Genomic DNA, 72,089 nt, shown 5'->3' on the forward strand with positions numbered 1-72,089 from the left:
GAGGAGCTGACATCTTTTAAAAAAGAAATTAAAGAACAAATTAAAGAAGATGTTACAGAGATTGTGCACGAAGTCCTTGAAGACTGGAAATTAGATATGGAAAGAAATATGACTCAAAATGTTGAAGAAGGAAATGAAAAACTGAATATGATGGAATCCAGATCTGATTCCAAACTTGAACCTATTCTCCTGACATTAAACCAACACCACAAGATTGTAAAAGAACTTGAGGAACTTGCTGAGACAAGCACCACAACTACAAAACAACTCATCACTGAGAACCAACGCCTATCAAAGTTATTGCATCAAATAACTGAAAAATGTACAGGCTTGGAGGGACGACAGAGGCTTCAGAACTTAGGAATCGTGGGCATCCAGGAAGGCAGAGAGGGGACTCGTGACCCCCGTGAATTTGCTGCAGAAGTACTGAAAACAATTTTGAACCTGGACCAGGCGCCATTACTTGCCCGAGCGCACAGAGTGCCGAGACGTCCCCCAAAGGTGGGCGACCCTCCAAGAATAATGATAGTAAAGGTCCAATATGACCATGTATTGGATGACATGATGAGGAAAATTGGCAAAAGCAGAAATCTTGTATATGAAGGAGACAAGATTAGCGTATTCAGAGATTACCCTGTGGAAGTTGCTAAGAAAAGAGCGTTGTTCACAGAAACAAGAAGTATACTGAAGAACATAAAGAATCTGAGATATGGACTGTTATACCCCGCAACACTAAGAGTCAGTTACGAGAAGAAGGAATACTTCTTCATCAAGCACACGGAAGCATTTGAATTTGCCAAGAACATCGAGGACAAGATCGAAGATTGAAAAATATTCAACACTTAACACCTACCTGGATACTGCTATCTCGCAGAGAAGATATGGATCTCTAAACTTTAAACTATTATATTTAAGAGTTGCCTAAAATTCGCAATAAGAATTGGGTAAATATCCTGCAACGGATATATAATACTTACATTCTAGTACTAACCTCTAACAACTATTAATAATCAAGAATACTAACTAACCCTAACTAATGATAATAAGATTATTTAGATTATTTAAGAATTAACTAAAAGTATGAAATATAAGTAAAGTGTGATTCAGGTATTTTATAATGAGAAATGTATGGTGGCTCTCTCTCTGATGTTTTCGTTTTTGATTATTCTTTGATAAATGTTTATATTATACAAAACTAACATTTCAATTTGAGACTACTAATTATACCATTAATGGAATATAATCATTATTTCTTCCCCCCCCCCCCCCCCTGTGCAGGTGGCACAAGGGATAGGAACAGTTTGGAACAGTTAGAGGTAGAATTTAAGAAGTATGTGCAACAGTTAATTATGAGACACAAGTCTATTTATGCACAGGCAAAGTAAAAGCAGTTGGAGGTGGACCAGGAGGAATGACCCTTTAAACCTGGAGACAAAGTGTATGTATGAGCTTTCCGAACCACCCACCGCTGTTCAGGTAGAAGGTTGATCAACCTGGTACCATTTCAATCCTTACATGGGGGCTATCCTGCAGGTACGACTAGATAATAGCCTTGGGGTAAATGAACAGGAGGACAATGAAGTGAGGGAAGAGCAGAGTTCTAACAAGAATGTTGTTTGACGTCAGTGGTGGGCAAATTAATGGAAAGGATACTTAAAGATAATATATATAAGCATCTGGATAAACAGGGTATGATTAGGAACAGTCAACATGGATTTGTGCCTGGAAGGTCATGTTTGACTAATCTTCTTGAATTTTTTGAAGCGGTTACTAGGGAAATTGATGAGGGTAAAGTGGTGGATGTTGTCTATATGGACTTCAGTAAGGCCTTTGACAAGGTTCCACATGGAAGGTTGGTTAAGAAGGTTCAATTGTTGGAATTTAATGGTGGAGTAGCAAGATGGATTCAACAGTGGCTGAATGGGAGATGCCAGAGAGTAATGGTGGATGGCTGTTTGTCAGGTTGGAGGCCGGTGACTAGTGGGGTGCCTCAGGGATCTGTTTTGGGTCCACTGTTGTTTGTCATATACATCAATGATCTGGATGATGGTGTGGTAAATTGGATTAATAAGTATGCAGATGATACTAAGATAGGTGGTGTTGTGGATAATGAAGTAGATTTTCAAAGTCTACAGAGAGATTTAGGCCATTTGGAAGAGTGGGCTGAAAGATGGCAGATGGAGTTTAATGCTGATAAGTGTGAGGTGCTACATCTTGGCAGGACAAATCAAAATAGGACGTACATGGTAAATGGTAGTGAATTGAGGAATGCAGTTGAACAGAGGGATCTAGGAATAACTGTGCATAGTTCCCTGAAGGTGGAATCTCATGTAGATAGGGTGGTAAAGAAAGCTTTTGGTGTGCTGGCCTTTATAAATCGGAACATTGAGTATAAAAGTTGGGATGTAATGTTAAAATTGTACAAGGCTTTGGTGAGGCCAATTATGGAGTATGGTGTACAATTTTCGTCGCCAAATTATAGGAAAGATGTCAACAAAATAGAGAGAGTACAGAGGAGATTTACTAGAATGTTTCCTTGGGTTTCAGCATCTAAGTTACAGAGAAAGGTTGAACAAGTTAGATCTTTATTCTTTGGAGCGAAGAAGGTTAAGGGGGGACTTGATAGAGGTCTTTAAAATGATGAGAGGGATAGACAGAGTTGATGTGGATAAGCTTTTTCAATTGTCAAGATTCAAACAAGAGGGACTTCCGGTGGCGCTATGGAGTAGGAGAGACTCGCGCCAACTAGCTCCGTGAAAAAACTGAAAAAACGGGGGGAAAAGACAGATCCTACCTGCTGAAAACGGCACCGATTGTTTTGCAGTAAGCCCGTGACGCCATCAGGCGCGCGACACCGGCAGTATGTCGACTCAACATACTCCCCCCCACAAGACAAAAAACGGCAAGACTAAAGAGGTAGGCCCAACTGAAGCCTCGGCCTCAGGTTTAACAGCATCCCGAGAAGACATCTCAAAGAAGAAGCAAAAGACTGAGTTGGAAGAATTAAAAACGCTTCTTAAGGAGGAACTTAAAAATCTTAGACAGAACTTTAAAGAGGAGCTGACATCTTTTAAAAAAGAAATTAAAGAACAAATTAAAGAAGATGTTACAGAGATTGTGCACGAAGTCCTTGAAGACTGGAAATTAGATATGGAAAGAAATATGACTCAAAATGTTGAAGAAGGAAATGAAAAACTGAATATGATGGAATCCAGATCTGATTCCAAACTTGAACCTATTCTCCTGACATTAAACCAACACCACAAGATTGTAAAAGAACTTGAGGAACTTGCTGAGACAAGCACCACAACTACAAAACAACTCATCACTGAGAACCAACGCCTATCAAAGTTATTGCATCAAATAACTGAAAAATGTACAGGCTTGGAGGGACGACAGAGGCTTCAGAACTTAGGAATCGTGGGCATCCAGGAAGGCAGAGAGGGGACTCGTGACCCCCGTGAATTTGCTGCAGAAGTACTGAAAACAATTTTGAACCTGGACCAGGCGCCATTACTTGCCCGAGCGCACAGAGTGCCGAGACGTCCCCCAAAGGTGGGCGACCCTCCAAGAATAATGATAGTAAAGGTCCAATATGACCATGTATTGGATGACATGATGAGGAAAATTGGCAAAAGCAGAAATCTTGTATATGAAGGAGACAAGATTAGCGTATTCAGAGATTACCCTGTGGAAGTTGCTAAGAAAAGAGCGTTGTTCACAGAAACAAGAAGTATACTGAAGAACATAAAGAATCTGAGATATGGACTGTTATACCCCGCAACACTAAGAGTCAGTTACGAGAAGAAGGAATACTTCTTCATCAAGCACACGGAAGCATTTGAATTTGCCAAGAACATCGAGGACAAGATCGAAGATTGAAAAATATTCAACACTTAACACCTACCTGGATACTGCTATCTCGCAGAGAAGATATGGATCTCTAAACTTTAAACTATTATATTTAAGAGTTGCCTAAAATTCGCAATAAGAATTGGGTAAATATCCTGCAACGGATATATAATACTTACATTCTAGTACTAACCTCTAACAACTATTAATAATCAAGAATACTAACTAACCCTAACTAATGATAATAAGATTATTTAGATTATTTAAGAATTAACTAAAAGTATGAAATATAAGTAAAGTGTGATTCAGGTATTTTATAATGAGAAATGTATGGTGGCTCTCTCTCTGATGTTTTCGTTTTTGATTATTCTTTGATAAATGTTTATATTATACAAAACTAACATTTCAATTTGAGACTACTAATTATACCATTAATGGAATATAATCATTATTTCTTCCCCCCCCCCCCCCCCTGTGCAGGTGGCACAAGGGATAGGAACAGTTTGGAACAGTTAGAGGTAGAATTTAAGAAGTATGTGCAACAGTTAATTATGAGACACAAGTCTATTTATGCACAGGCAAAGTAAAAGCAGTTGGAGGTGGACCAGGAGGAATGACCCTTTAAACCTGGAGACAAAGTGTATGTATGAGCTTTCCGAACCACCCACCGCTGTTCAGGTAGAAGGTTGATCAACCTGGTACCATTTCAATCCTTACATGGGGGCTATCCTGCAGGTACGACTAGATAATAGCCTTGGGGTAAATGAACAGGAGGACAATGAAGTGAGGGAAGAGCAGAGTTCTAACAAGAATGTTGTTTGACGTCAGTGGTGGGCAAATTAATGGAAAGGATACTTAAAGATAATATATATAAGCATCTGGATAAACAGGGTATGATTAGGAACAGTCAACATGGATTTGTGCCTGGAAGGTCATGTTTGACTAATCTTCTTGAATTTTTTGAAGCGGTTACTAGGGAAATTGATGAGGGTAAAGTGGTGGATGTTGTCTATATGGACTTCAGTAAGGCCTTTGACAAGGTTCCACATGGAAGGTTGGTTAAGAAGGTTCAATTGTTGGAATTTAATGGTGGAGTAGCAAGATGGATTCAACAGTGGCTGAATGGGAGATGCCAGAGAGTAATGGTGGATGGCTGTTTGTCAGGTTGGAGGCCGGTGACTAGTGGGGTGCCTCAGGGATCTGTTTTGGGTCCACTGTTGTTTGTCATATACATCAATGATCTGGATGATGGTGTGGTAAATTGGATTAATAAGTATGCAGATGATACTAAGATAGGTGGTGTTGTGGATAATGAAGTAGATTTTCAAAGTCTACAGAGAGATTTAGGCCATTTGGAAGAGTGGGCTGAAAGATGGCAGATGGAGTTTAATGCTGATAAGTGTGAGGTGCTACATCTTGGCAGGACAAATCAAAATAGGACGTACATGGTAAATGGTAGTGAATTGAGGAATGCAGTTGAACAGAGGGATCTAGGAATAACTGTGCATAGTTCCCTGAAGGTGGAATCTCATGTAGATAGGGTGGTAAAGAAAGCTTTTGGTGTGCTGGCCTTTATAAATCGGAACATTGAGTATAAAAGTTGGGATGTAATGTTAAATTGTACAAGGCTTTGGTGAGGCCAATTATGGAGTATGGTGTACAATTTTCGTCGCCAAATTATAGGAAAGATGTCAACAAAATAGAGAGAGTACAGAGGAGATTTACTAGAATGTTTCCTTGGGTTTCAGCATCTAAGTTACAGAGAAAGGTTGAACAAGTTAGATCTTTATTCTTTGGAGCGAAGAAGGTTAAGGGGGGACTTGATAGAGGTCTTTAAAATGATGAGAGGGATAGACAGAGTTGATGTGGATAAGCTTTTTCAATTGTCAAGATTCAAACAAGAGGGACTTCCGGTGGCGCTATGGAGTAGGAGAGACTCGCGCCAACTAGCTCCGTGAAAAAACTGAAAAAACGGGGGGAAAAGACAGATCCTACCTGCTGAAAACGGCACCGATTGTTTTGCAGTAAGCCCGTGACGCCATCAGGCGCGCGACACCGGCAGTATGTCGACTCAACATACTCCCCCCCACAAGACAAAAAACGGCAAGACTAAAGAGGTAGGCCCAACTGAAGCCTCGGCCTCAGGTTTAACAGCATCCCGAGAAGACATCTCAAAGAAGAAGCAAAAGACTGAGTTGGAAGAATTAAAAACGCTTCTTAAGGAGGAACTTAAAAATCTTAGACAGAACTTTAAAGAGGAGCTGACATCTTTTAAAAAAGAAATTAAAGAACAAATTAAAGAAGATGTTACAGAGATTGTGCACAAAGTCCTTGAAGACTGGAAATTAGATATGGAAAGAAATATGACTCAAAATGTTGAAGAAGGAAATGAAAAACTGAATATGATGGAATCCAGATCTGATTCCAAACTTGAACCTATTCTCCTGACATTAAACCAACACCACAAGATTGTAAAAGAACTTGAGGAACTTGCTGAGACAAGCACCACAACTACAAAACAACTCATCACTGAGAACCAACGCCTATCAAAGTTATTGCATCAAATAACTGAAAAATGTACAGGCTTGGAGGGACGACAGAGGCTTCAGAACTTAGGAATCGTGGGCATCCAGGAAGGCAGAGAGGGGCCTCGTGACCCCCGTGAATTTGCTGCAGAAGTACTGAAAACAATTTTGAACATGGACCAGGCGCCATTACTTGCCCGAGCGCACAGAGTGCCGAGACGTCCCCCAAAGGTGGGCGACCCTCCAAGAATAATGATAGTAAAGGTCCAATATGACCATGTATTGGATGACATGATGAGGAAAATTGGCAAAAGCAGAAATCTTGTATATGAAGGAGACAAGATTAGCGTATTCAGAGATTACCCTGTGGAAGTTGCTAAGAAAAGAGCGTTGTTCACAGAAACAAGAAGAATACTGAAGAACATAAAGAATCTGAGATATGGACTGTTATACCCCGCAACACTAAGAGTCAGTTACGAGAAGAAGGAATACTTCTTCATCAAGCACACGGAAGCATTTGAATTTGCCAAGAACATCGAGGACAAGATCGAAGATTGAAAAATATTCAACACTTAACACCTACCTGGATACTGCTATCTCGCAGAGAAGATATGGATCTCTAAACTTTAAACTATTATATTTAAGAGTTGCCTAAAATTCGCAATAAGAATTGGGTAATATTCCTGCAACGGATATATAATACTTACATTCTAGTACTAACCTCTAACAACTATTAATAATCAAGAATACTAACTAACCCTAACTAATGATAATAAGATTATTTAGATTATTTAAGAATTAACTAAAAGTATGAAATATAAGTAAAGTGTGGTTCAGGTATTTTATAATGAGAAATGTATGGTGGCTCTCTCTGATGTTTTCGTTTTTGATTATTCTTTGATAAATGTTTATATTATACAAAACTAACATTTCAATTTGAGACTACTAATTATACCATTAATGGAATATAATCAATATTTCTTCCCCCCCCCCCCCCCCCCCCCCCCCCCCCCCCCCACCACAAATTGTATGCGTCGAATTGGAAACTTTCCTTTCAAGGAAAGTACGGAGCTAGTATTTTTATAAACCAAAAGCTACGGAAGTCCATAGATGCTTAGCCACATTAGGGTGGCTATCACTAACTGCACTAATTGTAGTTGTAGTTGCTTTTCTTTTTTACTTTCCACACTTTACTAACCCAATTTGCTATCACCTTTTTTATCTTATATCATATTATATTTTGTATTTGGAATGGAATTGCATATTTTATTTAAGGAGATATGTTCGGATGGAAAACAGACGTGACCTAAAATTCATCTACCTGATGTTCAAGTATAAGGTAGGGTTGAGTGTGCTGAATCATCTGCTCTACCACTTAATCACAAGATGCAAGACATGAATATAAAAATTGGGGGTGAGGGAATTAAATTCTGTAGTTGGAATGTTAAGGGAATTAATGAACCTATCAAGAGAGGCAAAGTGTTAGCTCATTTAAAATCATTGAAAACAGATATAACATTTCTCCAGGAGACACATCTTAAAAAGGAAGCACAACACAGATTGAAAGCAAAATGGATTGCTAAAGCGTACCACTCTTCATTCTCACATAAATCTAGAGGTGTTGCAATATTAATTCGTAAAGGTATACCCTTTAAACATATATCAACGATAGAAGACATTGAAGGCAGATATATTGTAATAATAGGGGAGTTATACTTAAAAAATGTGACTCTCCTCAATGTGTATGGACCAAATTTTGATAGCCCTCTGTATTTTAAGAGAATTCTTAACAATATCCCGGAAGGTACACAACAAAACTTAATAATCGGTGGAGATTTAAATTGTACATTGGATGCTTGTTTGGATAGATCATCAACTCAAAGAAAACTAAAATCTCGATCAAGTGAATTTTTAAATTCATACATTAACACTACTACACTGGAGGAGGAGCCATCTTGGTGAACGGCTGCTAGCCAGCAGCCGTCCATTTTAAATTTGTTTTCTTTATAGTTTTTAGTGAGTCCTGTTTTTTGTTTGCAGGGGATATGGTCTTTTAATGTGGGGGGTAGGTGTAAACTTTATTTCTAGGTCCCTACCTGGTCGGTGTGGCAGCCTTTTCTCCGGGCTGCCCGTCGACCCGTCATCGTGGCCTACCTGTGGGCTTGGAGCGCCGTTTCCTAGCGGGGACCGCCCAGCACCTCGGCCTCGGCGGCGGCACAGCGTTGAAGCGCTGGAGCGGAGCGGACTGGAGCGGGCGATGCCTTGCCTGGGTCTCCGCGCTGGAGCGACGCGCTGGACCGCCGAGAGCAACATCTCCGGGCTGCGGGTCTGCGGAGCGGAGAGGCGGCGTGCGGAGAGGCGGCGTGTTGAGATGCAACATCTCCGGGCTGCGGGTCTGCGGAGCGGAGAGGCGGCGTGCGGAGAGGCGGCGTGTTGAGATGCGGCAGTGCGGAGAGGCGGCAGTGCGGAGAGGCGGCGCCGACTTTTTCATCGGGAGCCTGGGAGCTCCAAACCGGCGCGGCCTTGTCGGCTTCGGCAGCCGCGGGCTCCAACCAGGAAGCGGCCGTTCCAGGTGGCCCAGCCGCCGAAAGGACTCTCCCGACGCCGGGGCAAGACCACCCGGTGAGAACGGCCAGGGACATCGGTCCTCCGTAGAGGCAACTGCGGTGGCCTCAATAGGCCTGACTTTGGGATGAACATGGGGTGGGGACTGGACATTGTGCCTTCCTCCACAGTGGTATCCATTGTGGGGGGATGATTTTTTTGTCTAATTTGTAGTCCTGTAGGTCTGTGTCCAAGATGGCTGCCGTGAAGAGCGAGTGAACGCTGGCGCGCTTTGGCTGCCGCTGCTCTCTCTTCACACTGTGTGTTTGATTTTCTGTTTTTGGATTGAATTCTGTTTTTAATTTGTGTCTCTGTGATGTCTTTATTACTTGTTATATTCCGATTATATGTTTTTCCGATTACTATGTAAGGTGTCCTTGAGATGTCCGAAAGGCGCCCATTAAATAAAATTTATTATTATTATTACTAATATTAAGGACGTTTGGAGAATTGAAAATCCATCGGGCCGAGAATATTCATTTTACTCTCCAGTACATAAAACTTACTCAAGTATAGACTATTTTTTAGTAGATTCAAAATTTATCCCATTTACCTATAACTCACAATATCATAACATCATAATCTCATACCACGCTCCATTAACATTTATGATCAACGTAAACGGAATGGCAGAGACACAGTCACAATGGAGCTTTAATCCCCAAATCTTAAAAGATAAGTCATGTAATGAATACCTAGTAAAACAGATTAAAATGTTTTTTGAGGCTAACGATAGCCCTGAAATCTCTGCTTCCCTTCTTTGGGAAACATTTAAAGCATTTGTACGAGGAGCATTAATTTCTTCCCAATCATTTTTTAATAAAGAGAATAGGGCCAAACAACAGAAACTGGAAATGGAAATAAAGCAATTAGACACAGAAAATGCAGCAGCACCATCCACGGTAAAACACAATAAAATTGCAGTATTGAAATATAAATTAAACAAGATATATTCAGACCAAGTTATAAAACTTTATCAACATACAAAACAATTAAATTTTGAATTTGGTGACAAACCACAAAAACTATTAGCGCGTCAACTTCGCAAATTGGATGGGGAAAAAACAATATACAAAATTAGAACAGACAAGGGAGAAACATTAACACTGCCTAAAGATATTAATGATAGATTTCTACAATACTACCAAAAATTGTATTCATCTAAAATAACAGAACAATCAACGGGAATGGAAACATTTTTACAGAATTGTAAGTTTGCGGGTCTAGATCAGAAAGAAAGAGAATTGCTAGGGGCTGAAATTACGATAAAAGACATCGAAGAGTCAATCAAATCCTTAAAAAACGGAAAGTCTGCAGGACCCGTAGGTCTAAATTCTGAATTTTATTAAAAAAATTATGATTGGCTTTCCCCACGCCTACAGACAATGTACAAATACGCTTATACTCAACAGAAACTCCCAGAAACTCTAAATGAATCTACAATCATACTCATACCAAAAACGGACAAGGATCTTGAAGACCCAGGTTCATACAGAGCTATAGCCCTCTTAAATACTGATCAGAAAATATTAACTAAAATTATATCTAATAGATTGAGCTTAGTGATCAGCAAATTAATACATCCCGACCAAACAGGGTTGATCCCCAAACGGTATTCATTTTATAATCTGAGAAGATTATTTAATATTATATATTCCAATAGAATCCCTAACGCAGAGCTAGCAATTATCTCGTTAGATGCTGAAAAAGCATTTGACCAGGTAGAATGGCCATATTTATTTTCGGTGATGGAAAAATTTCAACTAGGAGAGAAGTTCTGTACATGGGTTAAATTGTTATATTCTAATCCAACAGCTAGAATATTAACAAACACAATGTTATCAACTAAATTTAATCTCTCTAGAGGCTGTAGACAAGGATGCTCACTATCCCCACTATTATTTGCTCTTGCAATCGAACCCCTAGCAGAAATCGTTAGAAACCATCCAGGAATATTTGGATACAATACTAGAGACACAAGGAATAAAATCTCCTTATATGCAGATGATATACTAATATATATTACAAAATTAGAAACTAGTATTCCAAACCTATTAAATCTAATAACTCAATTTGGTCAGTTTTCGGGATATAAAATTAATTGGAATAAAAGCGAAATCATGCCAATAACAAAATTCAATTTACATACAATACAACAATCCCCTTTTAAAATAGTTAAAGATAAATTTAAATACTTAGGAATCTATGTAACTAAGACATATACCTCTTTATTTAAACTAAATTTCCAACCCTTACTGAATTCTTACTACATAAGAATATTCAATACAGGAAAACACTCCCCATTTCTATGCTTGGGAGAATTAATGCTATAAAAATGATTTTTTTACCGCAACTGCTGTACCTACTTCAATTAATTCCGATATATATCCCAAAAACTTTTTTCAAAAAAGTCGATTCCATTGTTACAAGTTTTGTCTGGGATTATAAGAATCATAGAATAAGTAAAAAACATTTATGTAAGTCAAAGATAAATGGAGGTTTGGCTTTGCCAAATTTCTTATTTTATTTTTGGGCAGTCCATATTAAAAACATGAATTTCTGGCTGGAAGAAATGGATCAACAACCAGATTGGCTAATGATGGAAAAGGAAGACTGTCTACCTTTTGAAATTGGACCGATCATATTTGCCCCCACAAAACTGCACAAGAAAACCTATAAAGAAAACCCCATAATACATAGCGGAATACGAATTTGGAAACAAATAAAAAAAGATTTAAAATTGAATAATATACCACTCTGCCTTCCCATTGTAAATAATCCTTTGTTCAAATCATCCTTTATGGACAAAGGTTTCACACAATGGAAAAATTATGGAATCAAAAATATAGGACATCTTTATGGGAAAGGTACTTTTCTTTCATTTCAAGAGTTACAACAGAATTATGGACTGCACTCAAATAATTTCTTCAGATATCTACAAATTAGAGATTATGTTAAATCTAATACACAAGTCTACAGGAATAGGGAATCAGAAATTCTTGATGAATGTTTGAACAAGCATCCTAATACTGAAAAACTAATAGCTTATATTTATAACACCCTACTAAACAACGAGGTACCACCGACCGAACCATATAGATACAAATGGGAAAATGAAATAGGTCACCCTATCACAAAAGATATGTGGGACGAAAGTTACAACAAATACATCAATTTCATTAAATGCCAGACATACTTTAATACAATTCAAGGTCTTACATAGACTACACTACTCTAAGTAAAACTAAATAGAATCTTCCCACAAATCTCTCCTATTTGTGATAAATGTCTACATCTAGAGGCTAATTTAACACATACGTTTGCAAACTGTATAAAACTTAAACATTTCTGGACTGATATTTTTGCAATAACTTCAGAAGTTATTAATACAAAACTGGACCCAGACACAAAATTAATAATACTTGGAAAATCAGAACAAAGCTTAACACTCACAACAAACCAAAGAAATGTCCTCAACTACAGTATAATAACCGGGAAAAAATTAATATTAACATTTTGGAAAGGCCCTACAACCCCCACAATTAAAATGTGGATTACGGAAATGTCGGAGACCCTATACTTAGAAAGAATTAGACTTGTCTTAATGGACAAACAAGATCTTTTCCATAAAATTTGGGCTCCATTCATTAACTATCTGAAGGGATAGATTGGCACAGCACGAGGACCCAACTGAAACTTGAACTCGGGAACAGATGAAAAGCTATACTTTATAACCTACGAACCTATCTCCATTGACGTATTACAGGTAATCCATTACACCTCCCTTGTTTTTCTGTTGTGTTTTTTTTTCTTTCTTTTTTATTTGTAACTTTCTACCCTCTCTTTCTCCGTCTTTCTATAAAAAATAAAAACACTAGAAGCAGAAGTAATTGATAATGGAAAATTTTAATAATGTATGACTGATGTATATGAAAAGTTTTTTTACTATAATATGTAACTACATTTTATAATATGTCTACTTCTAATAAATAAATTAAAAAAAAAAAAAAAAGATTCAAACAAGAGGACATGATTTGAGAATTAAGGGACAGACGTTTAGGGGTAACATGAGGGGGAACTTCTTTACTCAGAGAGTGTTGCTGTGTGGAATGAGCTTCCAGTGGAAGTGGTGGAGGCGGATTCGATTTTATCATTTAAAAATAAATTGGATAGATATATGGACGGGAAAGGAATGGAGGGTTATGGTCTGAGTGCAGGTAGATGGGACTAGGGGAGAATAAGTGTTCGGCATGGACTAGAAGGGTCGAGATGGCCTGTTTCATTGCTGTAATTGTTATATGGTTAAGATAATGTGAGGTTTTTGGAGACATTAGTGACTATGAGGCTGGTGTAAATAAGGTCAGAATAAGGGGTGTATGTGTCTTGTTTGGGGAACAATGTTTCACCTTCATACCTAATAATACTAGCCCGGAGGGGTCTTTTACCCTGACCAATTCTTATAAAAGCTCGGCATTACATCCTTGCTTTTGTATTGTAGTCCTCTTTAAATGCATTTGTATTTGTCTTCCTCACCACCAACTCAACCTGCAAATTAACATTTTGCAAATTGTGCACCAGCACTCCCAAATCCCATTGCACCTCCAATTTCTGTATCGTCTCCCCATTTAGAATATAGTCTATGACTTTATTCCTTCTACCAAAGTGCATGACTGTACACTTTACAATGCTGTATTCCATCTGCCACTTCTTTACTGGGGCACAAAGCTATCAATTCCGTCATCCAGATCATTAACATGTAATGTGAAAAGTAGTGTACCCAACACCAACCCCTGCGGAACACCACTGGTCACCAGCAGCCAACCAGGAAAGGGCTCATTTATTCCCACTCTGCCTTCTGCCAGTTGGACAATCTTCTACCCATGCTGGTACCTTGCTTCTAATACCATGGAATGTTTTGTTTAGCAGCCTCAAGTGTGACACCTAATCAAAGGCATTCTGAAAATCCAGGTAAACAATATCCTGACTCTGCTTTGACCATCCTGCTTGTTCAACGAATTACAACAGATTTGTCAGGCAAGATCTCCCCTTAACAGAAGGCCTACTTTATCATGTGCTTTAAGCACCGAAACCTCACCCTTAGTAATGGACTCTAAACCTTTAAACTTTGTTTAAATGTTTCAAGGAATGTTTCAACTCCTAGAAACTCCTGCCATTGCTGCTCAATCGTTATTTCTGCTTGGGTCCCCCACTAATCAGCTTTAGCCAACTCCTCCCTCATACCTCTTTACTCAACAATAATCCTGATACATTCAATTTCAGTTTCTCCCTCTCAAACTGCAGGTTGAGTTCTATCATATTATGATCACTGCCTCCTAGGGGCTCCTTCACCTTAAGCTCCCTAATCAAATCCTGTTCATTACAAAACACCAAATCCAGAATTGTCTTATCCTTGGTGTGCTTGACCACAAGCCTCTCTAAAAAGCCATCTTGCGGACACTCTACAAGTTCCTCCTCTTAGGATCCAGTACTAACCTGATTTTCCATGCTAACTGCATGTTGAAATCCCCCATGACTTTCTGACATGCCTATTATATCTCCTGATGTAATTTGTACCCCGCATCTTAACTACTATTTGGAGGCCTGTATATAACTCACATTTGGGTCATTTTACCCTTGCAATTTTTTTATGGACAAGTTAGGACACAACACTAAATCCAGGGAGACATAGGGTGATGGAGGAACGGAAGGAAATTTGCATTCGGCAGGAAATGGTGTTGGGTAGACTGATGGGACTGAAGGTTCATAAATCCCTAGGGCCTGATGGTCTGCATCCCAGGGTATTTAAGGAAGTGGCTCTAGAAATCGTGGAAGCATTGGTGATCATTTTCCAATGTTCTATAGATTGAGGATCAGTTCCTGTGGATTGGAGGTTATCCCATGTTATCCCACTTTTTAAGAAAGGAGGGAGAGAGAAAATAGGGAATTTTACTTCAAAGTCACGTAAGTGAATATGTGAAGAAGCCCGCCAGCCCGCATGTGCATCAATACGTCTAACGCATGGCGCACGACTGGCTGGGAGGAGCGTCGCTCCTCCGGCGGTAAGTTTTAAAATCCTGCAGGTAAGTTTTAAACTTATTCTGAGGTCGTTTTTTTCGTGGAAAATTTCTCTTTACAGAGTTTCCAATTGCTACGGATAATGGAAACTAGGGCGAAATCCAGACGGGCCACGGGGAAACTGGCTACGGAGCACCGCGGTAGTGTGGATAGCCGACGGCCGTCGGTTTCGCCGTCTGAGTCGCTGACAGCGACTTCAGACTTGGTGCTTGCCCAAAGCACTTTGGCAACCCCGAAAGGGGGCAAAGCCAAAAGGAAGTCTGATAGGCCTGTGTACTCAGACGAGTCAGTCTCCTCCTACAAACATGGATGGCGTCTTCGGGTATTTATCCCGGATGGAGCACCTTATGGAAAGGATGCTCCATCATGATATGCTCCGTGAAACGGGAACATATCAGCGCAGGTCTACATGCGAGTCTGCGGCAGAGCCTGGTTCAGGGCTGCGTAATATCTCCCACTCTGAGGAGGGGAGTGTCAGGGGTCAGTATATGACTGACTCCGAATACGTGGAACATACTGGAATGCATGACATGCGTGAGGTTCCAGGATTGCCTGCCATGGCATCAAGGTTTGTGATACCCTCGCAAACAGGGGAGCCGCTGCAAGAAGAGCTGGCTTCCAGCATAAACTACTTCACATCGCATCAATTACAGGAAGAGGTAATGGTTGAAACTGCTGCAAAATACCATACACCTGTAAATTGGGCATCCCTGAAAGTGACGGCAGTGAACAGCTCTATCTGGGGATACATTGGAGGGGGCATCAAAGCCCAAGAAATGAAACTTCAAAGAATTTTAAAATTGCTGGCTTCAGGCATCAAGGCATTTGCCAGACCTGTGGATGGCGGGCCCTTATCGGACGTCCAGCAGGATGCCCTGGCATTGATGTGCAATGCACACTTCGAAATGAACTGCTTTCGGTAGAACGCCATTAAACCTGCCTTAAATCCCAAATTTGCAGGCTTATGTAAAGCCAGCAATGGCCAGCCGCCGAAGCTTCTGTTTGGGGGAAGATCTACCCAAACAGGTTAAAAACCTGGATGAGGAAGCAAAAGCTGTCGTGCTAATCAAGGCACCAACGACGAGCAAGGCTTCACCGTTTCGGCGACCACACCCCTACGCCTCCATCAGCAGTAAGCGGTTCACTGAAGCTGGTGGTAGCTCGAAAGCTGATTTCTCTGGGCAGAGGTCTTTTTTAGGCCAAGGGCCAAGCCGGCCTTCATGGAAAATGCGCAATCCGCGCACACGAGCAGTTTTACCCTCCAAACCTCGATGACGGAAATAGAACCTGTATCAGGGGCCTTTGGGGCCTACCATAAGACCACCGGTAACCATGGAAGTAGGTGGGTCTGGTTGTTTCCAGAACATGGGGTGCGTGGATCAGTTACAAGTTGATGGTAGATTACACTTGTTTTTGCACAAATTACGGTGGATAACATCAGATCAGTTTATACTGCACAGTATACAAGGGTTCCAAATTGAATTTCCTCTTAACTCATTGCCACCCATACAACATACACCAAGTCGGGCATTTATTCATTCCAAACAAGAAGGTTTGGATATACAAGCAGAAATTCATAAATTACGCACAAAAGGGGTAATCGAGAAGTCAAGTCAATGTCTAGCCATCTAATGTTCTGTTCGGGTAAGACCTATCCAAACAAGTAAAAGATCTGGAAGAGGAAGCATAAGCTGTTGGGTTAATTAAAGCACCCACGATGAGCAATGCTTCACCGTTTCGGCGACAACTCCCCTGCGCCTCCAGAAAAGAAAGATGGAGGATGTTGGATCATCCTTGATTTAACTCAACTTAACTCACATGTGCAGCATAGACATTTTAAAATGGAAAACTTCGTTACTGCCTAACAACTGATTCCCAAAGGATGCTTTATGGCATGCATCGATCTCAAAGATGCATACTATTCAGTTTCCATTCACAGGGATCACCGGAGATGTTTGAAATTTAGGTGGATGGGGCAACAATGGCAGTTTAAAGCATTGCCTAATGCCCTAACTTCAGCTCCCAGGTTATTTACCAAATTACTAAAGCCGGTGCTTGGGCTGCTCAGAGCTAAAAAACACACTGTTATGGCCTATCTGGATGATATTCTAAAATGCTGCATTTCGCTAAATTAGCTGTTTCAGCCACGAAACTCATATTTCAGAAATTGAGGTTTCTCATCCATCCAGTTAAATCTAAATTGATACCAACTAGAGTTATTGATTATTTGTGATTTACCTTTAACTCTATTAATATGTCTGTGACTCTGCCCTGGGGCAAGAGATTAGAATTAATAGAAGCCTGTAACAACCTTGTTGTTATGAAGCAGCCTTCTATTCACCAGGTGGCTAGGGTAATTGGCAATATAGTGGCTGTTTTTCCAGCTGCGCAATTTGGGCCTTTGCATTATCAAGATTTACAACGTGCAAAAAAGCAAGCTCTCAAGTACCATTTAGGTCATTTTAACAGACCTATGCTATTACCAGCTGAAGCTATCAGAATTAAAATGGTGGACAACCAATATTCAGCATTGTTCCAGTAACATTTTGGTCAGTAACCTTCAGTTATATTACAAACTGATGCTAGAGATCAAGGATGGGGAACTAGTAATACCATCTCTAGTTGCGGAGGCAGATGGGATGTGCATGAGTTGCCAATTCTTCAGTTATATGGTATCAACTACCTGGAGATACTGGGGGCATTCTATGGGTTGAAGGTTTATTGTGGGAATAAGCATAATCTGCATGTTCAACTACAAGTTGATAACACTACGGCGGTGGCATATATTAATCACATGGGTGGAATCAAGTCACTATCCTGTGATAGTTCACCTAACCTCATTTGGCGCTGGTGTATCGACACATAAATTTAATGATATCACACAATGGATGTTGGATCACAAAGTATTTAATGACATTGTTGCTCAGTATGGAACACCGAATATCGATTTGCTTTCATCTAGTTGCAAAAATATGTGGCATGGGAGCCAGACCCAGGGGCAGTGGCGACAGATGCATTCTCGCTACACTGGGGAGGAATGTTCTTTTATGCCTTTCTTCCATTTTGCCTCATTAGTCGGGTCTTGCAAAACATCCAGCAAGATTCCGCTTCAGGCATTTTCATAGTGCCTGACTGGCCTATGCAGCCATGGTTCCCGCTGATGTTAGGAATGATAATAGAACCTTATATGGTTATTTCCAAACACAAAAATTTCCTGGTTCATCCCATGACTCGGGAAGCCACCCTCTGCATGATAGAATCAATTTATTGATTTGCAGACTCTAAGAAGACCGTTCCTGGGGTTCGGGTTGTCAGACCGAACCGTGGGCATGATCACTGCAGCTTGGAGGGATAGCACCAAAAAGCAGTACATTTCCACATCAGGAGATGGGAAGTGTTTTGTTTAAATGCTAATATAAAATATAATACGGCATTGATAACTGACGTCTTGGAGTTCCTTTCAAATGGTTCTTGACAAAAAATTGAGTTATAGTGCCATTAACTGTGCCAAAAGTGCCTTGTCATCATATTTGCTGCTGGGATCTCACCCTCTGATATCCAGATTTATGAAGGATATCTTTAACACAAATCCTCCCAGGCCGAGGTACACGGTAGTATGGGATATTAACATTGTGTTAACACTACTTTTACTGTGGGCTCCAGCTACGTTCTTATTTTTGGCCCGGCTCTCATGTAAGGTAGTTATGCTCATGGCGCAGGTGTCAGCGCAACACGTCCAGTCGTTGCATAAAGCTATGGCTGAACAGAATGGTTATAATTACCAACAAAATAACATTCTATGTAAATTAGTTAATTAAACTAAGCAGACCGGGTCTAACGCTGGAATTTCTGGCATATCCCATGGACCATAGATTGTGTGTTGTCACATATATTCATCAATATTTTAAGGCTACAAAGAAACTTAGAGGCACTGAGCTGGCAATGTTCATTAGCCACAAATAAACACACACAAGAGGGTTTCAGTGCAAACCATCTCCAGATGATTTAGATATGTATTGGCTTGTGCAGGAATGAACACTAATGTTTTTAAATCTCACTCCACCAGGGCTGCGATAACATCAGCAGCAAGGTTCATGGAGGTTTCGCTGGACCGCATCCTAGCGACAACAGGATGGTCGAGTGAGCGGACTTTCCAAACCTTTTATAATAAACCGGTTGCCAGGCCGGGTTCGTTTGCCAACTCAATTTTAAGTTCTATTCAATAATTTGCTTATTATTTGCTTATTAAATTATGTCATGTCTGAATGCATTATCTTTTCAATCATTTCTGGTCAAATAATGCAGTGTGTTGCATGGACACATGTTCGCGGCATGAAATCACAGAGCCTTAAAATCTTCACGTAGTCACGCACGTGACTTCGAAGTAAATGGTAAGATAAACGAGAACTTACCAGTTTGAAGTTTGATCTTTATTTTATGAGAAGTTGCGATGAGGGATTACGTGCCTCCGCTCCTAACCCTCTTCTCATAAAGATCATGTGGTAGTTCTAGTTCTCGAATCTTCCTATAATCAGTTCAGCAACTGTCTTCTGTGATTTCACACCGTTGCTTTGAAGGTTAACGCGCATGCGGCCTGGCGGGCTTCTTCATGTAATCCCTCATCGTAACTTCTCATAAAATAAAGATCAAACTTCAAACTGGTAAATTCTCGTTTAATCTTACTATTATAGACTAGTTAACCTGACATGGGTGATGGGGAAGATGCCGGATTCAATTATAAAAGATGAAATAGTGGCACATTTGGATACCCTTAACAGGATCGGTCCGAGTCAGCATAGATTTATGAAGGGGATATCGTGCTTGACTAATCTTCTGGAATTTTTTGTAGATGTAACTAGGAAAATGGACAATGGAGAGCCAGTGAATGTAGTGCACCACGACTTTCAGAAAGCCTTTGAAAACGTCCCACATAGGAGATTAGTGGGCAAAATTAGAGTGCATGGTATTGGGGGTATGGTACTGACATGGATAGGAATTTAGTCGGCTGGGACCGCAGCTATTTACAATATACATTAATGATTCAGCTGAAGGGATTAAAAGTAACATTAGCAAAGTTGCAGATGACACAAAGCTGGGTGGCAGTGTGAACTGTGAGGAGGATGCATCAGGATGCAGGGTGACTTGACAGGTTGGGGGAGTGGGCAGATGCATGGCAGATGCAGTTTAATGTGGATAAATGTGAGGTTATCCACTTTAATGGCAAGAACAGGAAGGCAGATTATTGTCAGAATGGTGTCAAGTTAAGAAAAGAGGAAGTACAACGGCATCTGGGTGTCCTTGTTCATCAGTCACTAAAGGCAACCATGCAGGTGAAGCGGGCAGTGAAGAAAGTTAATGACATTTTGGCCTTCAAAACAAGAGGAGTTGAGTATAGGAGCAAAGTGGTCCTTCAGCAGTTGTACAGGGCCTGAGTGAGACCACACCTGGAGTATTGTGTGCAGTTTTGGTATCCAAATTTGAGGAAGGGTGATCTTTCTATAGAGGTAATGCAGCGTAGGTTCACGAGATTCATTCCCGGGATGGCGAGTGTCATATGTTGAAAGAATGGAGCGAATGGGCTTGTATACACTGGCAATTAGAAGGATGAGAGTGGATCTTATTGAAACATATAAGATTATTAAGGGATTGAAAACGCTTGAGTCAAGAAACATGTTCCCAATGTTGGGGGGTTCTAGAACCAGGGGGCACAGTTTAAGAATAAGGGTTAGGCCCTTTAGAACAGAGATGAGGGAGAAACTTTTTCACCCAGATAGTTGTGAATCTGTGGAATTCTCTGCCTCAGAAGGTAGTGGAGGCCAATTCTCTGGATGCTTTCAAGAGAGAGTTAGATAGAGCTCTTAAAGATAGCGGAGTCAAGGGATAAGGGGTGAAGGCAGGTACTGATTGTGGATGATCAGCCATGATCAGTGAATGGCGATGTTGGCTCAAAGGGCTGAATAGCCCACTCCTGCACCAATTGTCTATTAAACCCGCCTATGTAGCAGTGGCAAACCTGCCTGCCAGAATGCTGGATGTGGGCCATGGGCATGAATAGGGCAGGCTGAAGGGCATATTCTGTAACTCAGTTTCTACCAAATGTTCGATGTTCTCCTCTGTCACTCCTTGTCGAAAGGTAAGGTTTCAGCCACTTCCTCTGCTCCAATGGAAACTTCATATTTCTGTAAGTGAGTTTTAGTCAACATTTTATCGAAGATTAGACGGAAACCAGAAACCACTAAAGAGAAACAAGGTGAAAAACTCAACGTCCTATCGAAGATAAGATAGGTAACAGACATCATTGTGTGGGAACATGAAAACGGTCAACATCTTATCCAAGTTAAGAAGGGAAACAGAAAACAATGACCATTTCTTCCAAATACACCCTTTCATAGTTTTGCAATTCCTTTGTTCATGTTCTGTGTCCAACTCCATTATGGACCCTAAGCTTTCCTCCGGTTGTGTGTGGTTCCTTAGCAAATTTCTTCAGCTCCTACTAATACCACATGGATTACAATTTATCTGGCCGATTCTGTTACAGGTCACCCGACTGTCATTTTGGCCTTTTTCGCCCCCTACATTGGCACAGCCTAACCTGTTGAATGTCAAGTAGTCCTGCATTTTGTAGCTTTTATATTACTCCTGTTCTCTCCCTCTATGTCAATCTCTCTCACTCTCTCTGCATCATGAACTTATTAATTGGTCATCTTGTCTTCAGCTCCTACCTATGGCAAACCCATGTCACCAAATCAGAAATATTCTTATGATCTGATCTATTCCTTCCCATCCTTCTGTGCAACTTAAAACTATTTTGTATTCTCCCTTTGCAAGTTCTCGAGAGAGTCTTTGAGCTGAAATATTCACTCTGTTTCCCGCTCTGCAGCTGCTGGTTGACTCACTGAATATTTTCAACATTTTATTAATTATGGGGAGAAGGCAGGAGAATGGGGTTTGGAGGGAGAGATAGATCAGCCATGATTGAACGGCAGAGTAAATGTGATGGGCCAAATGGCCTAATTCTGCTCCCATCACTTATGACCTTATGATCTGCACTTTTTAGCATTTTCACAGGTGCAGTCATTTGACTCATTGAGTCCAAGCCAGGCATTCACATACTTCCCGGCAACCAATTCCCTCAGACGATTCCCACCAAATTTCTTGTCAAACACATACATCTCCAGTGACAGCTAATCAGGAGCAGGCCTGCGGCCTACAGGTCTGTACTGAACAATGTAATGTTGGATAAACCTGATTTTTTTTCTCTAATGCATTGGACCTTGAGAAGTAGACCGGATAGAAGTAGATAAAATGATGTTGTATAGATACTGTGGAAAGAATATTTGTCTCGGGAAAGAAACAATAAACATATAGAGTGTTGTAGGTTCCAGGAATGTGCTCCCAGAGGTGGTGGTGGAACCAGATACGATATTAATGTACAAGAGGCATTCAGACAAACACATACGCAGGCAGGCTATGGAGGGATGTGGGCCATCTCGAGTTTGGCAGCCTCGCCAGCAGCTGTCCGTCCTTTCATCCTTTTTGTTATTTTTAGTCTGTCATAAAGTTTGTTTTTGGAGGTCTTTTAGTCTTTTTTATGTGGGGGATGGGGGGAAGGGGGAAACCGTTTCTCTCAGTCACTACCTGGTCGAGGATGCGTCTTTCCTCCAAGCCGCATCTTCGCCCCCTCATCGCGGCCTATGATCTGGATTGACGCAGCCTTTCCTGCCGGAGACGGCCAGAGCTTCAGCGGTGGTGTGCTGTATGACTCTATAATTCTAGTTGCTGGTAAATAGCTTCAGTATAGACGGACACAGGATGTTGGTCATGGGCATGGATGCAACAGGCTGAAGGGGCTATTCTATGACTGTTTTTCCCAAATTCTAGATGTTCTCCGATGTGACTCCTTGTCGAAACTTTCAGCCACTTCATCTACTCCGATGGATACTTCAAATTTCTGCAATTGTGTTTTCGTGAACATCTTATCGAAGATGAGAACGAAACCAGAAACCAACGAAGGGGAACAAGGTGGAAAAGGTCAACCTCGTATCGAAGATGAAATAGCGAACAGACAATTCTTCTAAATACACTATTTTGATAGTTTTGATATTCCTATGTTCATGTTCTGTCTGAGTTTGAGCTTAGTTTATTGTCACATGCACCACAGGTATAGTGAAAAGCTCTTGTTGCATTCTAACCGGTCAGAGGATGGGCAATATACAATATGCTTACCATCGAGCCATCCACAGTGTACAGATAAATGATAAAGGGAATAACGTGAATAACGATTAGTACAAATAAAGCCTTGTAAAGACTGATTAAAGATAGTCCAAGCGTCTTCAATAAGGTAGATAATAACTCATGACTGCTCTCTAGTTGTGATGGGGTGGTTCAATTGCCTTATAACAGTTGAGAAGAAACTGTCCCTGAATCTGGAGTTGTGTGTTTTCACACATCTATACATTTTCCCGATGTGAGACGGGAGAAGAGGGAGTGGCCAGGCAAGCAACTCATCCTTGATTATGCTGGTGGCCTTGCCGAGGCAGCGTGAGGTGTAAATTGAGTCAATGGAAGGGAGGGTTGGTTTGTGTGATGGTCTGGGCTGCGTCCACAATTCTCTGCAATTTCATGCGGTCTTGGATGGAGTTGTTCCCAAACATTGCTGTGATGCTTCCTGATAAAATGCTTTCTACGGAGCATATGTATAAGTTGTTGAGAATTTTAGGGACATGTCGAACCTCCTAAACATTCTAATGAAGTAGAGGCATTGGTGTGCTTTCTCAGCCATTGATTCGAAATGGGTGGTCCAGGCCAAATTGTTGGTGATATTCACTCCTGGGAATTTGAAGCTTTCAATCATCTCTACTTCAGCACCGTCAGCGCAAACAGGGGTATGTGTCCCGCCTTGCTTCCTGAAGTCAATCACTATCTCCTTTGTCTTCCTGACATTAAGAGAAAGGTTGTTGTCCAGACACCAGTTCACAAGCTTCTCAACCTCCTTCCTGTACTCCTTCTCATTATTGATTGCTATCCGGCCCACAGAGGTGGTGTTGTCTGAGAATTGTAACTTGAAATATGTAAATTGAAATTGGAAGGAGTCTCCAACTCCTTCATGAATCCTAGGTTTTCCTCTGGTTGCATATCGTGAAGTGGTATCGTGTGAGTGTAGAGGTTAGGTTGTTTAATTTGTTCAAGATGCTGGTGAGGCCACACTTGGAGTATTGTGTTCAGTGTTGGTCATCCTTGGTGTAGGAAAGATGTCATTAAGCTGGAGAGATTGCAGAGAAAAATTACAAGGATGTTGCCAAGCCTTGAGTGCATAACCTACAAAGAGAGGGAGGACAGGCTAGGTTTTTAATTGTTCAATCACAGGAGGCCAAGGCGTGTTCTTATAGACATGAATACAATCATAAGGGTAATAATCACATGTTTACACAAAGTCTTTTTACCCAGGGTTGGGGAATTGAGAACTGGAGGCCATTGGGTTAAGGTGAGAGGAAAATAAACAATAGGAACTGAGGGGATCTTTTTTATGTAGGGGGTTGCGTATATATGGAATGAGCTGTCAGAGAAAATGATTGTGACATTTACAATATCAACATTTAAAAGACATTTGGAAAGGTACATGGATAGGAAAGCATTAAAAGGACGGGTCAAACATGGGTAACAAACTCATTTAGATGGGCATCTTGATTTGCATGGATGAGGGGCAGAATAACTTGTTTCCGTGCTGCATGACTATATGACTGACTCCATAACCTCTGAACTCCAATACTTGACATTTCCACAGGAAAAAGACTGACTATCCAACCTTTCTATGCCTCTCGCAATTTTATCTGCTTCTAACAGGTTAGCCCCCAGCCTCTGTTGTCCAGAGTAAAATAATCCAGGATGGTCCAACCTCTCAGAGGCAATAAAGATGATATAGAGGCAATCAGAGGAGTCTTCAGCACCTTGTACAAATCCTCTACAATCTTCCGATAATGTGGCAACTAGAACCACATCCAATACTTCACTACTCACTGACACTATCTCCACTTGGCAGAATGTTCAGCAGAAACATTGTGGGCTGAAGGGCATGTTATTGTGTTGTACTCTTCTTATGTTCACCTGATATATCCACCTCCCTCACACTCCCTCAGGAGCCCTTTCCCACAGTGCCCAGTAGCACTGGCTGTATCTCCACTGTTAATCTAGCTCCGTCACACTGTTTCTCAGTGATCCCTCACCCTGTGTCATTGACTATATCTACAATTCCCTCACATTACGTTAGGAGGAGTAAAAGAAACAGCACTGGGGAGACTAAACCTCGACAAAAACCCGGACCCACTGCAGTTCGCTTAACGCCACAACAGATCAACAGTGGATGCGATCTTGCTGGCTTTCCACTCCGCTCTGGACCACTTGGACAACAAAAACTCATATGTCAGGCTGTTATTCATTGACTACAGCTCGGCATTTAATACAATCATCCCCTCCAAGCTGGTTACCAAACTCTCAGAACTGGGTCTCTGCACATCCCTCTGCAATTGGATCCTCGAGTTCCTCATTCACAGACCACAGTGTGTCCGTATTGGTGGAAATGTGTCAGCCTCGATAACAATCGGCATGGGAGCACCTCAAGGCTGCGTGCTCAGCCCCCTGCTGTACTCACTCTATACTCATGATTGCGTAGCCGGTCATTGTGCGAAATCCATAATCAAGCTCGCTGACGACACCACTGTTGTGGGACGTATCACTGATAGAGATGTGTCAGAGTATAGAAGTGAGATCGACCATTTGACCAAATGGTGCCGGCACTTTAACCTGGCTCTCAACACCAGCAAAACCAAGGAACTGATTGTGGACTTTGGAAGGGGTAGGATGGGGACCAATAGCCCCGTTTATATCAAGAGCTTCAAATTACTGGGCATGCATATCTCTGAAGATCTCTCCTGGTCTGAGAACACTGATGTAATTATAAAGAAATCACATCAGCGCATATATGCATATTCTACTTCGTGAGAAGATTACAGAGAGTCGGTTTGTCAAGGAGGACTCTCTCGAACTTCTACAGGTGCACAGTAGAGACCATGCTGACCGGTTGCATCGTGGTTTGGTTCGGCAACTTGAGCGCCCAGGAGCGGAAAGGACTGCAAAAGGTTGTAAACACTGCCCAGTCCATCATCGGCTCTGACCTCCCCACTATCGAGGGGATCTATCACAGTCTCTGCCTCAAAAAGGCTGCCAGCATCATCAAGGACCAACACCATCCTGGCCACTCACTCGTCTCTCCGCTGCCATCAGGTAGAAGGTACAGGAGCCTGAAATCTGCAACATCCAGGTTCAGGAATAGCTACTTCCCCACAGCCATCAGGCTATTAAACTCAACTCAAACAAAACTCTGAACATTAATAGCCCATTGCACTTTATCTGCTTATTTATGTGTGTATATATACATTCAATGGTATATGGTCTAACTGATCTGTTCTGTATTTATTTATGCCTTCTATATTCTGTTGTGCTGAAGCAAAGCAAGAATGTCATTGTCCTACCTGGGACACATGACAATAAACTCTCTTAAATCTTGAATCTTGAATCACCAGGTATCACATTCTCAGAGCTCAGTGGGCGAACATTTCTGTGATCCGCTGGGCCTGTGGACACTCATTATTCTGTATGAATTCACCAAGTCTCAAAGTGCAAAGTGGTGGCACGTTCCTGATAAGGGTCACCCTCTGAACAAAAAGTTGCCCCTGAGGTTCCTGTCAAATCTCTACCTCTCATGTTAGGCCTTTGTCATCTACTTTTAGAATACTCTGTCCTGAGAAAAAGACAATGCATATTCACTTTATCCATGCCACTCATGATTGTGGGCACTCCTTAGCCTGCTATGCTCCAAAGAATAAAGTCTCAGCCTCTATCTATAATTCAAGCCCACAAGTCCCAGTAAAATCATGGCAAATCTTTATCACATCCTTTCCAATTTAATGATGTCCCTCCTATAGCCAGGTGACCAGAATTGCCTAGGTCTCACCAAGGTCATGTCCACCACAAGATTCCTTAGATATTTTTCCTCACAGTCCACTGTACCACCAATTTTGGTGTCATCTACAATGTTACTACAAATATTACTAACAATGTTAACTGTAAATAGTTAATATAGATACCAAACAACAGTGGGCCCAGCACAAACCCCTGCAGCAGCCACTGGTCACAGGCCTCAATTCATATGAACAACCCTCCACAACTATCTTTTGACGCCTACCTCCAAGCCAATTTTGAATGCAATTGCTGGTCCCCTTGGATTCCATGTGATCTAACCCTCTCGATTAAACCCACCATGTGAAACCTTGTCAAAGACCTTCCAAAAGTCCATAGCTCATGATTGCTAACCATTTTAACTGCTTTTCCCATTACCAGACCAACTTTTCTGCCCTCCATTGCCAAAGTAAAGTCATGTACAAACTGGAGGAATAAAATCTCATATTGTGCTTGGTTAGATTACAACCCAACAGTTTGAAAATTGAATTCTTCAATTTCAAGTAATGCCAAACACCCCATGTTGGTACATACGAACATATTGCTCCCCACTTTCTCTCACAGCTAGTCATCCTGCTTCTTCCACTTCTTCATAGGTTAGCTATCCCTAAATCCCACATTTCCCTTTCAACCCATCTCTTTCCCCTTCTTACTTCCACATATATCTCTCCGCTCGCTTTATTTTCACTCCTCCTCATCTTTCCTTATCTGACACTCCTTTTGTCTCCTTTTCACCTCTGGCCTTTGTCACTTACTCCACCCATCTGCCAATCTCACCACTCATTGTAGCCTCACCAATGTCTTATATAACTGTAACATGACATCCCAACTTCTCTACTCAAAACTCTGTCTGATGAACGCCAATGTGCCAAAAACTTTTTTTGACCGCACTATCTACCTGTGACACCTCTCAAGGAACTATATACTTGCACTTCTAGATCCCTCTACTCTACAACACTCCCCAGAGCTCCACCATTCACTGTGTAAGTGGTGCCCATGTTAGACTTCCTAAAATGCAACAGCTCACATTTCCCTGCATTAAATTCCATCAACTATTTCTCAGCTCGCCTGCTCAAACGATCAAGATCCTGCTGAAATTTTTTTGACAACCATCTTCACTATCTACAATACCACCCACTTTAGTGTCGTCGGTCAATTTGCTGATCATGCCTTCTACGTTCTCATCCTAATCATTGATATAGAAGACAAACAGTAATGGGCCCAGAACTGAACCCTGATGCACACCACTAGTCAGAGGCCTCCAGTCTGAAACTAACTTCCACGATCACCCTCTGCCTCCTTTCATGAAACCAATTGTCTACCCATTCAGCCATCTCATCTTGGATCCTATGCGATCTTTCCTTCCTGAACAGCCTACCATGCGGAACAATTGCTTGCTGAAATCCATATATATAAAATGTCTACAGTTCTGCCTCGTCAACCATTTTGGTTACTTCTTCAAAAATTATTCACTCATTACTGGAAGAAGCTTAGAAGAGATAATTTACACCTCTACCTATATTTCAAGCCCACAAATCCCAGTAAAATGGCAAATCTTTATCGCATCCTTCCCAATTTAATGTTATTTTTCCTGAAGTCAGGTGATCAGAATTGCCTAGGTCTCACCAAAGTCATGTCCACCACAACATGCTTTAGATATCTTTCCTCACAGTCCACTATACCGCCAATTTTGGTGTCATCTACAATGTTACTACCAATACTACTAACAATGTTAACTATATATTGTTAATATGGATTACAAACAACTGTGGACCCAGCACAAACCCCTGCAGCAACCACTGGTCACAGGACTCAGCTCATATAAACAACCCTCCACAACTATCTTTTGACACCCTTTACATTGGATTCCATGTGATCTAACCTTCTCAACTAGGCCACATGTGGAACCTTGTCAAAGGCCTTAGGAAAGTCCATAGCTCATGGTTGGTAACCATTTAACTTCTCTTCCCATGCCCAGACCAACTTTTCTGCCCTCCATTGCCAAAGTAAAGTCATGTACAAACTGGAAGAATAAAATCTCACATTGTGCAAGGGTAGATTACAACCTAACAGTTTGAATTCTCCAATTTCAAGTAATACCAAATGCCCCCCATCCGTTCCTTTCCCCTGCACCCTCACCCCATGTTGGTACATACGAATATATTGCTCCCCACTTTCTCTCACAGCTAGTCACCCTGCTTCTTCCACTTCTCCATACGCTAATCTGCTATCCCTCAATCCCACATTTTCCTTATAACCCATATCTTTCGCCTCCTTTCTTTCACATATATCTCTCTGCTGGCTTTAATTTCACTCCTCCTCTTGTTTCTTTATCTGACACTCCTTTTTAAAATTTTCACGTCTGGCCTTTGTCACTTACTCCACCCATCTGCTAATCACACCACTCATTGTGGCCTCACCAATGCTTTATATAACTGTAACATGACATCCCAACTTCTCTACTCAGAACTCTGTCTCATGAACGTCAATGTGCAAAAGCTTTTTTTGACCGCACTATCTGCCTGTGACACCTCTCAAGGAATTATATACTTGCACTTCTAGATCCCTCTACTCTACAACACTTCCCAGAGCTCCACCATTCACTGTGTAAATGGTGGCTATGTTAGACATCATAAAATGCAACAGCTCACATTTCCCTGCATTAAATTCCATCAACCATTCCTCAGCCCACATGCTCAAACGATCAAGATCCTGCTGCAATTTTTGACAACCACCATCACCCTCTGCCTCCTTCCATGAAACCTATTTTCTATCCATTCACCTATCCCTTCTTGGATCCTATGCGATCTATCCTACCTGAGCAGCCTACCAATCCGGAACAATTGCTTGCTGAAATCCATATATACAATGTCTACAGCTCTGCCTCGTCAACCGTTAATTCAAAAATTATTCACTCATTATTCTGTATGAGTTTAGTAAGTTTCAAAGTGCAAAGTGGTGGCACGTTCCTGATAAGTTTGCCCCTGAGATTCCTCTCGAATCTCTCCCTCTCATGTTAAGCCTTTGTCATCTACTTTTAGAATACTCTGTTCTGGGTAATAGACAATGCATGTTCAATTTATCCATGCCACTCATGATTTTGGGCACTTCAATCGGTCACTCCTATGCTCCAAAGAATAAAGTCTCAGCCTCTGTTAATATTAACCAAATTCAAGAGACCATAAAATGGAGGATCCCTGCATTTGTCAGAATTGCTTAACGCTTGTCAGTGGAAATTTACAGGCTGTGGATGGCGCTGACCAGTCTGGGCATCAGATTGATATGTAAGGTTGAAGAAACCAGGTGTTCTCCTCATTTCCCCTTTATTGATTAAATGTATAAGAAACTCTGCAAACAAACTTTAATGCATTGATGTGATTGGATGTGCAAACCAAGTGTACATATTGTAAATAATGTTGCTAGACAGTTACCCTGCTGGTTGTTGATTGGCCAAGGTATTGAGCCCCTGGCAGGTTTCTTTGGTTTTCAGGGTAAATGTTGCATTATCAAGTTAATTTAGCTTCCTCCACAAACTTCTCCTGCAAGGGAGATTCTGTTATTGGTCTTTGTAACTGTCAATAATCAATAATGTATTGTTGTAAATAATATGACTGGTTGACAATAGATAGTAGGTGCTAGAGTAGGCCATTCGGCCCTTCGAGCCAGTGCCGCCATTCAATGGGATCATGGCTGATCATCCCCAATCAGTACCCCGTTCCTGCCTTCTCCCCATATCCCCTGACTCTGCTATTTTTAAGAGCCCTATCTAGCTCTCTCTTGAAAGCATCCAGAGAACCTGCCTCCACCGCCCTCTGTGGCAGAGAATTCCACAGACTCACCACTCTCTGTGAGAAAAAGTGTTTCCTCGTCTCCGTTCTAAATGGCTTACTCCTTATTCTTAAACTGTGGCCCCCTAGTTCTGGACTCCCCCAACATCGGGAACATGTTTCCTGCCTCTAGCGTGTCCAAGCCCTTAACAATCATATGTTTCAATGAGATACCCTCTCATCCTTCTAAACTCCAGAGTGTACAAGCCCAGCTGCTTCATTCTCTCAGCATATGACAGTCCCGCCATCCCGGGAATTAACCTTGTAAACCTACGCTGCATTCCCTCAATAGCAAGAATGTCCTTCCTCAAATTAGGGGACCAAAACTGCACACAATACTCCAGGTGTGGTCTCACTAGGGCTCTGTACAACTGCAGAATGACCTATTTGCTCATATATTCGATTCCTCTTGTTATAAAGGCCAACATGCCATTCGCTTTCTTCAATGCCTGCTGTACCTGCATGCTTACTTTCATAGACTGATGTACAAAGACTCCCAGATCCCGTTGTACTTCCCCTTTTCCCAACTTGACACCATTTAGATAGTAATCTGCCTTCCTGTTATTGCTACCAAAGTGGATAACCTCACATTTATCCGTATTAAACTTCATCTGCCATGCATCTGCTCTCTCCCCCCAACCTGTCCAAGTCACCCTGCATTCTCATAGCATCCTCCTCACAGTTCATACCACCACGCAGCTTTGTGTCATCTGCAAATTTGCTAATGTTACTTTGAATCCCTTCATCCAAATCGTTGATGTATATTGTAAATAGCTGTGGTCCCAGCACCGAGCCTTGCGGTACCCCACTAGTCACTGCCTGCCATTCTGAATGGGACCCGTTAATCCCTACTCTTTGTTTCCTGCCTGCCAACCACTTCGCAATCCATGTCAGCACTCTACCCCCAATACTATGTGCCCTAATCTTGCCCACTAATCTCCTATGTGGGACCTTATCAAATGCTTTCTGAAAGTCCAGGTACACTACATCCACTGGCTCTCCCTTGTCCATTTTCCTAGTTACATCTTCAAAAAATTCCAGAAGATTAATCAAGCATAATTTCCCCTTTGTAAATCCATGCTGACTCGGACAGCTCCTGTTACTTTTATCCAAATGTGCGGCTATCTCATCTTTTATAATTTACTCCAGCATCTTCCCTACCACCGATGTCAGGCTAACTGGTCTATAATTCCCTGTTTTCTCTCTCCCGCCTGTCTTAAAAAGTGGGATTACATTAGCTACCCTCCAATCCACAGGAACTGATCCTTAATCTATAGAACATTGGAAAATTATCACCAATGCATCCAAGATTTTTAGAGCCACTTCCTTAAGTATCCTGGGAGCTGACCATCAGGCCCTGGGGATTTATCAGCCTTCAGTCCCATCAGTCAATCCAATACCATTTCCTGCCTAATGTGGATTTCCTTCAGTTCCTCCGTCACCCCAAATCCTCTGGCCACTACTATATCAGAAAGATTGTTTGTGTCCTCCTTAGTGAAGACAGATCCAAAGTACCTGTTCAACTCATCTGCTATTTCCTTGTTCCCCATAATTAATTCACCTTTTTCGGTCTTCAAGGGTCCAACTTTGGTCTTAACTAATGTTTTCCCCTTCACTTACCTAAAGAAGCGTTTCCTATCCTCCTTTATATTCTTGAATAGCTTACCTTCGTACCTCATCTTTTCTCCCGTATTGTCTTTTTAGTTATCTTCTGTTGTTCTTTAAACATTACCCAATCCTCTTGTTTCCCGCTCATCTTTCCTGCGTTGTACTTCTTCGCTTTAATTTTTATACTGTCTCTGAAGTCCTTTGTCAGCCATGGTCGCCCCTTACTCCCCTTGGAATCTTTCTTCCTCCTAGGAATGAACTGATCCTGCACCTTCTGTATTATTCCTAGAAATACCTGCCATTTTTGTTCCACTGTCATCCCTGCTAGTGTATCTTTCCAGTCAACTTTGGCCAGCTCCTCGCTCATGGCCCCATAGCCTCTTTATTCAACCTTAACGCTGACACCTCCGATCTACCCTTCTCCCTCTCCAATTGTAGATTAAACATGACCATGTTATGGTCACTACCTTCGAATGGCTCATTAACTTCGAGGTCCTTTATCACATCCGGTTCATTACATAACACTAAATCCAGAATTACCATCACGAAGGCACACTACAAAGTCTTTATTATTTCTATAACAGCATATTCTTGTATTTTACCCAACTATCCATATCAGGCTTAATCAATCTGGTGTTCTCGTTTTTGTAAATATCGTGTCACATTTGCTAACTTCAATCTACGGGACCAGTTCTGGAATCTATGGAATTTTGGAAGATAACAATCAGCATCAACTATCTCTATCATTGCCTCCTCCAAAATCTTATGGAGAAAGTCATCAAAATCTGGGCCAGGTTGCCCTTGTAAAACTGAGCTGAGAAAAGGATCGTACAGGCAAATGTGATCAGTTTATAAGAGTACATTTTACTCGTGGAAAATGTTAAACCTATTTGAATTTTTTCAAGAGTTATCAAGTTTCACGGGTACCTGCCGTTAGCGCCACGAGTCGCTAAGTTGCGTCCACGCGTTCCGACGTTCCCGCTACGTTAATTGTACGTGATTACCACGAGTTACATTTGTTTTAAACTCGAGGTACATCGTGGGTCAGCTCGCACAGTGTGACAGGGGTTACTAAATGAAGCGTGCTTCTTGTTGTCAAGGGGTGGGGGGGGGGGGGAGTGGGAGAAGATAACATTGTTTGTTATCATGCACACATGTCATCGGCACGCCAGGGAATTTGTGTGTGGCCCCATGTTTTCAAAGCGTGTGTGGGTCGGGGTCCGGGAGTCGGGGGGGGGGGGGTGAATGACCATGGTGTGGGGGTCGGGGTCTGGTGGTGGTGCATCGCGGTCAGTGACTCTGTGCGGGCGGAGGGACCAGACTGTCTCCATCTCTGCTGCAACTGACGGGGACGTCGCCGGGTTTTCGTCCCCGTGTGTCCGCGGCCCCGCTACCTGGCCCCGCGTGTGTGTGTGTGTGTGTGCGCTGCCGACCCATAGCCCGTCACAGTGCGGCCGCACGGGTGAAACCAGGCGGAGGGCGGCCGTGGCCGGACCACACTGACCCCGGAGGAAAGAGTGGGGGCTGTCCCGAGGGATGAGCTCCTTCGCCCGCTTACACCTTGGTGCTCGGGTTCAGAGCGCCCAGTCACCCTCCAGCCCCGGGCGATCTTGTGTGGGGAAATGAACCCTATCCTCCCGTCTCCCCCGGCCAGTGATGTGATGGACGCGGGGTCTGGACCAATCGTTGACAAGTCCCGTCCCCGGCATCGTCATGTCCCTTATTTGGTTTTTCGGCATTGCGCCCTTTCGAATAGTTGGCTTTTAGATGTCCCTCCCTTTCCGTTAGTTGGCTTTTCAGCGACCCGCTCTTTCGGTTATTTGTCTTTTCGGCGTTGCGTCCGTTCGGTTAGTTGGATTTCGGTGTTGCGCCCTTTCGGTTATTTGGCTTTTCGGCGTCCTTTCCGTTCTATTATTTGGCTTCCTCTTCTTCGCTTCGGCTACTCGTCCTTTAAAGCCAAGTCCGGGCACTGTCGCAGCCAGTGCTTAATCCTTTGAGGTTATATATTCCCAGATTCATATACACAACTGGTACGTAGCTGATCGCGTTTTCCGCCACTGGTGAGTCACACTCCCTTCCGCTTTACTTAGTTAAATCCTCTGCGCTCGAGTGGAAGCTGGCGGAGAATGTGCGTTGAAACAAGCGGGAGGGGAGAAGGGCTGGGTGCGCGAGAATGTGAATGCTATGGCAGTGGAATGGACAAGAGTGAGAAAGAAGGTACACAAAATTGCTGGGGAAACTCAGCGGGCGCAGCAGCATCTATGGAGCGAAGGAAATAGGCGACGTTTCGGGCCGAAACCCTTCCTCAGACTGATGAGGGGTGGGGGAAAGAAAGAAGGAAAAGGGGAGGAGGAGGAGGAGCCCGAGGGCGGGCGGATGGGAGGGTGGGAGGAGACAGCTAGAGGGTTAAGGAAGGGGAGGAGACAGCAAGGGCTAGCCAAATTGGGAGAATTCTATGTTAATGCCATAAGGACGCAAGGTCCCCAGACGGAATATGAGGTGCTGTTCCTCCAATTTCCGCTGTTGCTCACTCTGGCAATGGAGGAGACCTAGGACAGAGAGGTCGGATTGGGAATGGGAGGGGGAGTTGGAGTGCTGAGCCACCGGGAGGTCAGGTAGGTTATTGCGGACTGAGCGGAGGTGTTCGGCGAAACGATCGCCCAACCTACGCTTGGTCTCACCGATGTAAATCAGCTGACATCTAGAGCAGCGGATGCAGTAGATGAGGTTGGAGGAGATACAGGTGAACCTTTGTCGCACCTGGAACGACTGCTTGGGACCTTGGATGGAGTCGAGGGGGGAGGTGAAGGGACAGGTGTTGCATTTCTTGCGGTTGCAACGGAAAGTGCCCGGGGAGGGGGTGGTGCGGGAGGGAAGGGAAGAATTGACGAGGGAGTTGCGGAGGGAGCGGTCTTTGAGCGAGCCTGATGATAAAAGGAGGGTTGTTGCACATGCGGGAAACTATAAACACGAGCGTGCAAAGGAAATAACGTGCGAGTGGAGGGAGCAAGATAGGGAAGAGGATGAATATTTGTGTGGGAGGTAACGGTGGCAACTGAGAGGCGGAAGAGAAGGGGTGGTGCGAGGAAGACATAAATAGACACTGACCGAGAAATGGGGAGAAACGAGGCAAATGCAATGTGAATGAAGGACAGGTCAGTAAGCGAGAGAGGGTGGCTGAGGGAGCGAGTGGAAGAGATAATAAGCAGTGAAGATGACGAGCAAGAGGTTGAGCGAGGGCAACAAAGCATTTTGTACAGTCGAGCGAAAACAAGAGTGAGTTTGTATATGCGCGTAGCAGAGAGAGAACGATGCCGATAAAGAGAGTCTGGTCGAGCCAATGAGAGAAAGTAGGGGAAGTGCGAAGTGAACAGTGAATGCTGCCGGTTCTGGGTTGGAATGGGGGGAGGGGTCTGCTCAGGTCCGCCCATGCTGTCAGGGAGGTGTTGCAGAGATCCGTTTGTTCTATAGGGGGTTCTATAAGGGCAGTGCAGAGAGAGTTATGTCCTCGGGATAGGTGTAGATCGGGATCTATTTGGGAACTACCGCTCTGTAGGGGGATGAATGGAGTGAGGGCGTTGTCCTGTCAGGGTGGACGTGGAGAGGGATTCTCCTCGGGAACAACACACTATTGGAGAGGTAGTGCAGAGGAATCTATGCCGTGCCGGCGATAGGCGAAACCAGTCATAAGAGACTACCGTGCTACTGGAGAGTGACCTATCGTGAACTGAAAAGAGAGACACCGGCCGTGTTGGAACACGTGATTTATTCACAATTAGTGTTGCAGTGAACACGCGTTGCACTCATTCGTCCCTCTCCCATACTCTGTACCACTCGCTCAAAACTGCCTCAATCAGTGTATCCCTCTCACAAATTGACACTCAGATCGTACGTCCTAATCTTAATACGACATGTTCCTTGGGTGTAGAAACAAGGAACTGCAAACACTAGATTACATATTAGGACCCACAGTGATGGAGTATCGCAGCGGGTCTAGCAGCATCACCGTGGAACTTGAACAACCGAGATTCGGGTCGGACCCTTTTTCAGACTGAGTGAGCACACGTTGCTGCGGTGTGTTTTTCATTCAACATAGGCTCTCCGATGACACATACCTTATTTTCCTGCCTACCACATTTTGACCCTCTATTCATACTACCCCTACGGCACTCATTCAATACTGTTTGTGGCCCTCTTTCAATGCTCTCTCTTCCGACATTGTGACCCTTTTCAGTTCTATCTCAGTTGTATTGTGGCCATCTTTCCGTACCGTCTATCCTAAATTGTGGCCCTCTTTCAGTCAATGTTCTCCGACATCGTGCTCCTCTTTCGCTTCTGTCTCTCCGATATTGTGTCCCACTTCAATCCCTCAGTACGAGCTATACGGCCGTTCCCACCATACTGCAACCCAGGCCTTGGGCCGATAATTCTGTGCAGCCCCAACATTGTTGTTCTTACGGATCGCTCAGTACGATCCCTCAGAACCAGCTCTCCAAGGTTGTCGCCCTCCCGCTGGCTTCCCTCCAACGCCATGTTTTCTCTGATACTGACACTCTTAAGTCCCTTATTGTTGGTCCCCACCACTATAGGGAGGTTTCACGGCAGTCGGGTCACGACCCATGACCCGTACTGTTGCTACGCTACGCCAACTGGAGTACACGCGATGAACTGCAGGTAGGCACTTACCATTGTTTCCAGCCTAGCGGGCCCGTTAAGACCCGCCGAAATCGTCATTTTTTGCGCTGTAAATAATTATCGAAATCGGGATAAGCGTGTGAAACATTTAGCCTACTTCAGAATTCCAAAAGTGAGGAGAAATGACGGTAGATAGAAGCAGGAGCTGAAGGGACAACAGCAGCCCGAATGCTTGGCGAACATTGGCCGTTTGCTCACTGCATTTCATCAACTAAGGCATTATTTGTGTTTTTTCTTGATTCCTTTGGCATCTAAAAAGTTACAGAAGTGATAAATCTGGCGGTAAAATGTTTTAATCGCCCATGGTTCCCAAGTGGGTTTTTACATACACAAAGAAAACGCCTCTGAAGCAAAATTTACAGCCAGATTTATCACATATGAGACTTTTTAGATAGCAAAGGAATCAGGAAAAAACACAAATAATGCCTTACTGTTGATGAAATGCAGTGAGCAAACGCGATAATTCCCAATATTTTCAATTCCGATATCTGCACGGCCAATGTTCGCCAAGCACTACTTTAGCTGTTGTTGTCCCTTCAGCTCTCGCTTCTCTTTACCTTCATTTCGCTTCACTATTGGAATTCTGAAGTTGGGTACATGTCTCTCACACTTACCCCGACTTCCACATTTTTTTACAGCGCAAGAATGCGACATTTTTGCGGTTTTTAACAGGTAGGAAAGTACGCGTTTCTTGCATTAATAACATATACCGGAAGTTACGGATGTCGTCCAGATGGATTGAGCGGCTGCGTCAAGCCCTATGACCCAGTGAACTTACGTGCAACCCCCCTATACGTCGCTACCAGTTCTAGTCTTCAACATTGCCGTGCACCCTCGTTATTGCCTCTCCAAAAGTGTGGAGTTTCCTGCAGTATTTAGAAATATAGAAGCATAGAAATTAGGTGCGGGAGTAGGCCATTCGGCCATTCGAGCCTGCACCGCCATTCAATATGATCATGGCTGATCATTCTTCTCTATGATGGCGGCACTCGTTCACCGTCAACAGCGTGTGTGTGTCTCTCTCATTTCGACTATGTGTCTCTCGCGTTCGCCTACCAGTATGCTGTTCGCCCAGCACTGGCTCTCAGATAGCGCCGAGCTTCCTCAGTGCTATGCTATCCCAGTGCAGTATTTTTGGCTGCGCACGGATTTCTAGACCAGTGTAAATGTTAACGTCATGGCTTCTATTTGTGTAATTAGAGTCGCAAGGTGGAGCCAGTGGTTCTTACACGGTGCAGGAGTCAGTTTCACACACGAGAAAGATAAATTAACAACATTAGGTGCTAATATAATCTAGGCTTCACTTTGGCCCTGCGCAAACAGAACGGGGCATGACGTGCAAATATTTCGGCAACATCCCTGTGTACTCGGTTGCACGCTGACTGGGGCTTTAGCGAACAAGTTTCTGCACAACGACGGTTACGATATGGAAGAATGAATAGAAGTTACAAAATAAGATTGAAGTCAATCGAAAAGGTGAAACATGTGAACGACGAAGGGGGAAGAGCGCGGGCCCTAGGAAACCAGGAGCTGAAGCAAATACGATGGGCTCGTTCTGTCGCATTAACATCCTATAAATCCGCTTGAAAGGACACTGCGAGACGATGATCGCTCCCTCCTGATCCAGGGTCAGAGTGTGGCTTGCTATCTCAGTTCGGCCAGTGAACTCCATCACGGGAGTGATACTGAATGGTGCTAAGGATTGGAGGAGCGGCACATGGAAAATAGTGGCTGACCGTGAGACGAGGTGCGAGTTGCAAGGCCTCGGAATAGGTAGAGAGAGAAGAAAATGTATGGAGAGATATCGAAGTTGCATGGGAAAGATGACGAGGCAGATACATTATGTCGTGAATGAGTGTGTGTGATAAACGCGGGATAGATGATTCAAGGAGGAACAGTGTAGGACGTATGTGTGAAGAATAATGATGAGGTCAGCGTTACTGTTAATGAATAACTGTTTTGCATTGATCCAAATTCCTCATACCGTTTCTCCGTCTCTTCTATTCAGCTGGTGTATGAAGCTGGTTTCTCATTGATGTCAATCTTCTTGTTCATCAGCTGCCTAAGCTTTATCCATGTCGTTCGCACCATATTCCTCTTTCCTCGGAGACACATCCCCTACCCTCTGCTATAAGGGCATACTTACGGGTATGGCTCAGAATCAGGGTGGGATGATATGTGTGAACTAAGAAGCCTGAAATAGTGTATGGAAATGTATCCACGATTTTGGGAGTCTGCATTCATATCAAATGTCAGTTACAATCTACAACCATATCTGGAGATGAAGAGTTTTACACCGAGAATTGAATCCCGGGAAAGTGTTACAGGCTGAAATCAAATTTAGGTTTAGACAATAACAGAGAGAGGGGACAATAGGATACATCAAATTTAAAAAAAAACAGAATTACATGAATGCGTAACAGCTCCGATCCCGTCCAAAGATCCGCAGGTTTATATCCAGAAACGTGGCGACCCGGGATTGATCTAAAACCTGGGATCAAGTTGCAGAATCATTGAAGATCACAACAATAAAACAAGAAATTTCGACCACTACGTACGCTTTGTATTTGTGCCAACCGTCTCCGCTGGCAGCATATGTCAGTTTTTAACCACTTTCTGATTAGCTAAACCCTCCTCAAGTAACCTTTAAAATTCCCTTCCCTCGCTTTAAATCCTTGACACATTACACTTATAGAAACATAGAAAATAGGTGAAGAAGGAGGCCATGTGGCCCTTCGAGCCTGCATCGCCATTCATTGTGATCATGGGTGATCATCCACAAGCAGTAACCCGTGCCTGTCTTCTCCCCATATCCCTTGATTCAGCTAGCCCCTAGAGCTCTATCTAACAATCTTTCTGAAGAAGGGTTTCGGCCCGAAAAGTTGCCTATTTCCTTCGCTCCATAGATGTTGCTGCACCCGCAGAGTTTCTCCTGCATTTTTGTGTACCTTCGATTTTCCAGCATCTGCAGTTCCTTCTTAAACAATCTTTCAAATTCAGCCAGTGAATTGGCCTCTTCTGCCTTCTATGGCAGAGAATTACACAAATTCACAACTCTTTGGGTAAAATAGATTTTTGTTATCTATGTTTTAAATGGCCAGTATTTTGACGACTCCACAATCGCGGAAAATAAAGATTTACAATGTCTACAGTATAAACACCTTTTCAGAAGGTCAGGAGCGGGCCAAATTAATATTTAGGAAAGACAGGGGAGTGAGTATGAAGCTAGAATCTAATCAAATATAACGATGGTTTAACCTGAGAAAAACAACGCGTGTTCACAACCTTCATGCAATCTACAGAAGTGGAGACAAAATATGCTGGAATATTAAGTGTTAAAACAAACTGCTGAGGTATTCCGTGCGTGTGGCAGCATTTGTGAACTGACAACGTTTTGGACCGAGAGACGTCTGCTGCCTAAATTCCAACGGTATAGACGTTGATTTGTTTTCCAATTTCAACCCCACCTTCCTCATTTCCCCAACTCCCGCTTCTTTCTCAAGTTGCTTGCCAATCCACCGCCTCATCATTCACTCCTTCACCAGCCCTATATCCCCTGACAGCACATTCCTCCGACTCCGGTTCCCAATGTTCAACTCGTGCGTTCTCTTACACGCAGCATCCCTCCCTCTATTCCAGATGTACCTCCTTTCCCGTGTATTCCCTCTCTCTCCGTCCCTCTCCCACCCTAGTTCTCCGACAACCTTCACTTTCCCCCGATCAATGTTACTGTTTGTCTCGTTGTCACTCCCCCCTCAGCCAACAGTGAACCATTCTACATTCTCTTGATCAACGTGCGCTTTGAATTTGCCGTTTTCACACCTTACATTCTCATTGCACCCTTCCATCTCTCTAGTTTCCATCTCCCCTGATTCCCAGTCTGGGGAAGGGTCTCGACCCGAAACGTCATCAATTCCTTATCTCCAGCGCGGCTGCCTGTTCCCGCTGAATTACACCACCCGTATCGTCCTCAGTTACTAAACCGTGTACTCCTCATGTCCAGTCATTTCTATGTAGAATACGCATTATACAACTTTATCAATTTATCAACTTTATCCATTTACAATTAACCGTTTACATTATTCATCATCCTCCGTTCAAAGTTTTTGACACCAATAGTAATTTTAATGTTCGCGAGGTTTCACATTCAAATCTAAACAAGTTGATTGTTTATAGATCGAATAATAACTATCAAGGAATCGACTACGTCCTGAAATCTAATTTTAAAATACTGAGTTCGTTGCTAGCAAAACATTTACCAAGGCATTTGGTTTATAAATATACAATAAAAAGTACCTGACAGTGTTTCTTGGTCTGCAATCGGAACGAGGAGTTAACAAGGTTAACAAGTATCTGGCAGTGAGTGACAGACTGGAAGCTAAATGCACCAGTTAGCTCGAGGCAAGTTATAGATCCAATAGATGCACAGGACAGTGTTACAGACGGGTACCAATGGGCAGATTCAAAGGTTTTCAAGATAAGAGCAATTGCTCGAGACTTTGTAAAGGCAGAGATGTAATGAATGTTTCAAGATGTTTGTGATGTGGCGGAGAGAGACATCGGAGAGCGGTGGGCGGCGCGACTTTCGTCAGCAGCGGCCTCTGCAGTCCGTCTGCGTTTTTATTATTTTATGTCTTATGTTTTTATGTAGTTTTTGTTATTTTTGTTGGGGTATGTGTGTGGGGGGGTGGGGGTGGTGTGGGGGGGGGGGGGGGGGGGGGGTAACTTTTAAATCTCTCCCTGCACGGGAGACCCGACCCTTTCTTTGTCGGGTCTCCGTTGTCGTTGGGGCTGCAACGAGGAGCGGCCTCCAACAGGAAGACCGGGGACTGTGGTGCCGACTACTCACCTCACCGTCGCGGAGCTGGCCGAGTCCAGAGCGGGTGGAGCTGTGGTGGACGCTGCTGCGGCCCGACCCCCGGAGATTCGGTGGCTGCAACTGCGGGTTTGGCGGGCGGCACCGGGAGCCCGCGGGTCCCTGGAGGGAGACCGCTTTTCAGGGCTTCCGCAACGGCGACTTCTCCCGCCCGAGTTGCGGGGTTGAAGAGCACCTGAGCGGGGCTTTACAGCACCGCCCCGCGCGGCTTGGAATGGCTGCGGGACTGCGAGCGTGCGCCGTGGGCTCTAACATCAAACCCGGTGTGCGGCCTTGCATCACCCGGCGTGGCTTTAATGGCTGCGGGACAATTCGCCATCGCCCGCCGGGGGCTTTGACTTTGACTCTGACATGGGGGGGGGGGGGGGGGGGGGGAGTGCAGTGGAGAGATAAGTTTTTTTGGCCTTCCATCACAGCAATGTGATGGATGTTTATGTAAATTATGTTGTGTCTTGGGTCTATTTGTTTGTAATGTATGGCTGCAGAAACGACATTTCGTTTGGACCTCAAGGGGTCCAAATGACAATAAATTGAATTGTATTGTATTGTATAATGGACAAGAGGCAGAGGGAGATGAAAGGAAGGAAGTGAAAGGCGACGATGAAATGGGAAGGGCAGTTGGGGACCCTAGAAAGACAAGGATGAATGTTGCGGTCGATGTATCAGAGACTGATGGAAATACCGCGGAAGGGAGGATGAAGATGGACAAAGAGAAATTCAAAGAGATCGAAGAGAAAATGCGAGAGGGGATTAAAGAGGGAGTCAGAGAGAAAAATATGGGGGTTGGAGCGGGTTCGGATGAAATAGAAAGTCACGAAGCGCAAAAGGAAACTGAGGGAGTCCTGGGAGAAGAATGTGGAGAGATGGAATCAGAAAGAGATGACGGATCGGTGGACAGAGTGCGAAACACGGCGGATGGACCTGCACAGTCGACTAACGCTGGTGATCTGCAGCCCAGTGGACCAGAAGGTAACAATTCCTCCAATACGTCACTATCACCCTTGCCTCTCCTCCACTTCCCTTCCTAATATCTTCATTTCCACACCCGCTCTATTTATCGCGTTCCACTTCCCTCGCAGCGGCAGAGGCCCGGGTGTAATTCCGATATTTGGCGATATCTGTACAATGTGGATTCTGCATGTCCTCTCTGAGACCCAGGGTTTCCTCCAGATGCCCTGGTTACATCCCATGAACGAAAGCACGCGGTCATTGCGTTAATTGGCCGTTGTGATAGATCACTCGGTTATATGTGAGTGGTAGCTCCTGGGCTACAGGTGATGAGGATGTGGGGATAATGTCAACATTGTGCAGGATTAATACAGGATGAGTACTATAGTCGGGAATATTGAGATTTATAAGGACGATGTATAGGTCTAATATGGTTAACCCTAGAGGAAGCGTGATGGGGGGAAATGGCCAAGAGTGTAATCGGAATAGCAAAGATGAAACATTCTGCTGAAAAACAGGCTTTCTTTTCAGTCGGGGCGGGATGGAGGATAGTCCACTGTAAATCTGTTTAGGTTCTTATCTGTTGCATTCTTGCGATTATAGCTGCTCTTCCACGCTGTGTTTCGCAGGCCGGGTCTTCCGAAGGTTAACGACCGACCGCTTTAACGAGGGTCCTCCATTTAATGAGTAGAATCAACCCTCCGTACAGGGACATTGGAATTTACGGAGAGTTTCAAAACTGCAGGAGGCATAAAATTAAAGTTAACTCTGGGGAGAGACAAGATGGAATGTTACTGAGTCATTGATTAATGATTTAATTCATTGCGTCATGAGGATAGAACAATGTTGTGGTTACTATGGCTTGCTTAAGCAGTTTGGGCTTGCTGACACTGTTTTCCGATGTACATTGCCGAGGCCTTTAATAAACCGACTTCTTCGATAGACGCATCTCTGATCTACGAGCAGTGTATTTTGTGTTTGTGCCTATCTGAGTGAAGTCAGATATTGCGTTCGGGTAAAGCACAAAAGTCCCTCCTGTAGGTTCAAATGCTCGGTGTGGTCTCCGCGGCCGAAGAGCCAATTTCTCGGCATTTCCTTCGCCCTAATTTGTAGTCATAAAGTTTCACCCTGCTCTTATTCTAGATTTCCTTTCGTCTTCTCCTCTTCTTCTCCACGGGCCCTCCCCTTTCTGCCTTGTACATCGCTGTGTTTCTCTCCCTCATCCTCATGTATTCCGGGTCGACAGCTTGCTGTATCCATCCATACTTCTGCCCGACAGGGTTCAATCCTGCCTGCAGTTCGCGGTTTACCGTCCTACAACCAGACATCATCCCACATTCCACAATTGTACGGAATGATAAGTTAGTTCCCGACTGTAACCTGGTCCCGATATGAACACCGCAGCCTAGGGCAATCGGACGGGGTTACAGAGAGGGTAGTGAATAGGATATAAGGTAATAGTGCAATGGGTGTTTTATGATCGGCAAGTTGCGTTGCCTCAAAGTGCTTTTGCGTTGTCCATTCCGCTCCCACCTTTCCCCTACTTGCCTACAATTTGGTCTTTGATTTTCCTATGGTCATTGTTATATTTCCAAATCTGGCCGTTCCTCGCGTCTCGGCCAACTTCGCCCAACTGCCTCTTTCACCTCCCATTCACTTCCCTTCCGCATTGATTCTGCACCAACAGTTGCTTCCAATGCTGAGACCTGCGACCAAGAATCCACCCTGTTGATCCCGAGCTCCACTTTTCCACTTCACGCCTCCCTCACAAATAGGCTTCCGACCTTTCTGTCCTGCATGGCCCTTCATCTTACTGTATATTGTTCACTCGTATATTCTACAGTCCTATGACTATTTCCCCTCATCCTGCTGTCATTACTATGCCACTGCTATATTTGATTTACCTATGACCACACGCCTTTCCCCACAATGTCCTTTCTTTACAATTTCCTTATATCATTCTTCTCATCCTGCTAGCTCCAATGTCCGATATGTCCACCACATAGTCGTTTCCGCACGTTCTGTCGTCTGGCTTTCGCCCCCTTCCCTACATCCATTCACTTTTATTGCTTTTATCAGCTTGGAATATCGCCGATCCTCCCCTTTCTCCCAATCCACACTATTCCATCCCTGAATCTATCCCCGTAACACGCCGCACCTCCATCCTACCATTCCCATTCACCTGACAACTTTACGACTCCACCTTCTCGTTTGCCTCTCCAAACTGCGGCTCTTTCTCAATGTCCCGGCGGGGCGATCGAATCATAATCCTCAGAATCTTATGGATAGGATGCGCGAAATATCGAAATAGGCAAAGTGTTCAAGAAGGAATGCTGGAGAAACTCAGTCGTTCCAGGTGCGACAAAGGTTCACCTGTATCTCCTCCAACCTCATCTACTGCATCCGCTGCTCTAGATGTCAGCTGATTTACAGCCGGGAGACTAAGCGGAGGTTGGGCGATCGTTTCGCCGAACACCTCCGCTTAGTCCGCAATAACCAACCTGACCTCCCGGTGGCTCAGCACTTCAACTCCCCCTCCCATTCCCAATCCGACCTCTCTGTCCTGGGTCTCATCCATTGCCAGTGAGCAACACCGGAAATTGGAGGAACAGCACCTCATATTCCGCCTGGGTTGTTTGCGTCCGGATGGCATGAACTTTGAATTCTCCCAGTTTTGCTAGCCCTTGCTGTCTCCTCCCCTTCCTTAACCCTCGAGCTGTCTCGCCCTCGGGCTCCTCCTCCTCCCTTTTTCCTTCCTTCTCCCCCCCCCCCCCCCCCCCCCCCCCCCCCCCCATCAGTCTGAAGAAGGGTTTCGACCCGAAACGTCGCCTATTTCCTTCGCTCCATAGATGCTGCTGCACCCGCTGAGTTTCTCCAGCATTTTTGTGTACCTATCGAAATAGGCAGATTGGCAGAAAGTAAGTTTATTGCTACTGTCGTACAGGCCAAAAGCAAGACTTTCCAAGCCAAATGCCACCGTTTGCCTGATGCGTTCAGCATATTTGAAACATAAACGTCATCGGCACACGACCTACACCCGCTAACGCATGCCCCTTCTTAAACATATACACATTTATCCACCATCGCCGGCTGAAATAATTACATGGAATGTCACAACACAGAACTGCTGACATTTGCATCTGCTTTATGTGTTTACTTTCCTATGACACTCCACTCCCTCTCTCTAGGCTCATTGAACAATGAGAAAGAAGAAGTAGTTCCCTCCTTCCGGAATTGTATCTTCTCCAGCCTCTTCCTCACGCAGCTGCTTTGGTTCTCAGTCATTCAGATGCGGATTATATTGTTTATCGGGACGATAAATCCCATGTTGGATTTCCTGGCGGACGGTGATCCCGGGCAAGGTAAGGGGTAGTAGCCATTCCTTGATACTACGAGATAGGGAATGATGGAGGGAACACGGAGGAGGCGCATATGCGGGCTGGGAGACTGTGGTGTACATGAATTGAAAGGGACGGAAGCAAAGGGAAGAAATGGGAGTGACATGTGGAGATACGTTAATTGGGAATAGGGATATTAGAAGAGAATGAAGGTTAGCAAGGGTGCATGAATCTTGAATGGAGCAATAACAGTGTATATGAGGGTAGTCGATGGGACAAGATTGAAGTGAAATATTAAAGAGTGCAAGAGATGAAATTGACAGAGAGGGTGAAGAAGGTAAATAAGGAGAAGGTCGAGTAAGAATGACAGTTTTTAAAGTCGCTGGGATGGAGGGAACAACAAGAATCGATGGAACGATGGAATGGGGCGGTGGAATCGATTAGTAATGGTGCAACAATGGAGCTGGAGACGAAGAGGCAGTATGAGAATAACGAGATTGATCAATTCAGATGCGAAATAAAGAGGAGTGGTCTGGGTGGTGAGGGAGGTCTGAGACAGAAGGTTGCGGGATCGAGGAACGAAAGAAAGATGGAGTCATTGTGTAGAGGACTGAAGGCACAGAGGGAATTAACCAGGTTTACGAGAGAGGGAAATATATCTGGTGGAATCATGTCGTCATACAGAAGTGCCGTCCAGAAACAGGCCCGTCAGACGCATCGGCACATTGTCCTTCATGCGGTAATCCCATTCGCCCGCATTAGAACCGTATCTTCTTAGGACTTGTTTACTCCACAAAGGAGAATAAAAATAAATAGTTTACACTGGCGGAAGTGTACAATTAGAACATTATGTAAATGACGAGAGATTATAGATATCTGATTTCTTCAGCAAATGACGTGGAGGTATGCCATTCAGCCGACTCCAGGTACGAAGCACAATATGTTTGGTTCGAAGAAAATTACAAGGGATGAAAAGTGAAATGCGTGTAATTACGCTAGGGGAAGACCGTTCATTTAACTACGAACCTCGCATCCGTGCCTGCAAATGAAGGAGTGTCCATTAACACACGCGAGTCAGAGTGATGTCAGAGAACGGAGGGTGAAAACAGAAAGTTACGGGGAGATGAATGTGTGGCTGCGTATTTGGTGAAGGGGGCAGGAATTCAGATTTTTGGTCCATTGAGATCTCTTCTGGGGCAGGGGTGAGCTGTACAAAAGGGACGGGGTTTCACTTAACTGAAAGCGTACCAATATTTTTTTGCAGGCATGTTCGCTAATGCTTCACGGGCGGATTTAAAATAGATTGGTATTGGGATATGACCTCATATCAGACACAGGGAGGTGAGAGGTTACAAGTTCAAATGCAGCGTAGTGAGAGAAAAATTACAAGAGACAGTAGGCAGCACGATGGCGGATAGCGGGGAATGAAGGTTGTTTTAAAGAGCACGTAATTTAATGCTAATCGAACAGCGGCCTGCGGGTAAATCAGATGAGATTCTTTCTAACAAAAGGATTTGAGTATAGGAGCAGGGAAGTTCTACCGCAGTTGTACAGAGTCTTGGTGAGACCACACCTGGAGTATTGCGTACAGTTTTGGTCTCCTAATCTGAGGAAATACATTCTTGCCATAGAGGGAGTACAGAAAAGGTTCACCAGACTGATTCCTGGGATGTCAGGACTTTCATATGAAGAAAGACTGAATAGACTCGGTTTGTACTCGCTAGAATTTAGAAGATTGAGGGGGGATCTTATAGAAACTTACAACATTCTTAAGGGGTTGGACAGGCTAGATGCAGGAAGATTGTTCCCGATATTGGGGAAGTCCAGAACAAGGGGGTCACAGTTTAAGGATAAAGGGGAAATCTTTTCGGACCGAGATGAGAAAAACATTTCTGTTCTGTGGATCTCTGTGGTGAATCTCTGGAATTCTCTGCCACAGAAGGTAGTTGAGGCCAGTTCATTGGCTATATTTAAGAGGGAGTTAGATGTGGCCCTTGTGGCAAAAGGGTTCAGGGGGTATGGAGAGAAGGCAGGTACAAGATACTGAGTTGGATGATCAGCCATGATCATATTGAATGGCGGTGCAGGTTCGAAGGGCCGAATGACCTACTCCTGCATCTATTTTCCATGTTTATATGTTTCTATGTTTATATGATATGGGGAGAAGGTAGGCACGGGTTATTGATTGGGGACGATCAGCCAGGATCACAATGAATGGCGGTGCTGGCTCGAAGGGCCGAATGGCCCCCTCCTGCATCTATTTTCGATGATTCTATGTTTCTATTCTCCTGCGCTCCAAGAAATTGAGATCCAGCCTGCACGACCTATCCCTGAAGCAAAGACTGGAGTCCTAGCGAAATCCTCGTATACCTTCTCTGTACCCTTTCCAACCTGACGACATATTTCCTATAACATGGTGCCCAAAACTGAACACAATACTCTAAACTTGGCCGCAGTATCGGATCAGTATCGGTTATTTTCTTCCCTTAAATGGCTGTTTGCTGCGCCTTCGTTTCCCCATATGTTATTAATGCAAGAAACGCGTACATTCCTACCTGTTAAAAACCGCCAAAATGTTGAATGTTTGCGCTGTAAAAAATTGTGAAAGTCGGGGTAAGTGTGAGAGACATGTACCCAACTTCAGAATTCCAAATGTGAAGCGAAATGAAGGTAAAGAGAAGCGAGAGCTGAAGGGACAACAACAGCTAAAGTAGTGCTTGGCGAACATTGGCCGTGCAGATATCGGAATTGAAAATATTGGGAATTATCGTGTTTGCTCACTGCATTTCATCAACAGTAAGGCATTATTTGTGTTTTTTCTTGATTCCTTTGGTATCTAAAAAGTCTCAGAAGTAATAAATCTGGCTGTACATTTTGCTTCAGAGGCGTTTTCTTTTTGTATGTAAAACCCCACTTGGGAACCATGGGCGATTAAAAAAATTTACAACCAGATTTATCACTTCTGAAACTTTTTAGATGCCAAAGGAATCAAGAAAAAACACAAAAAATGCCTTAGTTGATGAAATGCAGTGAGCAAACGGCCAATGTTCGCCAAGCACTCTGGCTGTTGTTGTCCCTTCAGCTCTCGCTTCTATCTACCGTCATTTCTCCTCACTTTTGGAATTCTGAAGTAGGCTAAATGTCTCACACGCTTATCCCGATTTCCATAATTATTTACAGCGCAAAAAAATGACAATTTCAGCGGGTTTTAACGGGCCCGCTACGCTGGAAACAATGGTCAGTGCCTACCTGCAGTTCATCGCGTGTACTCGACTTGGCGTAGCGTAGCAACAGTACGGTTCATGGGTCGTGACCCAACTGCCGTGAAACCTCCCTATACATTGCTATTTCTACCTCTGTTCTTTATTTATACAGTCAGCAAGTTTACAAACGCCCTTGGTATTATCCAATTATGCGGCATCTTGTGCGCGCCATGGAATGGGTTGATCTTCGACCGACACAAACGGAGAAACAAGCGGTTGGACACATCAGGTAACCCGGGAGTTCTGAGTCGCTTCTATTCAATTGCAGATATTTCACACAGACATAAGATAGACGTGGGCTACTTATGGATCTTCAACATGTACGCGGGACGTCGTGTCTCACGAATCTGTTATGTGAGGATTTGATCAAAAATGTCGATGAAGACAGAGTTGTGCACGTTGTATACATTGATTTCAATAAGGCATTCGACAAGATTCCGCATGGTCGGCTGCTCTGAAGGTTTGATCCCGTGGGACGCAAGCAGAGATACCCGAATGGACATGACATTGGCTTCAGGCAACGAAGCAGAGGATGTTTGTGGAAGGTTGCTCTTGGCACTGGAGGGCTGTATTTAGTGATGTCCTCAGGGTTCGGTTCTGGCCCATTGCTGTTTGTAATATAAATCGATTATATGAATGAGAGCGTACATAGCATGATTAGCAAGTTTTTTGATGACAAGTGGGTGGTAATGCAGTGGTAGTGAAGACGTTTTTCAAACATTGCAGCAGGGTTTTAATTGGTTGTGCAGGTGCACTGAGGAATGCAGTGAAATGTGAGGTGTTGGATTTTGGGAGCGCTAACATGGGTAGGACCTACACAGTGAATGGTAGAGTTCTGGGGGGGTTGCAGAGTAGAGGGTTCTAAATGCACGGATACCTAGTTCATTGAAAGTGGCATCACGAGTAGATGGAGTGGTCAAACAGGCTTTTGGCACATTGGCCTTTTTCAGTCAGAGTAAGTTGGGAGGTCATGTTACAGTTTTATAAGACGTTGTTCAGGCCGCATTGGCAACATTGTGTTCAGTTTTGGGCTTCATGTTAGAGGAAAGATGTCAAAGTGGAAAGGGTGCAAGTAAGATTTGCGATGTTAACAGGACTCGAGGGTCTAGGCTCTAGGGCTCTAGGTCTGGGCTCTGTTCCTTGGTGCGCCTGATTACCAGGGGTGATCTTATAGAGGTGTACAAAATCACGCGAGCAATAGATTCGGCAGACGCAAGATTTATTTCCCAAAGGAGGGGAAACGGGGAACAGAGGCACAGGGTCAAATTGAGGAACGAAAAAGATTTACTAGGAACCTGAGGGGTAAATGTTTCCACACAAAGGCTGATGGGTGTATGGTACGAGCTGCCGGACGAGGTAGTTGCAGTTACGTGCTTTGTCAGTTTGTCAGCGGCTTAGGTGGCTGCTATTTGTATACATTGTGTATGCAAGCAAAGAATCTCACTCTGCTTAGTCACATATGACAATACATTATTTGTTCCTATCGCATCGTTTAATAAACATTTAGACAGGTACATAGATAGGACAGGTTTATTGGGGGGTTGCACGCAAGGTCGCTGGGTCATAGGGTTTGACGCACGGAGCCGCTCAATCCATCTGGAGGACATCCGTAACTTCCGGTATATGTTATTAATGCAAGAAACGCGTACTTTCCTACCTGTTAAAAACCGCCTAAATGTTGAATTTTTGCGCTGAAAAAAATGGTGGAAGTCGGGGTAAGTGTGTGAGACATGCACCCAACTTTAGAATTCCAAAAGTGAAGCGAAATGAAGGTATAGAGAAGCGAGAACTGAAGGGACAACAGCAGTTAAAGTGCTTGGTAAACATTGGCCGTGCAGATATCGGAATTGAAAATATTGGGAATTATCTCGTTTGCTCACTGCATTTCATTAACAGTAAGGCATTATTTGTGTTTTTTCTTGATTCCTTTGGTATCTAAAAATTCTCAGAAGTGATAAATCTGGCTGTACATTTTTCTTCAGATGCGTTTTCATTTTGTATGTAAAACCCGCTTGATAACCATGGGCGATTTAAAAAAATTACAGCCAGATTTATCACTTCTGAAACTTTTTAATGCCAAAGGAATCAAGAAAAAACACAAATAATGCCTTAGTTGATGAAATGCAGTGAGCAAACGGCCAATGTTCGCCAAGCACTCGGGCTGTTGTTGTCCCTTCAGCTCCCGCTTCGCTCTACCGTAATTTCTCCTCACTTTTGGAATTCTGAAGTAGGCTAAATGTCTCACACGCTTATCCCGATTTCCATAATTATTTACAGCGCAAACATTGACAATTTCAGCGGGTTTTAACGGGACCGCTTAGCTGGAAACAATGGTAAGTGCCTACCTGCAGTACATCGCGTGTACTCCATTTGGAGTAGCGTAGCAACAGTACGGGTCATGGATCGTGACCCGACTGCCGTGAAACCTCCCTATAGATATATGGGCCAAGCGCAGACAGGTGGGACGAGTGTAGAATGGACATGTCAGTCGATCTGGGCAAGTTGGGCCGAAGGGCCTGTTACGACGCCGTAAGACAATGTCTCTCTGACTGTGAGTGCTGAATCTGATACTTGGCATTCTGATGAGAAGTGGCGCTCTCTGCCGCCATATCCCCGCTTCCACCTCACTACGGTGCCTGCACTTTTACAACAGTATTTTATCTCGCACCCTCACTCAGCGCATGACGCACTCTTACATTTACTCTTGCGGACTCTCAGGCCAAACGACGCATTGTCTAGCAGCTGATTATTAAACGGACTCTGTCACTTCGGGCATTTGTGAGCCTGTCATTTTACAACAATATTTTCTCTCCAACCCTCATTTGCGCACAGTCTCCCCCTCTCTGTCCATTTTGTTCCATGCCCTTCGTTCTCCACTTGGAAAGTCAACCCTTCCCACCCTCAGGGATAAACTCTCTGGATCGGGTAGGATATAGTGATACTGATAGGGAGCGCGGATCGTTAACGACGTTTCTCTTTTCCCCAGGCTCGGCTGTCTCTGAGAAACTGGCGGACATGCAATCGGCGGTGCTGTCTCTCGCCATTACCGTCACGTTCTCTGTCGCCTTCACGGTGTGCGCCGCCATCCCCGTGTTGGAGGTTCATTACCTGACCTTCATCCTGCAAACGGTCAACCGCGCCTTCCTGTACGGCGGACTCAGCACGTTCATCGTCATTACGTAAGTGAACTGTCACATGGGGGATGGACCAGGGTTTAGTTGCCAAAGCCCGAAGCATTAGATCTGGATTTTGGCGACCTTTGTACAGGGTCATGGTGAGACCACACCTGGAGTATTGCGTACAGTTTTGGTCTCCTAATCTGAGGAAGACATTCTTGCCTTACAGGGAGTACAGAGAAGGTTCACCAGACTGATTCCTGGGATGGCAGGACTTTCATATGAAGAAAGGCTGGATAGACTCGGCTTGTACTCGCTAGAATTTAGAAGATTGAGGGGTGATCTTATAGAAACTTACAAAATTCTTAAGGGTTTGGTCAGGCTAGATGCAGGAAGATTATTCCCGATGCTGGGGAAGTCCAGAAGAAGGGGTGACAGTTTAAGGATAAGGGGAAGTCTTTTAGGACCGAGATGAGAAACACATTTTTCACACAGAGAGTGGTGAATCGGTGGAACTCTCTGCCACATAAAGTAGTTGAGGCCAGTTCATTGGCTATATTTAAGAGGGAGTTAGATGTGGCCCTTGGGGGCTAAAGGGATCAGGGGGTGTGGAGAGAAGGCTGGTACAGGATACTGAGTTGGATGATCAGCCATGATCATATTGAATGGCGGTGCAGGCTCGAAGGGCCGAATGGTCTACTCCTGCACCTATTTTCTATGTTTCTATGTTTCTATGCTGAATCCTCCTTAAGAAGACGGTGAAATGAAACCGGCTGAGAACTGGGCGGGGAATGGGCAATCCAGGTGGGGGAGAGAGTGTTCCCTGGGCTTGGTCCAAACAACGAATAATGGAGGTGATACTCGGAAGCAATCAATATGTGAGATTGGGATAGGTTCCTCTGGATCATAAAGACCAGCCTGTATCAGTTACCTCTATTGCTCGGATGATGCATTCGTGGGCACGATTCAATGCTTTGCATTAAACTTCTACTCTTGCAGGTTCCCTCTGTGTCACTATGGGAAAACCTTGGGGATGACGCTGGCTCTGGCAGCCGTGGTCTCTCTGCTCCAGTATCCCTGCTTTATCCTCGTCAATGGACCTTTGCAGGGAAACCCATTGTACGTAAGTATCAGATTGTTGAGGTTTCTGTGAAACCTGTGGAGACGCCGCCGAAGTCTTCTGCAAACAGCAGACACAGCAGCAACAGTTATTGCTCGGGCATTATATCCAATTGCAGACACGGTACTTTTAGGGTGGATGATAATGCTTGGAAGAGGAGCGTAGAGGAAATAACTGGGCGGGGTCAGCGGGGATACCGGAGGAGCGGTGCTTGCCCATAAATACAGACACTTCCGGGGAGATGAGGCAGAGGTGACGAACAGAGTGAAAGATCAAAAGAAAAAAGGGAACAAATGAGGTGGAATGAAATGAGGATCGGTGGCCTAAAAGCCACAGGCTCATGGCGGTTGGATGTAGAAACAGCGTGGGGCTGTGTGGCGCTGCTTGATGGAGACGGAGTCTTTGTAGGAAATTAATTGAAATAACGAGTCGTGTGCTGACGTGGGAACGGGACGGGGAATGGGATGGGTAGGTAGTTAATCTAATTGTCTGCATGGAGCAGATGGTTCCACTGACTATCTTTCTGAGTACACGAATTATTCGTTGTTGCATCGGGGCAGTCGCTTCGCAAATCTAATCTCTCTCCAGGTCTTCATTTCCATTACAAACACAGTTAAACATCGCACTGGTAACATTGAGTTATGACCATCCAATCAATGTGTATGTCTACTGCCGACGGGAAACCCGTAGACGGATACTCGAAGCCACACCAGTTCCTGCCCAACAATGATGGATATCTGATCCGGACAGGGCGGTGCAGGGCGTTTGTAGTTGTTTACTTTGTGAGATCGTCTGCAGTCGGTACTTGATACTTCAATGTATTCTACTTTCCTAACAATAATTAATTATTGTACACGTAATGCCGCGTTCTCGGTTTGTTCCGCCAACAGTCAGTTTCAATGTTATATTATTTAAATCTTGATCCATTCGACAATGGCGGCACATTTTCTCGCCTATCTTTTCCATACATATCATGATTTCGCAAAACTGTATCTGATCATGCAACGATCTAAAACGAAAAACTGAACCCGCTTTTTAAATTCAATGCAGATAATATATGCCCTTCGTCGTTTGAATAATTTAGGTAAAGTCCTTTTTGAGCATCATCAAACCATTCCATATTATCTGAAATGTCACGCCCAAAATGAACTCGATGCTATTAACTATGACCTAAACATGTATTTAGGGACAGGGAACCTTCTTAGTTCTTTTAGGTTATATCACTTTTCAGAAATTCCGAGTCCCCAAATTGCTCCACCATTTCAATCAATTATCCACCTGTATTCCCAAATCTCTCTATAGGTGTGGTCTATTTAGAAGTGTGACTTCGTTTATATCGCATCTTCACTGTCCCAAATACTTACTCTAAGCATGAAACGTGATCTGTTAAATTTTCGCCCATTCAAATGTCTGTTACTGCATCTCAAAATAATGTGCCACCTACACGAATACTACCAACAGCTTTAATGAATTTTACTGGTACCGCTTCCTGAGAAACTCTGCGGTACATTTTTCTTCATGCTAAAATGATTCAACTTTTCAAGATTGCATTATTCCACTAAATTCAATTTATTTTAATCCTGATGCAACCAATTGCTATCTTCCGTCACTAAAAAAATCAATCACGTTAGTTAGAAAGGAAACGTCTTCTATAATTAATCGTTGAAATGGTGGAGCAGTTTGGGTGCAACGTTGAGTAATCAGTCGGTCAGCCACGTTTCTGAAAGGCATGGATTAGTGACGCTTCAGGTCGTGACACTTCTTCGGGCTGTTTATAATAGGTGGGATCAAGAGTAAAGGGAGGTGGTGGCAAGAAAAAGCCTGACAAGTAATGAGTTGATGCGGGTGAAGGGTGGGGTGTTTGATTGGCAGAAAGTTGGAAAAGGACCAAGAGAGAAAAAGGTTCAGAATAGAAGACGTATGACATTTGAAATTAGAGGAAGTCATATGGGTGGCAGAGGACAGGGAGAATGGTGAAGAGAAAAATAGACGCCCATCCTGGTGGGACAGGGCAGGGTTAAAGGAGGAGAGGGGGTGTTTGTAGGTTAGTTATCAAATTTGGACAACTGGATAGTTGTGAGCTACCGCAGTGGAAAATAATTGTAATTGTAATTCATTGTAATTCATTTATTTATTAGCCACATATGTAAACATACAAATAATTTAATTTGTCAAGAGCCAAAAAAAAGCAACAAAATACATAACCACATAAAAATTTAACATAATCTTAAGCAGTCACCACAACAATGTATGAGAACCCCCAGGGCACAAAGCACAAGCAGAGACCCACAGCCAATAGTTCAATGTCTGGGCTACACGCACACCTTCACCGTGATGTAACCAGAGTTGTACCAACCGCAATCACTCTCTCTGCAGTCCCTGTCCGCCCGAACAGACAGAAAGCTGTACACCCTCGCACTAAATTCCGGCATGTCTTCATGGAGCAATGTCCCGCAAAACACCGAGATTGCTGCCCTCACGGCACTCTCTCCAAGTCCTCACAAGAGCAGGCAGCATGGCCATCTTGTTTTACTGTGACCTCACATTCCCCCACTGTAATGGAAGGCAAATAACTTGTACCTTCCCCACTGTTATGGAAGGCACACAACTCAGCCACCAAGCACGACATCCGGAGGCTGCAGTGAATCGTCCGATAAGTTTATTCGCTGCAACCTCCACTCCATTGACGAACTGTACACTTCAAGGGCCAGGAAGCCAGCGGGCAAGATCATCTCTGACCCCTCCCACCCTGGCCACAAACCCTTTAAATCACTTCCGTCCGGATTGTCAAAGCTGCCACAGCCATACATAAAAACAGTTATTTTTCCACGAGTAGTAGCTCTACTAAATAAACAAATATCTGTAGCCTGCTTTTGCAGTAGTATTTTATTGAATTCGCATGTTTAATCGATAATCTTTAATGTTTAATGTTTTATGTGTCATTCCTAACAGTATGTGATGTTGTCGCTTTCGAGCAGAGCACCAAGGCAAATTCCTTGTATGTGAATACTTGGCCAATAAACTTATTCATCCATTCATTCATTCATTCATTCGTTTATTCATTATTTCCTCCTTTTGTCCCGCCGTCGGGGCAATCGAAACTTCCGCAGTCGGCGATCGAATTCCCGCGATTGGGCCGGTCGAAACTCCTGCGGTTGAAGCTCCCGCGGTCGATCCCATACAAAGGGACAGCCAGCTCCACGATGTTAAAGCGCAGTGCTGATGGAGATACGAGGAAAAAGTCGCATCTCCGTCGAGGAAAGAGATCAAACAAAGTTTATACAGGAATAACAAACAGACTGGCTCCGATCTGGGGTGGGTGGGGGGGAGTTGGATTCATTTGAGGTGGGCTTGGAGGGGAGGATGCTCCTCAAACTGCGGAGCATCTTGGACAATACAGCTCACCCACCCCCTCCACAACATGCTGGTCAACCTGAGGAATACCTTCAACATCAGACTGTTTCCACAAAGATGCAGGTGGCTATCAAACTGTCCAACTCCTCCCCCTTCTGTCGTGGGGTAGACTGACTCCCCCTCGCCCCTCCCCAATCTTTGCACATCCCCAATCCTTTCCACTGGTCAGTTTAATTTCATGTTTCATGTATTTTGTGTTTTATGACTGTTGGCCCATCAATTTCTCTCCTGGGATAAGCAATGTTCTATCGTATCTATCGTATAGTAAAACATGTTGAATGCGAAGGCCGGTGGTTTGAAAGATGAGGAATTAAGGAACTATCCTTGCTCCGTTTGGAGGGTGCGAGAGAACTATGGCGCCGAGAGGAGGGTCGGCTGACGGATCCATCTACACTAACAAGGGTGTTATGCGGGGGGGGGGCTTGTTTTCCCCTCAACTACGTCCATATTGCCTCCTCCCACGTTATTCGGTGACATGTGTAAGAATCGGCATTCTCATGGGCCCCCGCTTTCCTTGTTATTTGTTGGCTACACCGAACATTCCTTGCTCTAAACATACACTGAGACCATCTCACAACTCTTTATCCGCTACATTGACGGCTAAATTGGTGTTTCCTCCTGCACCCATACACAATTTACCATTCAGGTTCACCCTGCCCACGCCTTCAACTGGACGCTCTCTGACAGCTCCCTCCCCTTTCTTTGTGTCTTTCTCCATTACAGAGGCAGTCTATCGACTGATCTGTAGGAAAACCGCGCGAGCTTCCACAGATATCTGGATAAATATTATTTCATCCTACTTCTTGAAAAGCAGTCCTCTGTACAGACAGCACCCTAGTCTGCATCAAATCCGGGTCCCAGGCGCTGAAAGGCAGCAACTATACAGCTGCACCACTGTGCAGCCGGACATGTCCACGGGTGCTCGGAGGTAGACAGTTCGCAGTCTGTGCAAACACTCGAGAAAGATTAGAAATGCGATTCTCGAGTGAGTTGAGGGATTTCAGGTACCGCCCATGCCGACCAGGTGTGCATATTGTGCGAGTATACTTCTAAACTTTTCCCATCCATATATCTGCTCAAATCTATTTTTAAAGTCAAAAGTGTACCGCGTCATTGGGAGCTCATTCCATATTTATGCCCTGAGTGAAGAAATGCCCTGTGGCCCCTCGTCAATCTCTCCCGTCTCACTGTACTTTAATTTATTTCAGAGATACACGTGGAAACAGGCCATTCGGCCCACTGCGCCCTGACCTACTAGTGATCAACTTGTACACTGCCACTATCCTGTATACTAGGGACAATTTACAGCTCCCAGAAGCCAATTAATCCATAAATTTGTTCGCCTTTGAAGCGTGGGGGGGGGGGGGGGGGGGGGGCTGAAGGACTCGGAGGACCCGCCGTCGCCGGGATAATGTTTAGTTTGTTTAGTTTGTTTAGTTTAGTATAGTTTAGTTTAGTTTAGTTTAGCTTAGTTTAGATTAGTTTATTGTCACGTGTACAGAGGTAAAGTAAATGCATTTGTTGCGCGCTAATCAGTCAATGGAAAGACAATTCATGATTACAATCGAGCCATCCGCAGTGAATAGATACATGATGAAGGGAATATCGTGTAGTCCAAGATAAAGTGCAGTAAAGTCCGATTCCAGACAGCCCAAAGGTTTCCAGTGTGATGGATAGTAGGTCAGGACCATTCTCTAGTTGTTGATACGACGAGCAAGTTGCCTGATAACAGCTGGGAAGAAACTGTCCATGAATCTGGAGGTGCGCGTTGTCACACTTCTGTGCCTCTTGCCCGATGGGAGAGGAGAAAAGAGGGAGCGAGCGAGGTGCGATTCGACCATGATTATGCCGGTAGCTTTACCGAGGGAGCAGGAAGTTTAAATGGAGTCAATGGAAGGGAGGTTGTTTTGTGTAATGGTGTGGGTTGCGTCCAAATTCTCTGCAATTTATTGCGGTCTTGGATGGAGTTGTTCCCAAACCGAGCTGTGATGCATCCCGATAAAAGTTGTTGTACGACGCATCTGTAGAGACTGGTGAGAGTAGTTCAGCACATGAGGAAGTAGTGGCGTTGGAGTGCTTTCTTGACCATTGTTTCGATGTCGGTGGACCAAGACAAGTAGCTGGCGATATTTACTCCTCGGAAGCGATAGCTTTTAGCCATATCTATTTCAGCCAATCTCCCTTTCGGCGCCGTCAATTTATACCGGGTTATGCGTACGGTTTCACTTCCGGAAATCAACCATTACCTCCTTTGTCTTACTGATATTGAGATAAAGGTTGTTGTAGATTGGTTATTGCATGTAAATAGTAGAAATAGCATCACTAACCCCACCTTACTATATGGTTCATACTAACACCCACTTCCTACACTGGTCAGTCTTGGAAGCGGTAACGGTGAACTAACAACTAACGACCTGCTGTACCGTTATAATAATAATAATAATAATAATAATAATAATAATAATAATAATAATAATAATAATAATAATAATAATAATAATAATAATAATAATAATAATAATAATAATAATAATAATAATAATAATAATAATAATAATAATAATAATAATAATAATAATAAACTTTATTAGGGACTCAAGGTCCAGACAAAGGGCAACATTACATTAAAAATGCATTGCATATCAAATATCATAAATACATATAAAATCTTGGTATATCACTTATAAAAACATCATAATTTATATTTATTTTTTAAAACAAAAAAAACAAAACACAATACATAAGTTAAAAATCCAAATGAAAAGATGATCAATGTCCTACAACGAGACAACGATATCAGTGTCTCCACAGCTGGGATTCGTAGCGTGTAGTGCTAACCCTTATGTTTGACAAGGCCACAATAAGCACATTTTTAGAGTCATTTATCCTGCAAATGAATTTATGCATGTGGTGTCTTAGGATAGCTTCTAAAGTACTGACTTCTGCAGCCACAAACATATTACTGGCACTACACTATCTAGGTTGCCTTAGCAGTGTTCTCATGGCATCGTTATATGCCACCTTTAGTCTCTGCATACTAGTCTTTAAATAGTTCGACCACAGGTGCGCAGTGTAGAGTGGTGCGCAGTACGCTCTAAATAGCGACATCTTCACCACATCTGCACACGCACCAAATTTACGCAAGAGAATATTCGCCTGTACATACAGCATGCGTCGTTGCCTATAAATATCCTCATCATCTGTCATTTGTTCTGTAATAATATGCCCTAGATATTTTATCTTATTACAGACACTGAGATTATTGTCAGACAATTTAAAATCAGGATAGTTTAGACATTTATCCTCTTTGGTTCTACAGATCATAACAGCACTCTTACTAGCATTATATTTAATGTCATGTTCCACACGATACACAGAACATATAGTAAGGAGCTGCTGGAGACCAGCGCTAGATGGACTAAAGACCACAAGATCATCTGCATACATAATGTGGTTCATACATAAAATATTACCAATCACGCACCCAGTGTTACAGGCTTTCAATTGTTTAGACAGATCATCAATATATAGATTAAAAAGGACTGAGGACAAAATTCCCCCTTGTCTAACACCATTGCTAACCCCAAATGGGGCTGAGACCCTATTGCCCCATTTTATTTGCATAGTCTGGTGGGCATACCAGTAGGCCAGAATTCTAACAATGTATTCATTGTTAGAATTCATTTTACCAAACAGCTTTCTGTGATTAACACGGTCAAAGGCTTTGGAAGCATCAATAAAGCACATAAGGATTGAAGAGTTTTTGCCTCTATATTTGTTTACAATCTCCTTTAGGGCATATATGCATAAGTCAGTGCCATGTTTAGCTTTAAAGCCAAACTGGTTATCTGTGGAGTTAACAAACTCATTTATTCTATCCAGCAGAACTCTTTCTAAAACTTTTGACAATATGCTGGCTAAAGCTATGGGCCTGCAATTATTTAGGCTGCCTACTTTACCAGCTTTGTCCTTAATGACCGGCACTAACAGGACAGACAACATTGAGTCTGGTAACAAGCTATGAATCATAGAGCCAGTAAAACAAATAGCTAGGAGAGGAGCTATCCTCATACTCGCATACTTAAGATGTTCAGCAGAGATATGATCCAAGCCACTTGCTTTGTTGTTGGACAGCTTGTTCATGGCATGATACACCTCATGTGACATAATCACCATCGAGTCATTACTCTCAATATTGTCCACCCTATACAAGTCACCTTGGACACAGTTGAATAAAGTGCTATAATGTTGTCGCCATAACTCCGCGATATTAGCTGTTCCGGAGATCCCAGCTACAGTACATGGTAGAGATGTTTTGCAACTGCTAAGAGCTCTCACTTCCTTCCAAAAATCTATAGCATTGTTACTTAGGAGCTTCTTAGCCATGGAATCAGCCCTCATAGCTTGCTCATTTTTACAGATGAAGCGAACAGCATACTTATACCTTGCATTAGTGAGCTTCTTGTGCTCAAACACAGGCCCCTGTCTGGGTCTACCTGCCATAGCCCATGATTTGGTGGCTTCACGGGCTTCAGTATGACACTCAACTACATACTTATTCCAGCCAGGTCTGATGTTATGTGTCTTATTTTTATGCTTGCAATAGGGCTTACTGCCTACATATAAGGCGCTTACTATATCATTATACATGGTGCAGCTATCTCTCCTATGCTTCATATCTTTACAATTAACATTACTACATATTATTGCATCTTTAGGTAGATTAATATTGCTTAAGGATTTATCTGTATGGGCATAATAGGCTAGGATGTCATCCTTTGTAAGCGTTGACCAATCCAGTTTTTCTGTATTAAAGCTATTTCTATCTCTGGATACCACAGGTATGTATTCAACATTTATTGTCATAGCAACAGGTATATGATCAGTCATTGCTGCCCCGTACAGAATGCTCATACACCCCAATGAGGCATGTGCATCAGCTGTACTAATACAGTGGTCCAGCCATGATGTGGTGTGCCAGGCCTCACTAATATAAGTATAGCTATCTGTAGGTAAAAGCACTTTGCTTGACAATATTAAATTATTATCTTGACAGAACTGAGCCATATGATTGGTAAATAATGAGTTCCTATCTGAGATATCTGCATTCATATCCCCAATGACATATACACTACAATAATTATTGTTTTGAATGAAAGAATAGATGAAAGCAAGTCTATTTAAATATTCATCCTCATTCTGATGGCATTCATAGGGTGTATTTACATTCAGGATAACAAATTCCTTGTCGTTGTGAGTAAAGTGTATGGCAATGCACCAGTCAACATCAAGCCGAATCACACTTACTGATGAGTCAAGCTTCTTGTTCCATAGAATAGCCACACCACCTGGTATCCTACCTCTGACTATTCCCATGCCAAGGTCAGTTGTAGACTCCCCAGCCCCATGAAAGTTGTCATTGAGAGAATTGAGTTTGTCCAAGTCTTGCTTCGCTAAGAATGTCTCTCGCATACATAGTATGTCACAGTTCTCCAGGAGGTTGTCAACAACTGAGCGGCGAGCTTTATCCCCTGCGCTCTGGCCCAAACGCAGGCCACGACAATTGTACGATAGTACCCGAATGTTCATTTAGCGAGACGAGTGAGTGCCCCTAGCACCAGCAGGTATACTAATCCCCCCCCCCCCCCCCCGCGGCATGCTCGGTGCTTGATCCGATGACTCCAACCCTGCGCGGCTCGTAATAGCGCCGAACAAATGCCCCTTCTGGCCAGAGCTCCGGATTGTACATTTCGCCTACCTCATAGCATTCCGCAGATACTTTAAATGAACTGTATCTACTGTGTACAGTGTCAATCTTTTGACAGGTAACCTCACGGCCAAGTTTTTCATTAAGATAGACAGATAAAGTTCTGACGTCTAGATCCGGTGAAAACTTGGAGGCAAAAACACTCACCAGCTTAGTCTTAATCATTTTGATGTTGCCCATAGCTCCGGTACCAATAATAGGCATAGCGTTACTAGATTTCTTCCTCTGCCCGGTGGACAATTTTGGCTTACCAACAGTGTAGTCTGGAGCATGACGTCGACCCTTTTTCACAACATGACTCCACTTTGGAGAGTCTTGCAACGTTAGACCACTGGGACTATTCTCCACGTTTAATGCAAGGCCCTCCGCCGCAGCCCTCACTCCGACAACTAAGCCAGAGGCTCCTGCCGGTGCAGCTCCCAGTGCTGTATCTGCCATGCCAATGGCTCCATCCAACGCCGCCAATGCATCCGGACCACCGCCCCGAGTCAGGTCAGTGGTGCGCTCCAATGCACACACTGGAGCAGTGATCAAGGTGCGCTCCAATGCACCCACTCGGCGATCAATTTCCACTGTGATGGCACGATAATCTTCGCTTACATCAGCCTGTAGCTGCATGACGTGCTTCATTGAACAGACCTCAGCGTACAGCTGCTTCATTCTCCCAAATAGGCTCGAGACATCCATGTTAGAAAATGTCACCGGCGGCAGTTCATCCAAGTAGTGAGAGACAAATCTAGGAGTATTCTCCCCACACTCATTCATTACTTTAAGGCAACTATTTATGTTGATAACGTCTTTCTGTGCCCCTTTATGGGAAACATTCCGCTGTGTAGTGGGGCAGAGTTCAAACAGAACTTTCTTCGAGGACTCTATCCACTCAGAATCAAAGGCGTTTGCAGCCAGAAGGACGATCTCATCCTGGCTTAATGTCTTAATCTTTACAGCAAGAAAATTAAGTAACTCGTCCTCAACAATAACCTTACCGTCAACAGTCTTGTAGATATCAGGCTTCACTCTAGACCTGCCAAGACGAGGTGCAATGCCCGCCATCTTCACCTGCCGGTTGCCCGTGGCCGATGCACCGGCTCTTCCGTTGCCTCTTGCCCAGCACCAAACTCTGCCGCACGCTGCCTGCTGCCCGGCTCCAAGCTCCGGGTCTTCATTGCTCCACGCTCCGGGTCTCCGCTGTTCCCAGCTCCGGGCTCCGCTGCCCGACTCCAAGCACCACTGCCCCCCGGCCCAGGTCGGGCCCGTCTCGGACCTCGGCTCCGGCTGCTCCCCGCCCGCTGAACTTTGTGCCCCTTCCACCGGGCCTGGACTGCGACTCTCTCCCGGCACTGCGCTGCCGTTAAGGACCAAGGTTTTCTTCCTGCAGCAACTTCGAGGTGACATTCGCCCGCTCCTCGCAGGGGTAAGTAAGTTTTTTTTTTTTTCGGGCACTAAGGACGCAAGTTTGAATTTGCCGCCAGCCGCGAGAACGTGACCGTGATCAACAGTCGGCCATCTTCATTTCTTCATTTCGTTATATATGGGTACTGATCAAAGATGATCTTGAACTTCAGATTGTGTAGATTGCTTATTTACAGTTGTTGTTTGCAAGAGAAAGTTAGATTTAGCTCTTAATGTCCGAGTCACACACACGCTCCTTCATCGTGATGAGACCAGAGTTGCACCCACCGCTATTATTCTCTCTGCAGTCCCTGTCCACCCGAACAGTCAGAAAGCTGTACACCCTCGCACTGGACTGCGGGATGTCTTCATGGAGCAATGTCCCCGCAAAACACCGAGATCACTGCGCACACGGCAAACCCTCCGAGTCCTCACCAGTGCAGGCAGCACGTCCATATTATTTTTTAGGCTACCTCACATTCCCCTCTGTGGTGGAAGGCAAATAACTTATTCCTTCTTGCCTCCTTTTCTCCCGCCGTCGGGGCAATCGAAACTTCCGCAGTCGGTGTGATCGAAGCTCCAACAGTCGGCGATCGAAGCTCCCGCACCGGGGCGGTCGAAGCTCCTGCGGATGGAGCTCCCACAGTCGATCCCAAACAAAGGGACCGCCAGCTCCACGATGTCAAAACCGCAGTGCAGACGGAGATACGATGGAAAAAGTCGCATCTCCGTCGCGGAAAGAGATTTTAAAAAAAGGTTTCCCCCACCCCCACCCCCACACAATACAAAAAATAAAAGTACACTAAAAACATACAAGTAAACACAGACCAAAACAGCAAAAGAAGAACAAGGTGAGCTCCGGATATGGACGTCCCTGTTGGAGTGAAGCGTAAGTTAACCAAATGTTGAACTGTGGGTCGCCGCTTATGCTGTGTGCCCGGGGGGTTCTCACACGTCGGTGTGGTGGCTGTTTAAGTTAATGTTTAATTTTTATGTGGTTATGTATTTTGTTGCTTTATTGTATGGCTGTTGGCAAATCAAATTCCTGTATGTTTACATACTTGGCTAATAAATAAATGAATTACAATGTATTACAATTACAATTACAATTAAATTGTAATTGTAATACATTGTAATTCATTTATTTATTAGCCAAGTATGTAAACATACAATCATTTGATTTGCCAACAGCCATACAATAAAGCAACAAAATACATTGGTTCAAAAGGGAACTGCAGATGCTGGAATATCGAAGGTTACAAAATTGCTGGGGAAACTCAGCGGGTGCAGCAGCATCTATGGAGCGAAGGAAATAGGCGACGTTTCGGGCCGAAACCCTTCTTCAGACTGATGGGGGGTGGGAGAAAGAAGGAAAAGGGGAGGAGCCCGAGGGCGGGCGGATGGGAGGGTGGGAGGAGACAGCTAGAGGGTTAAGGAAGGGGAGGAGACAGCAAGGGCTAGCAAAATTGGGAGAATTCAATGTTAATGCCATAGGGACGCAAGGTCCCCAGACGGAATATGAGGTGCTGTTCCTCAAATTTCCGCTGTTGCTCACTCTGGCAATGGAGGAGACCCAGGACAGAGAGGTCGGATTGGGAATGGGAGGGGGAGTTGAAGTGCTGAGCCACCGGGAGTTCAGGTAGGTTATTGCGGACTGAGCGGAGGTGTTCGGCGAAACGATCGCCCAACCTACGCTTGGTCTCCCCGATGTAAATCAGCTGACATCTAGAGCAGCGGATGCAGTAGATGAGGTTGGAGGAGATACAGGTGAACCTTTGTCGCACCTGGAACGACTGCTTGGGTCCTTGAATGGAGTCGAGGGGGGAGGTGAAGGGACAGGTGTTGCAATTCTTGCGGTTGCAACGGAAAGTGCCCGGGGAGGGGGTGGTGCGGGAGGGAAGAGAAGAATTGACGAGGGAGTTGCGGAGGGAGCGGTCTTTGCGGAAGGCAGACATGGGGGGAGATGGGAAGATGTGGCGAGTCGTGGGGTCACGTTGGAGGTGGCGGAAATGGCGGAGGATTATGTATTGTATTTGGCGGCTAGTGGGGTGAAAGGTGAGGACCAGAGGGACTCTGCCCTTGTTGCGAGTGCGGGGATGGGGAGAGAGAGCAGTGTTACGGGGTATGGATGAGACCCTGGTGTGAGCCTCATCTATGGTGGCGGAGGGGAATCCCCGTTCCCTGAAGAACGAGGACATTTCCGATGCCCTGGTGTGGAATGTCTCATTCTGGGAACAGATGCGGCGTAGGCGGAGGAATTGGGAGTAGGGGATGGAGCCTTTACAGCGGGCAGGGTGGGAAGACGTGTAGTCCAGATAGCCATGTGAGTCAGTGGGTTTGTAATGTATGTCGGTCAGGAGTCTGTCCCCTGCGATGGAGATGGTGAGGTCAAGGAATGGTAGGGAAGTGTCGGAAATCGTCCAGGTGTATTGGAGTGCCGGATGGAAGTTGGTGGTGAAGTGGATGAAGTCAGTCAGTTGTGTGTAGGTGCAGGAGGTGGCCCCAAAGCAGTCGTCAATGTAACGGAGATAGAGGTCGGGGATGGGGCCACCTCCTGCACCTACACACAACTGACTGACTTCATCCACTTCACCACCAACTTCCATCCGGCACTCCAATACACCTGGACGATTTCCGACACTTCCCTACCATTCCCTGAACTCACCATCTCCATCGCAGGGGACAGACTCCTGACCGACATACATTACAAACCCACTGACTCACATGGCTATCTGGACTACACGTCTTCCCACCCTGCCCCCTGTAAAGACTCCATCCCCTACTCCCAATTCCTCCGCCTACGCCGCATCTGTTCCCAGGATGAGACATTCCACACCAGGGCATCGGAAATGTCCTCGTTCTTCAGGGAACGGGGATTCCCCTCCGCCACCATAGATGAGGCTCACACCAGGGTCTCATCCATACCCCGTAACACTGCTCTCTCTCCCCATCCCCGCACTCGCAACAAGGGCAGAGTCCCTCTGGTCCTCACCTTTCACCCCACTAGCCGCCAAATACAACACATAATCCTCCGCCATTTCCGCCACCTCCAACGTGACCCCACCACTCGCCACATCTTCCCATCTCCCCCCATGTCTGCCTTCCGCAAAGACCGCTCCCTCCTCAACTCCCTCGTCAATTCTTCCCTTCCCTCCCGCACCACCCCCTCCCCGGGCACTTTCCGTTGCAACCGCAAGAAATGCAACACCTGTCCCTTCACCTCCCCCCTCGACTCCATTCAAGGACCCAAGCAGTCGTTCCAGGTGCGACAAAGGTTCACCTGTATCTCCTCCAACCTCATCTACTGCATCCGCTGCTCTAGATGTCAGCTGATTTACATCGGGGAGACCAAGCGTAGGTTGGGCGATCGTTTCGCCGAACACCTCCGCTCAGTCCGCAATAACCTACCTGAACTCCCGGTGGCTCAGCACTTCAACTCCCCCTCCCATTCCCAATCCGACCTCTCTGTCCTGGGTCTCCTCCATTGCCAGAGTGAGCAACAGCGGAAATTGGAGGAACAGCACCTCATATTCCGTCTGGGGACCTTGCGTCCCTATGGCATTAACTTTGAATTCTCTCAATTTTGCTAGCCCTTGCTGTCTCCTCCCCTTCCTTAACCCTCTAGCTGTCTCCTCCCACCCTCCCATCCGCCCGCCCTCGGGCTCCTCCCCTTTTCCTTCTTTCTCCCACCCCCCATCAGTCTGAAGAAGGGTTTCGGCCCGAAACGTCGCCTATTTCCTTCGCTCCATAGATGCTGCTGCACCCGCTGAGTTTCCCCAGCAATTTTGTGTACCTAAAATACATTGGTTGTTGAGTAGAGCTGGCCGTCCTTTTGTTTGTCCCGACTATGGAAGTTTCGATCGCCCCAACGGCGGGAAATAAAAGGAGGAAATAATGAATAAATGAATGAATGAATGAATGAATGAATGAATGAATGAATGAATGAATGAATGAATGAATGAATGAATGAATGAATGAATGATTGAATGAATGAATAATAATAATAATAAATTTTATTTAATGGGCGCCTTTCAGACATCTCAAGGACACCTTACATAGATAAATAGGAATAAAAACATATAATCAGAATAAAATAAGTAATAAAGACATCACAGAGACACCAATTAAAAACAGAATTAAATCCAAAAAACAGAAAATCAAAAACACAGTATAAAGAGAGAGCAGCGGCAGCCAAAGCGCGCCAGCGTCCACTCTCTCTTCACGGCAGCCATCTTGGACACAGACTTACAAAATTAAATTAGACAAAAAAATCATCCCCCCACAGTGGATAGCAATGAATGAATGAATAAGTTTATTGGCCAAGTATTCACATACAAGGAATTTGCCTTGGTGTTTTGCTCGAAAGCGACAACATGACATACAGTGACTGTTAGGAATGACACATAAAACATTAAACATTAATAATCAAACATTATCGATTAAACATGCGAATTCAATAAAATACCACAGCAAAAGCAGGCTACAGATATTTGGTTGTTGAGTAGAGCTACTATTCGTGGGGGGAAACTGTTTTTAGGTCTGGCTGTGGCAGTTTTGACAATCCGGAGTCGCATTCCAGACGGAATTGATTTAAAGAGTTTGTGGCCTGGGTGAGACGGGTCAGAGATGATCTTACCCGCTCGCTTCCTGGCCCTTGAAGTGTACAGTTCATCAATGGAGGGGAGGTTGCAGCCAATAACCTTCTCAGCTGATCGACCGATTCGCTGCAGCCTCCGGATGTCGTGATTGGTGGCTGAGTTGTGTGCTTTCCATCACAGTGGGGAAGGTACAAGTTATTTGCCTTCCATTACAGTGGGGGATGTGAGGTCGCAGAAAAACAAGATGGCCATGCTGCCTGCTCTGGTGAGGACTCGTAGAGAGTGCCGTGAGTGCAGTAATTTCGGTGTTTTGCGGGACATTGCTCCATGAAGACATCCCAGAGTTTAGTGCGAGGGTGTACAGCTTTCTGTCTGTTTGGGTGGACAGGGACTGCAGAGAGAGTGATAGCGGTTGGTACAACTCTGAAGGTGTGCCGATAGCGCAGACATTGAACTAATGGCCGTGGGTCTCTGCTTATGCCGTTGTGGTGGCTGTTTAGGTCTATGTTTAATTTTTATGTGGTTATGTATTTTGTTGCTATGTTTTTGCTATATTTGATATATATTTGCTATATGTTTGCTATATTTTGCTGCTATATTTAAGAGGGAGTTGGATGTGGCCCTGGTGGCTAAAGGGATCAGGGGGTATGGAGAGAAGGCAGGTACAGGATACTGAGTTGGATGATCAGCCATGATCATATTGAATGGCGGTGCAGGCTCGAAGGGCCGAATGGCCTACTCCTGCACCTATTTTCTATGTTTTTATGTTTCTATGTTGCTTTTTTTTTGGCTCTTGGCAAATCAAATTCCTTGTATGTTTACATATGTGGCTAATAAATAAATGAGTTACAATGAATTACAATTGCAATTATGTTCCGCTTGGGTAGCTCACAACTATCCAAATTTGATAACTAACCTACAAACACCCCCTCTCCTCCTTTAACCATGCTCTATCCCAACAGGATGGGCATCTATTTTGCTCTTCACCATTCTCCCTGGCCTCTGCCACCTATATGACATCCTCTAATTTCAAATGTCATACGTCTTCTATTCTGATCTCACACCTTTTTTTCTCTTGGTCCTTTTCCAACTTTCTTCCAATCAAACACCCCACACTTCACCCGCATCAACTCATCACTTGTCAGGCTTTTTCTTGCCACCACCTCCCTTTACTCTTGATCCCACGTATTATAAACAGTCTGAAGAAGTGTCACGACCTGAAACGTCACTAATCCATGCTTTTCAGAAACGTGCTTGACCGACTGATTACTCAACCACTTTGGTTAATTATAGAAGACCTATCCTTTCTAACTAACGTGATTGATTATTTTTTTTGTGACGGAAGATAGCAATTGCTTGCATCAGGATTAGAAGAAATGGAATTTAGTGGAATAATGCAGTCTTGAAAAGTTGAATTATTTTAGCATGAAAAAAAATATCCCACAGAGTTTCTCAGGAAGCGGTACCAGTAATATTTAATTCAATAATGATGTGGCAGTAGTCGTGTAGGTGGCACATTATTTTGAGATGCAGTAACAGATATTTGAATGGGCGAAACTTTGACAGATCACGTTTCATACTCAGAGTAAGTATTTGGGACAGTGAAGATGCGATATAAACGAAGTCACATTTCTAAATAGGCCACACCTATAGAGAGATTTGGGAATACAGGTGGATAAATGATTGAAATGGTGGAGCAGTTTGGGGACTCGGAATTTCTGAAAAGAGATATAGCCTAAAAGAACTAGGAAGATACCCTGTCCCTAAATACATGTTTCAATCATAGTTAATAGCATCGAGTTCATTTTGGGCTTGACATCTCAGATAAGATGGAATGGATTGATGATGCTAAAAAAAGGACTTTACCTAAATTATTCAAAGGAGGAAGGGCATATATTATCTGCATTGAATTTAAAAAGCGGGTTCAGTTTTTCGTTTTCGATGGTTGCTTGATCAGATACAGTTTTGCAAAATCATGATATGTATGGGAATGATAGACGAGATATCGTGCAGCCATTGTCCAATGGATCAAGATTTAAATATTATAAAATGAAAGCGATTGTCCACGGAACAAACCGAGAACGCGGCCCTATGTGTACAGTGATTAATTATTGTTAGGAATGAAGTATCTCTGGAAGTATCAAGTAGCGACTGCAGACGATCTCACAAAGTAAACAACAACAAACGCCCTGCACCGCCCTGTCCGGATCAGATATCCATCATTGTTGGGCAGGAACTGGTGTAGCTTCGAGTATCCGTCTGCGGGTTTCCCGTCGGCAGTAGAAATACACATTGATTGGATGGACATAACTCAATGTTACCAGTGCGATGAGTGCGATGTTTAACTGTGTTGTAATGGAAATGAAGACGTGGAGAGAGATTAGTTTTTGCGAAGTGACTGCCCCGATGCAGCAACGAATAATTCGTGGGAACAGAAAGATAGTCAGTGGGACCATCTGCTCCGTGCAGACAATTAGAATAACTCCCTACCCATCCCATTCCCCGTCCCGTTCCCACGTCAGCACACGACTGGTTATTTCAATTATTTTCCTACAAAGACTCCGTCTCCATCAAGCAGGGCCACGCAGTCTCTGGGCAAACGTTTCCCGGCCTAACGCTGTTTCTACATCCAACCGCCAAGAGCCTGTGGCGTTTAGGCCACCGATCCTCATCTCGTTTCACCTCATTTGCTCCCTATTTTCTTTTGATCTTTCACTCTGTTCGTCACCTCTGTCTCATCTCCCCGGCAGCGTCTGTATTTAAGGGCAAGCACCGCTCCTCCAGTAGCCCCGCTGCACCCCGCCCAGTTATTTCCTCTACACTCCTCTTCCAAGCATTATCATCCACCCTAAAAGTACCGAGCAATAACTGTTGCTGCTGTGTCTGTTGTTTGTAGAAGACTTCGCCGGTGTCTCCGCAGGTTTCACAGAAACCTCAGCAATCTGATACTTACGTACAAAGGGTTCCCCTGCAAGGGTCCATTGACGAGGATAAAACAGGGATACTGGAGCAGAGACACCACGGCTGCCAGAGCCAGCGTCATCCCCAAGGTTTTC

General features: G+C 44.2%; 2 protein-coding genes and 1 long non-coding RNA gene across 3 annotated transcripts in view; 2 read left to right on the top strand and 1 right to left on the bottom strand.

Moving 5' to 3' along the window:
- LOC116970066 overlaps positions 1-8,361 on the top strand; it is a 12,307-nt gene extending 3,946 nt beyond the window's left edge. Inside the window, exon 3 of the long non-coding RNA XR_004410995.1 lies at positions 8,351-8,361. This is a non-coding gene — a long non-coding RNA (uncharacterized LOC116970066). The remainder of the gene's footprint in view (positions 1-8,350) is intronic.
- Positions 8,362-42,640: 34,279 nt separating this feature from the next.
- LOC116970065 (solute carrier family 43 member 3-like) lies at positions 42,641-53,895 on the top strand. Its single transcript, XM_033016800.1, has 5 exons — positions 42,641-43,046; positions 46,214-46,387; positions 49,739-49,855; positions 52,613-52,805; positions 53,742-53,895. Exons 1-5 carry the CDS (start codon positions 42,683-42,685, stop codon positions 53,893-53,895), a joined length of 1,002 nt encoding a protein of 333 aa, XP_032872691.1. The 5' UTR covers positions 42,641-42,682.
- Positions 53,896-71,227: 17,332 nt separating this feature from the next.
- LOC116970067 (solute carrier family 43 member 3-like) overlaps positions 71,228-72,089 on the bottom strand; it is a 1,425-nt gene continuing 563 nt past the window's right edge. Inside the window, exons 2-3 of the mRNA XM_033016801.1 lie at positions 71,987-72,089; positions 71,228-71,378 (exon numbers count right to left, since the gene is read on the bottom strand). The exon at positions 71,987-72,089 is cut by the window's right edge and continues 21 nt beyond it. Of these exons, the coding sequence (XP_032872692.1) occupies positions 71,253-71,378; positions 71,987-72,089 (229 nt within the window). The 3' untranslated portion in view covers positions 71,228-71,252. The remainder of the gene's footprint in view (positions 71,379-71,986) is intronic.

The sequence above is a fragment of the Amblyraja radiata genome, unplaced genomic scaffold, assembly GCF_010909765.2.
Source record: "Amblyraja radiata isolate CabotCenter1 unplaced genomic scaffold, sAmbRad1.1.pri scaffold_501_ctg1, whole genome shotgun sequence".
In the NCBI taxonomy this organism is placed as follows: Eukaryota; Metazoa; Chordata; class Chondrichthyes; order Rajiformes; family Rajidae; genus Amblyraja; species Amblyraja radiata.

Excerpts from the sequence above, each read along its gene's own strand:
- LOC116970065 (XM_033016800.1), top strand. The coding sequence starts at position 42,683 with ATGGGAAGGGCAGTTGGGGACCCTAGAAAGACAAGGATGAATGTTGCG. Across the intron at positions 43,047-46,213 it reads GCAGCCCAGTGGACCAGAAG|GCTCATTGAACAATGAGAAA; the intron begins GTAACAATTCCT and ends CCCTCTCTCTAG. Across the intron at positions 46,388-49,738 it reads GGACGGTGATCCCGGGCAAG|TCAGCAAGTTTACAAACGCC; the intron begins GTAAGGGGTAGT and ends TTATTTATACAG.